The 72,089-nt window shown below is 46.2% G+C and overlaps 1 protein-coding gene across 2 annotated transcripts; it reads right to left on the reverse strand.

The window, feature by feature from the left end:
• Nucleotides 1-7,098: 7,098 nt before the first annotated feature.
• On the reverse strand, nt 7,099-51,810 carry LOC144151365 (erlin-2-B-like). 2 transcript variants are annotated; one of them, XM_077682398.1, is made up of 14 exons: nt 51,584-51,810; nt 51,400-51,491; nt 51,276-51,298; nt 51,105-51,185; nt 50,913-50,959; nt 45,237-45,298; nt 40,801-40,926; nt 38,502-38,634; nt 30,833-30,924; nt 26,989-27,078; nt 16,934-17,013; nt 14,937-15,110; nt 8,115-8,163; nt 7,099-7,275 (listed from the first exon to the last, which is right to left on the reverse strand). In XM_077682398.1, the coding sequence occupies exons 2-14, from the start codon at nt 51,482-51,484 to the stop codon at nt 7,229-7,231; spliced, it is 1,089 nt and encodes a 362-aa protein (XP_077538524.1). In that variant the 5' UTR covers nt 51,485-51,491; nt 51,584-51,810; the 3' UTR covers nt 7,099-7,228. The 2 variants fall into 2 exon arrangements, with proteins under 2 accessions (XP_077538524.1, XP_077538532.1); XM_077682406.1 differs by having other exon boundaries at nt 51,731-51,779.
• Between the last annotated feature and the right edge of the window lie 20,279 nt (nt 51,811-72,089).

Consider the following 72,089-nt stretch of genomic DNA (forward strand, 5'->3'; position numbering starts at 1 on the left):
TTAAGCGAGAAGTATTTGGTTAAGCAGCTGCTCCTGGAATATATTGTTGGCATTGTAACATTTATTAAATGTTTTGGTTTACTTGCGCGACAACTTGTGCTGCATCTTGGCATCCTTGGTCGGAAACGCTGAGCTGCGCTTTCACCGTATTTTTTAAGAAAGCCGGCGTCAAAATTTTGCGGCATCTTTTTTGCACTAACCCAGGAGGGCCGTAGGCGAACAAGTGGGTTTGTGTCACTCCTTATGAGAGAATTCTGTCGTCCCATGCCATGACGCAGTGCCTGCCTGACAGGGCGTCGTGGGTGAACGTTTAGCCAGCCGCAGCGCCTGAGATATCCGTGTTTTGATGCCGATAAAGCTCTGCAAACCGCCTCCAACACAGGTGCCTCTGCTCGAAGCGGCACTGCGATTTTACTGGCGCCTGTTTATTTTTTTTTCGCAGCAATTAATATCAACGTATTGCCGCAATTAAAATCTACGTAGGTTCAAATCGCGATCTGTTTCGGAACCGACCCGACTGTTGCCATCGCAACATGCCGCCCCAACCAGATGATAGACGTGGTAAGCGTCGCAAGATGTTAAATCCTGGTTAGATGATAAGGCTCTTTCGGCAATGTTAAATTAAAGTAGTGCAAAAATGTCGCGCGATGGTTAGTTTTGCATATTTTAAGCAAATTTTAAAATATATCAGCTTGAAACATCAATTCTTGGGAGTGGATATTCGGCCGGCAGCCGCCCTACCCGCGCGAGCGGAAGTTTGCCGGCAGTCTCCCCTTATTGGCTTGCTGCGGTCACATGATTAGTGCCGGCATGCTGTATGAGAACACGCTTTGCCGGCAGACAGCTGGAGAGTTTTCTTTCGCAAGCTGCCGTGAAGCGAAGTGTGCCGGTCTTCCGCGCTGTAAGCTGTTATTAGCCGGCAGCTTTCTTGGCAGTTTTCTGTCGGAGCTGCCTAATTATTTGCCGGCTCCTTGCCTTAGCCGCGACACATCGGTGTTCCGTTAGGTGAAGGGTGCATGCCTTTTGTGCTAGGATAATTATTTGCCGGCAGCTTGGTTTAACTAAAGGTCATATTCTAGGCCCGATTTTAACGCACTGTGGCGGCGCAAATAACCGAAATAAGCCACCCGGCCGTGCTCTCACGGCAAATAATTATTCTGACACGAAATGCCGGCACTCTTTGCTCGGAAAGGACAACTTCCGTGACAGTACGACCACGTGGGTTATTTCGGTCATTTGCGCCGTCACAGCGCTTTTAAAATGGACCTAGGATAGGACCTTTACTTAAACCAAGCTGCCGGCAAATAATTTCCTAGCCCAAAAGGCCTGCACCCTTCACCTGACGAAGATCGCTGTGCCGTGGCTCAGCGAAGCAGCTGGCAAATAATTAGGCAGCTCGCGACAGAAAACTCGGGCCAGAAAAACAAGCTTGTGCCACCTCGTCAGACGTTAGTCAATAGGTAGTCAACTCCTTTTTGGGCTGTGAAGCCTGCAGTGTTAAATGAAATAGCACGATGCTTGCTGCTTCAGCTTGCCCTGGTTCAACTTTTTATTATCAGTTTAGTTAAATTTATGTGGTATGTACAATAGGCCGTAAAAAAGGGATGTTCTCTGAAATATGCGTGCGTGTACAACTCTTTTTAAGAGGCTGTGAGAGCGAATATGCAAACACGAGGAGCCACGGACGCAGAAATGAAGACAGTCATCATGATCCAGCTCAAGAATGCAAAGGCGCGAACGTAAGACCCACATTGACTAACACATAACAGGGTATTTTAAACGGATTACACACCTAGGGTTCTTATTGGCTTTTTTTCTGCAGTTCATCCAGACAACCTGAACAGCTGGAGGTACGACCAGTACAGCACAGCTAATTAAGGAAAGTGCAAGAAATGGGAAAGGCGTCGTCGACAGAAAGGTCACAGAGGATTTGCCCCTCATCAGTGCAGACAAGAGGACTCCATTATCTGTTGTGGTTGCTGAGGGTATTTTTTTTTTTCAAGCATGTATGAACCATGACTATTGATGAAACGTTTTGGCATTTAGGATAGGTTTACTACTACTGGTGATATTTGCTAGTCGTGCCGCACATGGCTTTTTATTTGTTTAGAAAAATTGTGCATTGTTTTCTTTTTTTTTTTCAGCCATGTATGAACCATGTGTATTGAAGAAAAGCTTTTGCATTTAAGATATGTTCACTCCCGCTGGCGATGCTTTGTTAGTCATGCTGCACGTGGCTTTTTATTTGGAAATTTTGTGGTACATTTTTACAATGTGATCTTTCAGATAAACGCAGTTCAATTGTTTCACTTTCCTAAGTGACTATCATTTTTTGTAGAACAAGTTGTCCTTGCATCTTATTGTTTAAGTTTAAAAACAAATGTACAAAGTTGTGGACCTGATGGTACAATTTTCTTCTATTTATATTTTTTCGTGAAAGTTTTATTTGTGCTGCATACTTGCTTTCAAATAATCATACACAACTGTACAAGTTGTGGACGTGATGATGAGAGTTTCTTGCGTGTGCCTTTTTTGTAGTGTTTTATTTGTGCTGCATTTGTACCTTCCAATATCCATAAGCAAGTTCACAGAGTTATGGACCTGATTTTACAAGTTTCTTGCATTGATTTATTTTGTTTTTGTTTTCAGAGTTCTGTTTGCCCTCCATCCTTTGTTTAAAAATAAGAAAGTGTAGAGTTCTGGACTTGTTGATACAAGTTTGTTGCATTGCTCTTATCTTGTTAAGTGTTTTATTTGGACGTTTTTATATAAGATGCTTCTGGCAGGTGGAAAGGACGCTTTCACCGCAATGTTTTCTGAATTGTAACGGCATTTTTCTCCTCAGTACATTGCTTGGTCTCAATAAAATGTTTGCTCGAGCCAAATGGCTTTTAATTTCGAATGCGTGCAGCAAAGGCGCTGCATTCGGCCCCAGCATCACCTCCGGGGGAGGGGGGTATGGCAGGGGAGTTCATAAAGCCGTATTTCATACGTCTAAAAAGCGGCTCTAAATGTCCCAAGAAAGGGATTCTTAGCATCTTTCTAAAGCCCTTTGCTAGACCAGAATTATCAGAACGTCTTCTAACCATCTAAAATGCGGATTGAAAAGTCGCATTGACAGAATTATACAGCTCTTGTAAAATCCAACTTCTAAACCGATTTTTGAGGATGTTTTAAAGAGAGTAAATAAATCGTCTAGAAATAGTAATACCCGCTGGACATTAGACGTGATTTAAGACCTTTCGAAAACGTCGCGAATGCGTGATCGGATTGTCCGGGATGTTTGCAAGCCGTTTCTTTCGTCCTGAAAAATCGCGGTAGAAGAAGTATTTAAGCTCTTTTGTGCTACCTGGGTGAGGCGCGCCGTAGTGGAGGGCTCCGGGTTAATTTTGACCACCTGAGGATCTTTCACGAGCGCCGATACAATACAACATTACAATAACTTCTGGTTCCTTGTAGTCAATTTAAAATACCATATATTGTTTGGTCATTACAGCCGATTGGCATTAAACAATACCCTTTTCATTGAATCTAACCTTTAATATCACGGCGTTTTGTTTACTTTTTTTCAGGCCAACGCATTACACTGCCAAACGATATGAAAGGATAACTTTCTCCTTCGCACACTGCTGGTCGATAGCAGGATAAGCAGGCAGCCCAATGTGGAAACGAAGCTCGAGATACGCGTGAACGCTGCATTTGGAAAATAGCTCAACCTGTTCACAACGCGGTCAAAGTAAAAGCTTCTAATCCTTTTGCGTTGTCACGGAATCTAATTACAATTACAAAACAGTTACTGCTGGTCGCGTAAAGCATTTGTGGTGCAAGCAGCGGTTTCACAAAGGTGGGCTCCGAGCGACAGGCCACATGCGCTGCGCAGAGTTAGGTCAATCATAATCACGACCATGATCAACCAGAATTAACTCGCCCGAACGTCGACCCTTCTGCTCAACCTTCGAATAGTAATTTGTCTGGTTGTGCAGTCGCGTTATTTTTCCGCCCAGGTAATTTCGTTTCGTCAGTAACCGTCACAAGTCTAGTTAAGATTATATTACATTGTAATGTCAACAGCGTAGCAATCGCCTCGTCGAAAGTCCATCGCGAGCACGGATCACCGTGACCCACATATGCTGTGCGCGCTTCGCATTCGACGTCCGCGCTTCCGTAAACATGACTAATCGGTGAACATAACGAGCACGGTGGCATTGAAAACACGTATTTACTCCCCTATATCGATTTCTATGTCAGTCGGTGCCATACCGGTACGTTTGCATCACGGAACTGCGGAGCACCACCGGCACCACCACTACACTGCTACTGCTGCTCGCAACAGCCGGGAGCGGCATTTTCCGCTCTGGCAGCAAATGAAGACCTAAAATCCGTCCGCAGATGATGAAAACAAAACAGAACACACACACACAAGCACTGCAACCGCTAACTTAACGCCAAACCACTACGGTTCACTTGGTAATGCACGGGTACCGAGCAGACGCACGGAAAGAACGGAGCACTTAACAGCCCAGCGCGGAAGTTTCGGCGGTCGCTTCATAGACGGCGCTAGCGTCTGGTCAGAAAAAGCAAATGGCGGCGCCCATCTCTAGCAAGGAAAATGGTGTATAGCCAACCGCTTGACTAACTGTGCTTACGAGTAAAACGTGCGCTGCTAGAGCGAGTTTGTTTCGCTTTGCAGAGACGTGCAATAACCGGCTTGTTCTTTTTTTATAAACGCGGGAGCGTACATGAACCCGCGACATTTCATTTTCCACACAACCGGCACTTCCTGCAAGATGCACAGCATCAATTAAATACGGCGATAAACAGTACGTACACTGCCGTTTAAGCAACCTAAAGGTTCCGAATTACCCTCATTTACGAAAGAACTGCAACTATTCACCAGGAAAAAATCCCTAGACTTACAAGAAAGCATTTAAAAAAAGAAGGAAGCCCACACTAACGCGTAAGACTTGAAGGTAGCGGAGCTGTACGCAACCTTTACGACCATCACGACCATCACGCTGCCCACGACTGCAGCCTATTTGCTTCTACGCTGCCGCATCGACCTTTACTCCATCGTTGTTGGTATGAGTGTGAGCTTATTTCATTTTTTTGGAAGTGATAATCATCGGACATCACCTTGGAGGGGCTACGCTAGGGCGTATCTTGCTCGTTACGAGCAAGAGTTGCCATGATTACGGCGAAGTCTTTCTCGTTCCGAGCAAGTGTTGCCACGATTACGGCGAGCCCTGGAATTTTTTTTAAAATGCAGAGCATTTCTTTAACTCACGATGTCACCCGGCGTTGTCGGCGTGCCTCGGCGTCCGCAACAGCCGTTCCAGGTGCGCCCTCTCCCCCACTCCTCCTCTCCCGCATCACGCTACCCTCCTCACTCTCAACAACAGGTCCGCACCCCTCCCCCTACACTATATAAAAAAATACTACTTACTGGCGCCTGGTTTCGATCCCACCACCCTGCGGGCGGAACGCAAGGTACATGATGCTCTACCCACTGCGCCACAAAGCCGACACAGAATGGGAGGATACGAACGCGCCTTATATCCTTGACTCATTCAAACTACGTCAAGAAGCTGCTGATACAACGCATTCACTACCACCAACTCCCCAAACACTAAACGTTAACGCAATACACCCACCCCCTATGCGAAGCATTTACTCGAGTCCCCCTCGCGGGGAGATGGGCCCTTTTTTTTTGCTAATCTTGGCCAATCTCGCCAAGTGGGTATGCTTGGCTTGACAAACGTGCGCCCAAGGCGCTGGGCGGTCGTCGCGAGGCGCGCACACACGAGCTCTAGGCATTTTCTTGGTTTTGTTAACTGCGAGGCGATCGCCGAAAGGCCCGTGCTCACGTGCGCGCGCTCGGCAATTTCTTGGTATTTTTAACTGCGGACCCGAAAAATTACGATTTGCTAAAGAGCTTTGATCTTAAAATGGGCTAGAACCCAGATCATTGCAATCGCAACTAGCGACTGCACCGCAAAGCCACAGAGATCGCACAGAGCACCATTTTTAGCAGTTTGATTGATTGAGTGTAGGGTTTAACGCGCTGACGCAATGCTGGCAATGAGGCGGGCCGTAGTGGAGGGCTCGGGATTAATTTTGGCCACCTGGGGATCTTTAACGTGCGCCGAAATCTCATACACACGGGCATTTTTGCTTTTCGCCTCCATCAGAAAAGCGGCCGCCGCGGCCGGGAATCGAACCCGCGACCTCGTGCTCAGCAGTTAATATCAACACATGGAGGCTGCCTTGCCCAGCTTGTCACCTCAAGATCAACGTGAGCTAATTCTGGGGCCCTGGACTTTGGGTTCCAGCCTTCATGTCTCACCTCTTCCACCCATTTTTTCAAACTTACACTGAATGATACTCCACAAAGGTCTCTCCCCGTCTCCCTTCATGTATCTCTCTCTGTCTTATGGAAAAACTAAAACAATCAGTCGGGCCACGACGCTACAACAATCGACACTTTCTAGCACTGACAGTATCGCCTTCTCGCTCAAACTGACCAACACACCGCAGCCGCAACTTTTCCCGCAGTAATGTCAAGCCAAACAAGCGCAGGTGGTCTCTGTCTTTACTGTGATGAGTTCAATGATGTGTTTCCTGTGATGAATTCAGTGATGAGATCAGTGCTTGGAAAGCATAAACGGTAAATGCAGCAACTTCGTTCCGAAACGCCCTTTTGACGCCGAAGTAGCCCTATCGTGTCATACACCTTAAGAACTAAACGTAGATGTCATTTGCCACTTTTTGTTTTACTAATTTGTGCAGTCACTATGCCACACCTCTAAAGTAGCTTCCGACAAATCTCAAGGATCTAGTGTGCTTGCATGACACTCTACTGACCACCCGAAAGGCATCTTGCACACTGAATATTCGAGTCCAGGTTGGAGCCAACGCAGAACAACTTTCTGAAGAATGGTGCGTAAGATCTCCAGTGCATTCCGTGGCCCTTTAAAACGTCTTCCCTTCTTTTAGGGCCCCAATTATAGTACCGATGCCTTGCCCTGTGACAGCTCACTGAATGGCACCTCATGATAAGCGGCAGGTATAAAAGCAGTGATTGATAGCCACTTACCAAAATGCAAATATAGTAATGTTTTTATTAACATGATAGAAACAATGCATACACACACACGCACACACAGGTCCAGTGAAGATTCCAATGCAGTCATCATGGTCCATTTCTGACCACTAAGAGAACCAGTGGCCATTAGTAATTGGACGCTTCTTTCGCATATAAATTCGCAGCTGCGCTGTCTGCAAGCAAAAAGAATATGACACTTATTTCTTGCCAGAAAAATGTGCACACTTATATCCTAGTTCCCGACTCCTTACAAAACACCCATTACTTTGAGCAAGAAAGCCTCTTTTTTACACCATCTGATGTAAAATCCTGAGAGATGCTTTGTAACCAGGAACCAAGGCATTTGGTACGGTTCATTTTTTTGACAAGCATCTATCACAGCCCTAGTTACACACCAAAGTGTAGCCCCCTCATTTTCACGAAATATGCTTCTGCCATTTCGTGGTCCACCACTCCAGAGTTTGCGCTCTTGCAGAAAGTCCACCTCCTTCACAAAAACAAGCTATAATGTTAAGCAAAGTATAAAAACTACAAAATGCCACTGTACCTTGTCTGTCCATGTTAAAGGGAAACAAAAAAAAAATATTTACAGGAGATAAGGCTCCACAAAAATTTTAACTAGTAGATTAACTAGAAAATGGGACACGTGAGACAACTAGAAGGTGGCACGAGACACATTTGAGATAAGGGCTAACAATGCAGGGCTACTGCTCCCGACTGCAATGAATGCAGCACACATATCTTGGCCCAGTTTTTTAAGCACAAGCTGTGTGGACCCCCGTGCAGGCAAGCAAGCACCTACGCAAGCTATACTGATGCCTTAAAAGTAAGCCTACATAACCAAACTAAGCCGAGTCATGGGCAAGGGATAAAATTCCAGAAGTTACGCTTGGCTCTGCAGTTCTTCTTTTCCATCCTTTCTTTCACGCAACTGGTGTGCACATTTTGATACTATATCTACCTGTGCACAATAAAGAAATAAGAAAAACACAATGGAGAGCTTTCACAATACCTTGGTCAAAGGTTCCTTTCTTGGTGGATCTCGTACTGTGCTCAGCCACCTGCCACCACAGAAATAAAAGTACAACTCAGACAATAGCATGTAGCACACACAGCCCAATCAGACACTGACAAGTGCGTCTCAGCTATCAGCGCCATCACTGAGACCAGTATGCTGCGAACAATGCTCAAAGCCAGGTTAAGAGAAGCGGTTTGAGAGGTGTAAATGGGCTATCGCCGTCGGCAGGCGCGCATGCGTGTGCTCGTTTTTTCGTTTACTGCCGGTGCAGGTACACAGCGCCCCTACACAGTTCGGCCACAGCTCTCACGTTCCGATTCGGTACTTCTGACGGCACCTGTACATCCAGTCAGACACTTGGTGATACCAGCCACACAAAACAGAAATGAAAGGCTATTTCGAAGGGCAGGAGCCAATGAGCACTGCCGAAAAAACTTATCCTTGAGTGTACACAGCACTTTGTGATCCTTCGTAAGAATCCTTGACTTTGGGATGGGATAGGCGGAGACACATTTTTATAAGCCACCTCTTTTTTGTTATTTTGATTATTTGAATTTTAAACGAATATTCTACTACTCGGATTTGAATGGGTAGAAATTGAACTCAAATCTGAACTATTTGATTTGAGTCTGATTTTAGTCAAAATTTAACCAATATTTTCACACCTTTCACTTTGTTTAATAATGCAGTGGAAAAAAAAAAGAAAAAAAAAACGGAGACGGGAGGCATGCAACATGCGTCTAATCCATTGCCCCCAGGCACTTCTCTAGTGCTCCGAGGTGTTGCTTTCCTCTTTTTTTGTATTCGACACATGCAGCCTCATCAATTTTTCTAGGCTTGGGCAAATATTCGAGCACTTCGAAAATTCGAATGAATATTACAGTGCCCGAACTCGCTTAGACCCCAATTTAAAATTTTCGATATTTCGAAGTATTTGGGGCGAAGAAATATCAAAACTGCGTTCAAGTACTCTCAGGAGTTTCGGTTTCGTTCGGCGAGACACAGTGCCATTGACATCAGGCCTGCATCATACTACATGTGGAGCCAATACAAGCTAAGCCATATTCAGAGCGTTGTCGTAGCCATCTTACGCGCGCACGTTTGTCATGGTAGTCAAGGCTCCCGTATCATTGTTTCAAACAATGAAACGGTAACCAAACAGTTTGTTTGGTTACCGTGTTGCAAGCGTGCACCGAGCAGGTGCTGATCGCACTCCGTGCTTGAACTTCAGTGTGCATCAGTTGCTTCAATCAGCCAAGTGACGTGGCCAGTGCGTCCACGGGTGCCATCCCGATATGGAACTTTGTTGTGAAGGTCCCGCCAGGCCAGGAAGCTCAGTGTCCCAAATGCCACGCTATTCTGAAGACGCCAACTCGGACTACAACTCTGGCAATGCATCTGTTTGCCTTTGTATGTTGTAACCTCAGAAATACAGTATTTTTGCATAGAGCAACTTTAAACTGTTCAGTTTTGTTCTTCGGACACCTGACAACTATTGGAATTTGCTTCAAAAGTATTCGACCCCAAGCACTATTCGCTTCGACTTCGTTCCAAACTGAAATATTACTATTCGTACAAGCCTAATTTTTTCACTTCCCAACTTCAATTCTCATTATCCGATGAAACAAATGCTGGCTTTATGTCCAGAGTCATCCTCAGATAGTGCCCATTAATTTTACCTCGAGCTTAGGCAGAGAAACAAACACAGTCTCACTGCAACACTGGCTCAAAGCTTCTATCAGGGCTAGTTGGTATTGCCTTCCACACAAGCTTTGGAAAAAGTGCATTTATCACTAAAAACCAGAGTCTTTTAATGCTTTTCTAGTCATGAAACTCCTGCACAAGTTTCATTTGGGGACAAAGACTACCATGAGAGGCACCCCCACAGATTGGAGGGCATCGGCAGGCCACTGCTGCTCCACGCGTGCGGCGGCGCTTCACTGTAGACACGCGGTAGAACCTGCACCCGCCTTTGGCGGCACTTTCTCGATAGAAACGCATTGGTAACTATACCCTCAATTGTTGCTACAAAACGAAGCCAGCACGAAAGTCTTATAACTGCAGCCCTTACGGAGAATCCATATCAGGCAGAACGCATGCTCAAAACTGTCGAATGTCGGGGCTTGATTCTGAGAAATTTCCCAGAAGTCCCTACGCGTGGGAGACTTTAGCGGGAATAGGGTTCCGAGATGGTGTAAATTTTTTCCTTTCCTTTGACCGTGCTCCTCATAGGCTTGCCCAGCTGCAGCTCTCAACCTTGAAAATAGATTTCACAGCACGTCCATCAAAGCTCTGCAAACAACGCGGTTCGTTCTGGGGAAAATTTTCACGCGTCGAAAGGCTAACTAGCTTGGCCGTGGTGCCCCTTGCTTGCATGCCGTAGGCACCGAGGTTCGAGACGTTTTTTTAAAGTCGCAATGGGATGGATATAGTGAGTGACATGTGGAACTATATAATTTCCGACACCTGCTGGACTGAACCCCTTGCTAAAAGCAAGGGAGACATATCGATGCAGTGCGAAATGAAAAGTTTGCACGGGTGGACAATTATTTCTTTTTAGCTCCCTTCGGACTAAGCCTCTTCAATGCTTACCTTTTACGCATCATTGAAGTGCAGTGCAGTGTCATAGTGCGCTTTATCAACAAAACGCTGAATGCCATGGCATTATTGAACACTATAAAACAAAGATTACTCTCGCGAGTGCCTGTGGTTTTTGATGGAAACAAGTTGGTTGTAGAATTCAGGTTCAGAATAAGAATGGCAGGGGGAAAACTTTTTAGTAATTCTACGCTTTGTAGATTGCCCGCTACGTGTGCGCTCACTGAAACTCATTCACAGTGAACATTTATATACATTCACATTTTTACATACTTATTTTACATATGATATTAACATAGCTGACATAGTTACAGGCATATGGTGACGAGGCCTTTTATATAGCAAGCTTATTTCTGGCCTATGAACCCCCAGAAACAAAGGCCGTCTGCGTGAAAAAAAAAGAAGAATGTCCACAAAACAAAAAGGCGATGGTTTTAAAGGCCAACTGCACTCAAATTTTCGACAACGTAAAAATAATGTCACCTAATAGTACATATGAAAAGGGTGCGAAATGCAAAATACTGCACTTCAAACATCAATGCATGCGACACTACAACTCGCGACATTGGCGTTTTCGAAACCGAAACTGAATAGAAAAGGCGGCCATAGCGGCGGCCGGACATGACGTACATGATGGAATGGAAGCGGCCGTGACAGAGCGGCGGCCGCTCAGAGCCGCCTTGAAATGCGCGTGGTAGCGCCGCGTTTCGCTCTGTTATTCTCACAGAAGAACTTTCACTAACGTTTTCCCATGATAATGGAGTTAGGCGCAATTCCAGCATCCCGTTGCTATATCAGTTGAGATGAAGTAGACTGCCCGACAGTAATTTTTTTCCATCATAATAACTGCCAGAGTCGCAATTTTTGGCATTGCAAGTAAAAAAGCGGACCCTGATTTACAACGCTACTTGCCCGTACGATTTCGGAAAGGAGCTTTTGTTATAGCCGGCGCTTTGGCTATCACGTCACTCTCTTTGAAGGGAACAAACCGCATGCAGGCAGCGATCGATCACTATTTTTCCCATACATTATGTGCAAACAGCTTCGTGAATATCAACCCAGTATTTTTCACCTCGCTGCCGATCGGGAATCGAATTATAAAACGGATCTAATATGGATCTAAAACGATAAGCCAGCTTTTACAGCTAAATGATGCACTAAAGCACGAAAACATTTCCTATCTACCGCTGTTTTCTACTTTAAACAGAGACAGGTGCTGTTGAAAACATTTTACTTTCAAATAAACTAAATCTAACGCTCAAAGTAAATACTTCACTTGGGAATTGAACTTTTAAAAATCTAGTCTATTATTTAGGACAGGAGAAGTTTTGTTAGTTTTCGCACTTCGCGAAGACGACGACCGATATTTGTGCTGATGTATTTGTTACTTAGAGAAAGGCTGATTTTGGTTCACTTAGCGAGTGAGGCAAAAGTCACACAAGCGTTAATAGCCGCGTGTACAACAACTCTAGTTAGGTCGTCAAACTTTTGAAAAGGTCTGAAGGATGGAGGTGCCACGTTGGGCCAGCCCAAATATGGCCAATATTGGATGTGGGATGCAAGTGGCCAAGAATTTATAAAATATCTTTTTTTTTTCTGTGGTAAATGCAATAGAAATGACAAATATAAGGCAAGTGCTCGTTTCGCGCCATTTTTATCTTTGAGTAAAAATATTATTTTCAAGTAAAAAGAGTTTTGCTAACTCCAAGACGTTCGCAAGCGCGTGAACAGTTTGTACGCTTCTTTTTTTACATTGAAAAAAATGTCGGATATTACTGCCTATGCGGTTAGTTTAAACATGTGATGGCGACGGCGGTATAGCGTGCTGGTGTAGCAGAGAAACACCGGGCGCATCCCTGCGCCTGGCGAAGCGCCCTGCAAGTTGCCGGAGAAGCGCGAGCTTCACGGGACAGGTTCCCTAACCTCCGTCACAGGCCGCTCGGCACTTGTTTCGGTGACTCTCCGCCAGGTGCAAACGTTGTCTGCTCGGAGGTACTTTGAACGGCAGCACCTAGCGCTCTCTGTGATTACGAAGCTAAAGATTTCACCATGGTGATTTTGAGAGCATAGACTACTTATTTGGACAAAGAAAAATTTGAGCGCAGTTGGCCTTTAATGGCTCCTTTTACAGACCGACAATGTGCCTGACTACAAAGCAATCAACACCTCCCCCCCTCCCCCCACCGCTCAAGGAGAAGAAAACAAAAAGCAAAGACAATGCCAAAAAAAAAAAAAAAAAAAGAGAAAGAAATCACCACAGCAGCTCTCACTGGCTTGGCTTTACCTTCACTCGCTGGGCATTATGAGTGAACCGCTGTCCTCGAAGCATTGTTCTTTTTGTGGGTAAAAAAAAATGCAGGAAACACTTAATTTAAAAAAAAGTGGATCTTTTGTGCTGTTGTGCCCCTAAAATGCAACGTGCATCCGTCAATTGCAGCAGTAGTTCAGTTGCATGACTGTGCACACATTGACGTGCTAGTATTTATCTCCATTCAACACGCATTTGCCAAGCCAATTAATTTTTTTTTTTTTCATACGCGGACGTGCTGTAAATAAAAGTTCAATTCACTAACCTTTTTTGGGAATGGTGCGCCTAGTGTGTATCTCGTCGTCAGAAGGAGAGCGAAATAGCAAGGTTTTGTCGCCATTTACCCTGTAGCCAGGCCAGCTGGCTGGAACTTAGTAACAGGATGACCATTCACATGATATTTTTTGGCACTCACAAAACCTCGAGTCCATTTTAGTGGCACACAACAAGTAAGGTGAACATGCACTGTTAATACCGCGGCGCGTGTCCATTCCCTGCCATACGCCCTCTGACCGCTTTCCTGGCTGCCCTTCGATGAATGCCAGAGATGCAGCAGAGAGGCTTCCTTGGGCAGCACACGAAGCTCTCCCATAGCGTTACGGCGGAGTTTCATGACTAGAAAAACATTGGAGGACACTGCTAAAACCATCACCTTCATCAAACATGCTTTGCCATGTTTTGTGTTAACAAACAGTGATCTTAAGTAAGAACTGTAAACACAAACAAGACACTAGCTCTGTTTACATGAAAGTGATTTATTTATCTACGCTTCAGCATTATCCCCTACAAAAAAATCCACTTGCACAGGAATACAGCTCTCCCAGCATTCCTGCCACTGCTGCAATGTGTTCTCGAAGTTGTCTTTTTCTAGCGCATCAAACCCTTTCCGCAATTTGCACTGGATCTCCCTAGTGATGTCCAAACCGTAACTTTTGAGCTAGACCTTCATTTTCGTGAAAAGGGGTGAGTTCGCAGGGACTCAATCTGGTGAGTAGGGTGGGTGCAGAACTGAGATGATGTTATTTTGGGCCGTGAACTTTCTATAAAGGGGATAGCTCAGTGATAGAGTGCACAGTTGTCGTGGAGCGTCCGGTTTGTCGTGCATCCATGTTCTCAAGCCAACTTCCTGTCATGTTCAGCTATGTGCCCCATAAAACATTTTGCATGACTCATTGCAGCACCGCCCTAAACTTGCAGAATCATGCAAGCATCACTGTGGCAGATCTTCCCAGTTTCACGCGGAATTTCATCTTCACTCTGTTCTAACTTGCTCATTGTGATGAAATAGCAGACACGGTATTGCACATGGTCAGCTACACGGCTCCCGATGTACACGGGGCAATGTCTTTTGATACACTGACGTATATGAAGGTTGGTGCTTCCCGTGACAGTTTTGAAACCTTGCGCTGCCCTCTGAGGGAGCGTTAAAAAATTTGCTCAGCACTTTTTTGATACAACTTCGTATCTCAGAGTACAACTACAGATGGGTAAGGCACAATAAACCTGTGAATAGCTCTTCTAGCAAATGAAATCTGCAGCTCAGCAAGTCACCAGCTTTAGCTACTGCAAATTGTGCCTCCACCCCCCACCTGATTTGTCGGCTTTGGCAGTGAATAAATTGAAATATGCCCATGCAAACAGGTGCTGCTCAGATAACCACTCGAGGTAACACAGAATCAAACAATAATGTGAATGAAGGAGTTTAAAAAAGGGGAGGGGAGGGGGGGATTTTATAAATCTCCTCCTCCCCCAAGGCCTCTTTGCAAGCCCCCATTGGGAAAACACTGAACTTTCCAACAATAACGATGCTTTTTGGGATAAGCTGTTTTATCTCTCCCCTATGGCCTCATGAATGACGTGTCCCTGTGGAAAAAATGTACAAGAACCAAATTCTAACGCTGATGTCTTACCTTGACTCCCCTGCTTGCCAAAGAAGCAGTGGTCGTGTCCAGGCTGGCTGCATCTGACTGCCCAGAGCACTGGTTGATGAACATGCTCGGAATGTCCTTGCCAAAGTATATCTTGTTATTAGAAGCGATGGCCTCGTAACGCTTCAGTTCCAAGAATTCTGGACTGAGAAGCAGCTGCAATGGGAAGCAAAATGAGGCGGTAATGAATCCTGGGAGGTACCGTAGTGGCAAGACTAGCCCAGCAGAAATAGCTGCTTCGTGTAATGGGCACTTGAATGGAGCAGGTTTGCTAGGCTAGCGACTTTAAAAATGCTCCTCTTCAGGTAAACTCATTACAGCCCCTAATAATAAGCGGCCAAAGCTGTTTGCACATAGCTTAGTACATGCTCAACTAGCCCATCCGCTCTTTGTCCACTTACTCTGTGTCTCACAAAAAGTACAGGGCAGTCCCGCATCATTTTCCAGGGAAGGGTGCTGACCTCTACGATTAAAAACAGTGGGTGCAGTCTCATGTACAGACAGAAGTGCTTGAGTGGCAGTGTTACATGGACACAATTTGCCCTTGCTTTGAGTTCTCAGCATGATGACAAATGGGATGAAAATTAGGCTGACTACAATTTACAACCCAGACACGAGTTGCTAATCCAAGCTGACAATCATGGCTACAGGATTTCAAGCTAGCGGCAGCTTTGCGCTCAAAAAAAGCTTGGAGCAGCTTCCAAACAAAAAAAGAAGAGGAAAGAGAGGTGGCTATTTTTCCTACCAAAGATTCTTTGCCGAAGAAATTACAACGTTTAGAAAAGTTGAAGGTCTGCAAGATAGGGTTTTTTTTTTTTTTTTTCTCCCCCGGCGCTTGGGTCGGGTCGAATTTTAGTGTCTCACTCTTTGCCGTGTACTATGGCAGCAGAAATTTATGCACCGATCAGTGGGGCGAACGCTTCATGTTCCCGAAATGTGTTGGGGGCATGCAGAGAGAAAATGAAGGTGGCTCCCAGCAGCATTGTAAATCTGTTTGTACAATTTAGTCCTTCTGCCCTCATGAGAAAACACAATGACAAAGTGGCGGTGAAGTTATCGTCAAGCGCTGTTTGATGAGGTGTTTGAACATTCATAGCTGCAACAAAGAAAACAGTCATGTGCTAGAGCAGGCTGCACAATAACTCTCCACAAGGTGTCTGCATGTCTCCTGACAAAGCCTAAATGAACAAGACAGCTCACAAGCATGCTGCAGGCAATGCTAATTAACAGAAAGTGCGTCTGTACTGACAGAGAGCAGATGACGTAAGGTTGACACTAGCATGTTAGAGGAAGTGCCCAAAAAAAGATCGACCAATAGTAGGGATCTCTGCGACATGCAAATGCAGGCCAAAGGAAGGTGAGTTTCAAAAAAAGGCTCACTGCAGGGGTGGAAAATTCCACAATGTAACTGCGGACTGACCCCCATTCATGAAAAAGCAATATTTGGCCTAGATGTCCTCAAGCCCGCAACCTCCCAACTGCCTGAGAGAATACGTCGTCAGACCTCTTCAATCATGCTTAAAATACACGAGGTTCACAGCAATTTTGTAACAAAAATAAAAAAAAAATTAAGAATTTCGAATTTTCATCCTAAAAATTGAACAAATCTCCTCTAATACTGGGTACTGTAGTGCCACAGTGTGGTGAAAAGTGGAAGCCCTTAACCAAAAAAGAAGTGACAAGCACTAGCATTAACTCCAAGATTTGCTTGCATCTGGGAATCTGAGACTTCAAAGCCACTTGTTCAGACTGCTTTTCACGTAACCAGGTGGTGGGAGGGGCAGCCTGCTGCCGCTGACGTTGTCCCCTCTCTCACAGAGACCGATTTTAGTTTCTCGGGTGCACATTTCAAGCAGGTCAGCCGGAGCAGTGGGTGGGGCAGCAGAGCAGTGGGCGGCGTTTCCACCGCCACCCACCATGGGGAGAACCCTGCACTGCAGCAAGCAAGGCAGAAAACTAAAGAAAGAAAACACCGCTACCTTGTTTGCCTCAGCCAGTCTCTGCTTCGAATAATATTCTCCATCCGCCTTCATTTTTTCTCGGGAGAAATGCATTTCATCTGCAACACAACAGGAAAAGCAACTGAATGTTAAACAGTAGCTCCGGTAATGATACCAAAGCAATAACAGGCAGACATACATCAACTTTCGGAAAAGCCGAAGAGGATTGAAAATGTGTACTGGCTAACAAAATGTAGCTAAAAACAAAGCATTGAATTAAGACAACCCGCGTAGAATAGTACTTGTTGACACATTAGCAAAGGAATTAAAAAAAAAAAAGGCATGACCCACGAAAATTTAATATGCTGAGCTACAGAAATTCCAGCAGGTAAGAGGAGTGCGAAAAAACACAAGAAAAACAGTGACAAAACTTCTCAAGGTAGATGAAACAGGTAGCATGCTTCCTTTCTAAAAGCATGCTACTACTTTCCAGTTGCTTTCTAGAAACAGGTAGCATGCTTCCTCAAGAATGCTGTGCTTTTTTGGTATGGCAGAAATTTTAAATGCACCTCTGTGATTGTGAGCATGAAATAAATTAGGTATACACTGCTTAAAGTGCATGTGACTTCACTCCATCTCTCACTGCCAGCAAACTTCTTGGGCTTAAGTCTTAAAACCTGGCACAGTATTTCAGTGCGTGAGGACCTATGTGGCCCCCATGCCATTCGCAATTTTGATTGGGCCTGTCATAGCTGGTGGGGCTGCCTTTTGGCAAGGTGTGTAATAACTCCTTTTGTTCAAAGCGTGGCCTGGGAAAATAAACCTTGGAGTAAGTGCAGCAACAAGCAGCCAGGGGTCATGTGAAGAGCTCTAATAGGCCTCCTGCGCTGGAGTTTTGGCGACAGGCAGCGCCCCTAGCGGCCAACGCCTCTGGGTAGTACAAAAGCAGACGACCCTCGCCGCCCTCCATGTGTTTTCAATTACAAGCCAGAGTGAAAGTTGGTTGTGGTGCTTTGTGGCGAGTTTAAATGACTGCATATTGTATGAAATAGCCCTTAAAGTAGTTGCAGAGGCTAAACAAAATAATATCTGCTAAAAGAAGCCGCTTTGTCGGCTTTCTTTTAGCGAGCTTTCGCGATGGTCGCGGCGTGGGACAGTATCGCCAGGTCGGGTGGTTTAATTGTTTCATGACAGTTACAGTTTTTTCTTCTTGCGTGCGGTCGACAAGGAAAGTTCACAAATAGCATAAACATGGAACGCTGCTCATCCTATATCCTGAGGTAACTGCAAAAGGTTGCTTCAGCGGGAGCATGCAAGCGAACGCAAGAATTGCGCAGCCGACTCAGCTGACACTGCTGGCCTGGCACCGCCTTTGAAACGAGTGGAAATTTTGTTTCGTATTTTCGCAAACTAAATGATTCTTGCGTAACGTTTTACGCCGCACGATTTACGAACAGGAGGGTACATGTATACTAGCGAGTAGGTGGGGCAATAGCGCCAAATAAACAAATTAAGCGCTATTAAAAGACGCAAAACATGCACCAAATCACACGCCCGCTGCCTGCAGAGATGTGTACTTCTATAACACCACATAACACAGCATAACGTAACACAGCCGCATACACGGCGCGGGGCCCCGAATATTTACATACGATCGTTTGAAAACAGCGCGGAAGACGGGACGGAGCAAGTAATAGACGACACAAGCGCTGACGAACAACTGAGCGATTTAATTCGCAAGAAAATATATACATGAAAAACTAGTAGAAGAGAAGGAAAAATACGACATGAAATTTTGACAGAAAAAGGTGATAGCTACTGATTAGTAAGTATGACAACGACAATCTTTCGCCGCGTGACGATTTGAAGACAACTAGTCACGTAGGTACGCGATTTCCTTATCCAACAGTGCCACGGATGGTTCGCTGATACATTCGCTCCCTCTCCTCTTGATTTGGAAGGCCTCGAAAATCTCCCTCTCCCTCCGCCCGCGGTAAGAGGTGAGTGTGGCGCATTCAGTGAACCGAGGGGTGCAGCCGCACGAGGCGCAGTGTGCTGACAGCGTGCCACCTGTAGAAGACCTGACTTTGTTAGCATGCTCCCTCAAACGTTCATTCAGGCAGCGGCCTGTTTGTCCTATATAGGAGCGTTTGCACGACAGCGGAATCTCGTACACGACGTTACTCACACAATCAACGTAACGTGTCTCGTGTTTTTTGACGCACGCTAGTGATTTGCTGCTTTCTGCGTTAACGCGCTTACACAGGCGGCTCAGTTTCTTCGGAGCAGAAAACACAAGCCGTACGCCCGCCTTGCCAACAATCTTCTTGAGCGCATGGCTCACTCCATGGACGTACGGGATGACGGCTGTCTTGGGTCGTTCTGCTTGAGGGCACTTCTCCGGAGCCTTCGAAGTGAGTTCGCGTAGCAGCTTAGTTGCCAAGGCACTAGAAACGGGTCATCAATGGCCAAGACGGACAGTGACCGCTGCAGGTAACGACCTAGGGAGTGCTGCCAGGTCACTGCAGCGGTCACTGTCCGTCTTGGCCATTGATGACCCGTTTCTAGTACGAAACCCGAATGAAGTGAACACATTCCTGAACACTCTTGGCAAAAAAGAAGTAGGAGCGTTCTCGGCCGACGTAAAGGATTTGTACTATTCACTCCCTCAGGAACCCATACTTGAAGCGGTGAGCGACTGTGTAGATGAGTATGGAGCGGTTCGCTTCCAGAATGCATGCGGCACCAGCGTGTCTGCTTTTCTTGAGCTACTACGCTGTTATCTACGGTCGACTTTCATTGAACACGCAGGAGGCTTGTACATCCAAAAAGATGGAATCTGCATAGGATCGTGCCTGGCCCCCATTTTGAGCGACTTACTGCTTGCCCGCTTGGACAGACAGCTACAGGAGGCCCTTTCTGAGCACGGAGTCCTAAAGGTATTCAGGTTCGTGGACGATTTTCTGGTCATCTTTGAAACCAAGGAGCGGACAACCAGTCAAGGGGCGGAAGCGATTTTTGGCACGTTCCAATCGCTCCTCACGGCTTTCACCTTGACCATGGAACTGCCAACGGACGGCCAGATAAGATTTCTGGACCTCAGCCTGCATTTTGAGGAGGAGCACACCTGCTGGGAGTATGCTCCTAGGTCCCAAAAGGGCCTATTACCATACAGCTCAGCACACTCGAAGCTGGTCAAGAGGGGAGTTGCCACGAGTGTGCTAAGAAATGCCCTGAAGAGGTCCTGCCCACACCGTGCACAACAGAGTTTTGAGGCGCAAGCTAGCCGTTTGAGGTGTGCCGCGTATCCGACAGACCTCCTGCGTGCCTTGGCAACTAAGCTGCTACGCGAACTCACTTCGAAGGCTCCGGAGAAGTGCCCTCAAGCAGAACGACCCAAGACAGCCGTCATCCCGTACGTCCATGGAGTGAGCCATGCGCTCAAGAAGATTGTTGGCAAGGCGGGCGTACGGCTTGTGTTTTCTGCTCCGAAGAAACTGAGCCGCCTGTGTAAGCGCGTTAACGCAGAAAGCAGCAAATCACTAGCGTGCGTCAAAAAACACGAGACACGTTACGTTGATTGTGTGAGTAACGTCGTGTACGAGATTCCGCTGTCGTGCAAACGCTCCTATATAGGACAAACAGGCCGCTGCCTGAATGAACGTTTGAGGGAGCATGCTAACAAAGTCAGGTCTTCTACAGGTGGCACGCTGTCAGTACACTGCGCCTCGTGCGGCTGCACCCCTCGGTTCACTGAATGCGCCACACTCACCTCTTACCGCGGGCGGAGGGAGAGGGAGATTTTCGAGGCCTTCCAAATCAAGAGGAGAGGGAGCGAATGTATCAGCGAACCATCCGTGGCACTGTTGGATAAGGAAATCGCGTACCTACGTGACTAGTTGTCTTCAAATCGTCACGCGGCGAAAGATTGTCGTTGTCATACTTACTAATCAGTAGCTATCACCTTTTTCTGTCAAAATTTCATGTCGTATTTTTCCTTCTCTTCTACTAGTTTTTCATGTATATATTTTCTTGCGAATTAAATCGCTCAGTTGTTCGTCAGCGCTTGTGTCGTCTATTACTTGCTCCGTCCCGTCTTCCGCGCTGTTTTCAAACGATATGATGTACCAACAAGCCCTTCAGTTCACCCTTTTACATACGATCATCACTGACTGTGTTGGTTTTCTAGTGCAGGGGTCGTCGAATCTGAACGCCGACACGCCAGTTTTGATTCAAATGGAGTTAGACAGCGAGGCAAGAACAGAGAATTGGCGTCCTCCAGTTGAATTGCACCCCCATCTTCACACTTCGCCAGATTATTGTCAAATATTAGAAATTTGCTGATTTTTTTCTCTTTGCATTCAAAGCCCCCTTCCTCCCCCCCCTTCCGATTTGCCGTCCAGCCCTCCGCCGTGTCGGCTGCATGGAACTCGGCCGTTGCTGACCCTCATTCTAGGCTATTAAGTGCGAACTGGGAATGTATACTGCAAGAGCGTAATTAAGTAAAGCGAGAGCAAACAAGGAAAGCGAGCGGCCTCTTAGTTCGCCCGACCACTTTGTTTTACGGCCACTAATTTCGGAACCGCAAAACAGATTTCACGCTTCTGAGGGTCGCGGCAATTTGTCACTGAGGCACGCAACAAAACGGCAAGCTAACGCTGCACCGTGTATTCGTAACGGCGACGCAAACAAGCACTGTTTAATGAAAGTGCACGCATAGTGTGCAGGTACGCAAAAGAGCGGCGCACCACAGCAGGCGAGCCTGCGGTCCGCCGGACTCGCTGGCTTTTTAAAGCGCGATCATCACCGATTGCATCATTCTTCTTGGCCGTTTTTGAGAAGTCTCTGTCACCTAGAGTAGAAGTTTAAACTAGAAATTTCACTTAAAATTTCACTTCATACGACCATCGATCGGTGAACCTGCGAGTAGCAGACGCCGTCACGGTCCCGGCACTTTCGTCGGCGCTGTAAACGTGTTAAGCGCTGCAAAGCTTTTTCCCCTAATGCCAAGTTGATCGCTGAAATAGATCGGACGCGTCGGGGATGAACTGGTGACCACGTCGCAAAATAATCGGGAGCGTCGAGGTCATTTTGCTTCTGTCAACACGGGATCCTATGGGACCCGCGCAGCTTTGTACTACCCGGAAGTACTGCCCGGAAGCCGCTTGCGCAGCGCCCCCTGGGCAGCGCAGGAGGCCTATGTAACGAACAACGGCCAGTCCAAGACTTTGGAGTTTTGCATCCCCAAGAGCAATAGAGCTTTGTTTACCCCACCAAAAACCTTGGATGGATGCCAAGCATGGCTGCAGTACAGTGTCTCAATTCTAGCTACCTTGCAGTGGGAAATTCCGAGCTGAGCTTGCCATATAGCGCTGTCACAGGGACTAGAGGAACAGGTTCGGGGGACACACAAGGCAAGTTTAGGCACCGACCGTGCAAAAGAAGTGCTTCAACTCTTGGTCTTCGACAACAAATTTATTGTCCAAAGAGCACAAGCTTACCACTGTCACTTACGATGAAGACAAAACACTCTGCTGAATGGCTAAGCCACGCGTGGTTTCTGACTTGGTTATGTCGTTATCGTAAGCACTAAGAGATCCTGGTGTACCCTGTGACCAGTGGCGCGTTTCACTGGCAACAGACCCCATACAGAACATGTGCATGTCAAAGCTCAGCTCAAAGGAGAAGTTCTCGGTGAGAGGAGAACATTCGCAAGACATTAATGTGAGTCCACCCTTTATGCAGCAAGCAAGGAGTGGCAGTGGCACGCCACATGTAGGCCGCCAAAGAAGCCACCAAAGAAGCCACCAAAGAAGCCAGAGCGCCTGGAACCACGCCATGGCCAAAATGGCAGCCCACCCAAGCCATCCCAGGTCCGACCTTGTGCACAAGCGGCATAGTTCTTCAATACATATAAGTTGCAAAACACCGCCTGTCAATGCAACCTATGACTTCTCCAAAGCTGTACTCTATTAATTTATTGGCCTGATTTTTGGCCCATTCGCCATACCCAGGTGTGGTTTACGGGAAGATAAAAATTTTGCCATCACGTCTTTTATTTTAGCTCTGCCTTCAATTTTTTGCAAACAAGTCACAATTATAGCTTAAAACAAATAAAAACCTTTGTTTGCCTCCCCAGTAAAGCCTATGTATGCTATACTTATGTTAAACCTATAAACCTATTTTTCACTCACCTAACCCACACCAATAATTGAAAAATCCTTAATGAAGAGGTGCGGATAAATATGCACTGTGATGCCTGCATATAATCACAGCAATCATTTCATTACCTCTCCTACTCTTTTATGGCTGGCATATTGGCAAAAAAACAAAGTTTGGACATACTACCCCATCCTGTGGAAGACGTTAACCACATTCATCACAAGTGCACTTCTAAGCAACAGCGTTAAAGATGATCAGTTGAGAAACACTCAGCAGAAACGAGAGATTACAAAAGGATACCCAGCTCAGCAAAACCAAAAACGGAGCTTTTTTATAACCTCGCAGCTGTTTACAAGGTGTCAACCCCAAAAGGCATTTTACTGGAAAGCACTTTCATTTTTTTTAATCTAATTTAGAAAAAAAAAAAAGACGTCCATTGGTACGTTCATTACGCAAGTACACGCGAGGTAATTATGCTGGGAAGTTTTTATCAAGATATAAACACTGCTTCAGAGAAGTGGTCGATCAAACAGATAACGAGGCAGGTATATCTTGTTTTGTTTGTTTTAATGTCAGCAGTGCAGAAACTAGAGCACCTCAGCCCAGGACCAATGACCTTTAAAGTACTTCTTGGTCCATGGCCATCTCCTCCAGCTCAACGCAAAGTACTGGAGGCGTTATTCGACTATCTGGACGAGATTAACGTGATTGCAGTGATTTAGAGTAAAGAAGACAGACTTTTTAATCCCACTACTCACAAACTGAACGTCATTTTTTAATTTTTCTGTCTTCTTTTATTTCTTCTCTTTCTCCTGCCCAGTAATCTATGGGGCCTTTTCTTTCCCCCTCCCCCTTCCCCCGCCGAGTAGCATGTCGGTGTCGAAATTCCGGTAAACATCTCGGCTTTCTCTTCTAATAAAGAGCCTTCTCTCTCTTTCTCTATTGTCAGCATTTTATACAAGTGAAAATATGCATATTCTATGAGAAAAGTAAGGACTCTGGCAAGGATCATTTTGCAACCTTGTATCCCTCTTATAACACAAACAACTTCGCAACAAACCGTACAGCAACTGGGGCAACATTGGACATGCTGCAACTTCTGAAGCTTTTTAGGTACTAACAAATGGTATTAACATTATCGTGCCCATGCCTATTCAAATCGATAGTATACTATCGACGTTTTCAAGTTCAAATTTTGACGTTTTCCCTTAGAATTTGGCGCTTTCCAGGCGCGCTCTGAGAGCTAGCGCCATCTACTGAGTAGTAGAGCCACTTACATGCTCTTTGGTATGTTTTTCTGCATGCAGCGATTTTTTAAAGCACCGCTGGTGGCATGTGATGGGTACTTGGATGATACGGAGATGGCGTCAACATCGTGCACTATGGCACCATGAAAACACTGAATTTTTATTGATTTGGACAATTCAATGCGCAACTTTTTGGATGACATTAGCAGCACTGACTGTGAGGACAACTTTTCGTCATTGAATTTCAGCACCAAAAGCGACACTGCGCCAAATTAGCCCAGAACCTGATTCAGCACAAGCCTCAGAAAGTGCAAAAGCATCGAAACTATAAATGGTGTTACAAACAAAGAAGAGTAGAGCAGAAAACCAATGTTTTCTGCGATGCATGTTGGCCAACCTATGTTTTGATCGATTGATTGATTGTAGGGTTTAACGCGCCGACGCAATGCAGGCGATGAGGCGTGCCGTAGTGGAGGGCTCCGGATTAATTTTGACCACCTGGGGATCTTTAACATGCGCCGAAATCTCGCAACCTATGTTTTGAGGAACTCCTTTGCACAGTGGCCCAAAACCCACAAGTGCTAACATTTTTTTTTTTTTTTTTGCAAGTAAGAAATTTAACAGTTCGGTCTTTGATATTTGCTGGAGTTTTGCACTGGTATATATGTACAAAATGTATATCTTAAATTTTTTGTGTGTTTTTTTCAGTGTGGAGCAACACTGACATTCTTGCTTATTTTTTTGTTTGTTCTAAAACTTCTGCACAGCTTTTTTTTCTTTTTTTAAAATAAAAATTCCTCGTTGAAACAATTGCCACTGCAAAGGAAACTTACACTTCTACAATTCGATACCATACACATATATGTTGCATAATACTGGCGACACGGGAAAAAATTGTTCGCTAGACCACCCAAAATCACTGCTTTTCCCGTGGGCAGGAAAGTGTTAAAGGGACACTAAAGGCTGAATGAAATTTTTTTTTTAACTGAGAAATCATAGATTTCGTAGCTCTCTCGGCTTTTGTTCGATGAGAAACAATGCGTTATTTGCTGAGAAATAAGTAAATAAAGCTGGCATTTCTCTCTCCTGTTTCCCTTTCATTTTTTTGTGACGTAGCCAATGCATCATAAAGTAGGAGCGAGGCACCACTTCTGTCTAAGCGCTCTCATGGTGGGTACGGTAGCTTTTATGTCTCCAAGCCATGGCCGACCCCGACAGCATTAATCGGGCCATGGAGGCTGGCTAGGACTTTTATGATTTTTCACCAACAGAATGAGAAAAACTCTTGAATGCTCAAGCGGCCGGCGTGGGCGCCTATAGCGGCTTCATAGGTCCCATCGCGCAGGCTGAGAGAGATGCGACAAGCGCCATTTCAAATATCAAGCACAGCGTCCCGGCCAGCGCGGTTCAGGCTGGCGCCTTCACCTCACCTCGTCCTGGCAATCGCAGCCATCTCATATTACCTTCTCTTGCGCAATCCTAGCGTGAAATAAACTCTCATCACGGCAGCCGTGTCGAGCAGTCGCCGTTGCCCACACTCCCCCTGGCCCAAACATAACGAGGGCAGAGCGACGCACGCTTTATGGATTATTAACACCTGCTCGTGGCAAAGAGCACAAGGTCAGATCGGTCAGCTGAATACCCACGGAAGGTACTGCACCTTTCACGGGCGAGAAGGCTCGAACGGGGTGCAAGCACGCTTTTCTGATAGCAACATTTCAAATAAAGTGTTACTTCTCTTCCTCCTCCCCCTCCTCCCCCTCCACGTGCGGAGAACGGGAGAATGGAAGCTCGGGCGGGTCGCCTAACCACCTGCAGTGCGCATCTTGTGCCCTTCGCCGATTCTAATGAAGGGACTTCTGTCGCTTCCTCCCCGAGATAGTGCTTGCAGAATCGCAGGCGTCCACCGTTGTAGGCTTTGCTAATTGCACACCCATGCCTTCCCAAAACGAAACTGAAAACATGATGGCTGACTGAATAGTGAGGAAAGCAGCCTGCCTCGCAATGTATAAAAGCTCTAGTCTGTGCTTTTTAAGTAAGATGAGCTCACGGAAAGCTTTAATGTAAATTTATTTCATGTGCTCAACCACTTCGGAAATGTTTATTTAAGGAAAACATCTACAGATGCTTCTCCGATAAGCTTTCTTTCACTGTTCAACTTTTGTGACGTCACAAACTATAATGCCCAAAAGCGCACGGGGCGTTGTCGCCTGTTTTCACGTTTCTGGCATTTTCTGCCTTGATAAACCACTGCTGGTTCCGAGAATGGTGCATTTAGATTCTCAGCACCATAATCTACCAATACAGGCCAACTTGTTTCCACCCTTCCGTGTTCCTTTAATTGTGCCAAAGGAACACCTGGGTCCTGATAGAGAGTACAGAAAAAAATGAAGACAAGCTGAGGTATGAGGAACAAAATCAGCCACCTGTTTAGCTACCAGCACCTATGTACACCGGTGTTAATGTGTTTCGCCCCTTCCAGGTACACACACACTGTGGTCTGGCGTTGGAACTCTGCCTTTGTGCATAGCAGCGAAACGCTTCAGGCACCATGCCAGCCTGGGGAGCACTGACCTTGAGAACTTGATCACTTAGCAGGCACTCTAGCGAACTAATGAAAAATGAAACTGAGGCTGATTCCTTTGAAAAAATTGTGATGCCGTTTCAAGGTTCACCACAACTTACCTTCGATATGAGACATCTTCTTGAGTGACTCTTGTTCGGCAATTTTTTGTGCGTATTGGATCTTGGCCACCTGGGCGACCTTCTCAGCATCTGCAACAAGGACAGTGAATGAGCCCTCCACAGCCTAGGACAACACGATCCTGCACTTGTGACCACAAATATCGCAACCACCATGATCATCAGTACCAGCTCTATCCTACATTAGCTGTGCCCACCTCTGTGCCTGAATTTTATCATTTTTTCATTAAATCTAGCACATTGCCTTCCACCCCTTCTTCTTGCATCTCTCAGTGCCACACTGTTACATCGTCCGTCTGCTTGCACTACATGCCTTACATCCCTTTCCTCCTCTTCTACTTAATTTGAACCAGCATGCCACCACTTTAGTACCCTCTATACGCAATATAATGTACACGTTTTCAGTGATGTGATTGGGTCGAGTCATTTTGGAGCAGCTTTTGGAGCAGCGAAAAGTAAGTTTTGGAGCAGCAAAATCGGCTTTTGGAGCAGCCAGTACGAGCATTAGGATTTGAGAAATATTGCTAGAAGGGGAGCAAAACAACCGAGAGGAGCCCCAAAAGCAGCATCCTGGACACAGAGAAATGTTTAAACAAGTAAAATGCCTTTGGTGCAGACGAGTTTCTGCCGCAGACGAGTTTTGGTGCAGACGAGTCTTTTAGCAGTGACAAGCACTGAAAGAGTTTGTGCAAGTGTGTACATGCATTCACTGCATGAGCAAACAGATCATGAAAGAACTGGAAGTTTTATTTAAAAATGACTATCGGGGTAGCATTCCAATCAGTACGCTACAGAATGTTTCGTAAAACCATAATGAATGAAACACAGTTACACGCGACAGAATGTGCTGAGTGCATTTTATGTAAAGCTTCCAGTGCCCAGCCTACGTCTATTTCTCTCCGGGTTCCCAAGACGAAATCGCATGCTACATGTTCTCTCTGACTTCTACACTCACTTTCCAATTTGCAGGGAACTAAGTTTGCAACAATGGCAACTCTCTCCTTTTTTGAGCGATAAGACTGTCTTCATGAAGTGCCCACCCAGCTTGTGAAAGAGGGTCACCTATGATGATCACTGAGCAGGTGGACCAACGGCTAACTTATTTGAAACAAAGACAAAAAAATCAGTGAAAGTGTCGACCACATTCTTCACGAAGAGTCGCTTTGAAAGGAAGTTTTATCATAAAATGCTTTCCTGAAGCGCTCCTGTAGCGTTCCTCCTAAACGACATGTTGATTCAGGCAAGATCACTTTCTTCGAAGCTCAAAACTGTTCAATGAACCGGCTTACAGACAGTCCCGAATTGAGCCATCTTGAACTTTCGTCCCTTTCCCCTTTCCCCTTTCCCGCTACCTACCCTTGCAATGCCCTCTCCATCTCGACCACTCGGAGTTAGTCACGTGAGCTCCTGCCAAGGTTTCTTCATCATCATCATCATCATCACCACCAGCCTATCTACGCCCACTGCAGAGCAAAGGCCTCTCCCATTAATCTCCAATTATCTCGGTCCTGTGCTAACTCGCCAAGCTTTATTGCAAAGCAGATAATAAGACGTGAACCGCATGGCGCGTTTTTACACGCGATTCGAGCGCGTCAGCGTTGCGAGCGCGATTTTTCACGCCCGCATCGACGATATCGCGCCCGCGGCACCTTCTACCTCAGTCAGAAACTAACGCGCGACGCAACGCGCGACGCGCGCGACAGTGGGGGGAGCTTGCCGACTTTCCCCAGTAAGGAGGCACGCACCTCATGGCATAAGTTTCGAAGCGCTCGCGACAGCCAGCTGGCTCAGACAGAGATGTTTAGGCTTACTACCCCGGCAGATATTGCATGGGCGCTTTCACTAGCGGCGCGGATGATGGTATATAGTACCGTTTTCGCCCCCATTATAAGCTCCTTTACCGCACAAGCAACTTCGTGTGTGCCTTGAGCAGCATTGCGCCTTGAGAGCTGTTAGACGCAGTCGCTCGAGATCCCCACACCACTTTGCGGCCGAAGCCGCCGCCATGTTGCCGCCGTCGGCCGTGCCGCGCGCAGCGTACGTACGGGTGTTTCGCGGCAGCGTCAGCGTGCCTGTGGCGTGCACGGCGCGTTTTCGCGAGCAGAAAACACTCCAAGATTCACTCCTCTTCAACGCTTGTGGCGTAAAGAGGACGCCACATCGAGGAAGCCCGGCGAAACGAAGCTTCGGCGCAAGATTGGCGCAGATTGCTTGAAATCAGAGCCCTTGTAGCAGGATGTAGCAGGATTTACCTCTCGGCGCAGTTAGGCGCAATTGGCGCAGCTATCACATCACTGCGTTTTATATTTAGTATGCAACACGTAACAGCTTTCTTTCCTGGTGCTTTCGACTGATGGAAGCTCCCCACCCTGAAGTCCTCTGTATGATGCGATGTTTCTGTTCCAAAGTAAGCACTCGAACAATGCGCTGACTGTAGACTCTTTTCAGTGACATAAACAAAATAATTGTTAGGTATTTACGAGTGCTTCCCCAATGAATTCCAGCCCCTGCCAAATTTTTGCATGAGTAAACTCTTTCATAACCTGGCTCTTTACTCAGTAACTGTCCAAAATGATCTGGCCCATCTACTACTACTTGGGCTAAAGGGCTACTTACCAAAGCCTTTCCTACGTGGGACATAAGCTGTGTTTACACAAATGCTACAGGAGCCCATTGCATTAGTTTTCTAACATATTACTCTCATGTAAACAGGTCTAATGCACCAGAAAGGCCCAGTCCAGATGGCTTGCACACTGCGAGAACAATTTGTCGAGGTTGACGTGCTCACTGAGAGGCACATAAAGATCAAAGGCATTGCCACACATTCCAGGTATGCGATATGCTGCTCTTGCAGTTGAGCAAACACGGACATAGATAATGTAACCAACACAAAAAGCATCATGTAGTATCTTCTAAACTTAAGAGATTAATCAGTTGCCTGAGGATTGATATGAAGCTTTTATCAGGGGAAAAAATGATACAGGGCACAGAGCATCTTGCCCATGATAAAATATGATATCTGTGCTACGTATGGCTCGCACTGATTCAGCCCTAGCAGGGCTGCTGAAACTTGGGTGTATTAAATGCAAAAAGTAAATAAAAGCCAAAATACACAGCTCACATGGGACTTCTCCAAAAACAAGTCAAAATACAACTTTAAACAAAACTTTAGAGGTCCCTTTAGGGTTACCTCAATTTGGCCGAATTCAGTGATCAAATTGAATTAACCAAGGCAAAATTGTTTGAATTTAAAATACCCAACTTTTCTAGCACCTATGAGTTCTTACTACAGTTGAACCTCTATTGTTATGCAACCCAATTTTATAAATTTCCCGAATTAACAGACAAATTCAGATTATCCCCGCTGTTGCGCACAGGCATAATGCTTTCACGAGAGAGAAGTTCCCACAGTACAAAAAAATTTGCGGGTCCCAGTGACTTCATTAAATCGAGGTTGAACCGTATTTCCAGATTTCCAGACATAAAAAGTGTTCAGGTAAAGCTTTTGCGAGAACCTTTGAACAAACAAAATCACTCATGGCAAATACTCTTTATACAATTGTGCCATACCTGCTTGGCATTCTTTCAGCAACCCTTGGTCGCTGGAGTAGACTCTTCAGATCTTTTTTTTTCTACTTTGGCTTCATCATAAGCACAGTTGCTGCCATGTGGGACCGAACTAGCCCCTCTTGCACAGAATGAGAATACCCCTCAATGCAACCTTTTCCTCGCCACCCTTCACCCAGTAAATGGACCTTATTAGAACTATTCCTGACGCACCCTCACCAATGTATAGTAGAATCACGCTCCAGCATGATCAACTTACCAATGATTGCTTTTTTCCTTTCGGTTTCCGCGTCTTTTTCAACCACCTTTTGCTTCTGCTCGGCAATGAGCAACTTGGTTTTTTCTGCCTCCCTGCAAAAGAAGAAAGCATTAAAATTAAGTTTTGCCCTTTGCCCAATCTGTCCGCTTATCAAATGTCACTGCCACAATGTGTGAAGAACTAATGAACAAAAGTTACCCCCTTCCAATCACATCATAGTAGTCATGTGCAACGGCCTCCCGGGAACCCCACACCCGCCAACCCTTGTTTGCCAATCGGTGCTGGTGCATCCACTGAAATTCCTTGGCATTATTAGTATATTATAAATCCTCACCATGTTTACTCAGCAATCAAGACTACTTTCTTTGGTTAGAAATTAACGAATAAAGCAGGGGCATCTCCCTCTCTCTCTGCATGCGTGACAGAGCAATAAGCCCCCCCCCGTTGAGGCTAGTTTCCCTTCTAAGACTAGTGACGGGTAAATGAATGTGTGTTCAGTTTAGGAATGTGTTACATTATTCTGAATCCCTGTCATTTTTTGCATATGTTCAATTTCAAGGACAATCATTCCCTCTATAGTATCGCTTTTTGGATCTCCAGATGGGGTCTGTCGCTGCTTAATAAGAACGTTTCTACTTATGCCCATGACTATAAAGGCTGCCTATTAAACATTGTTGGACGCATTATTTATGGTCTTACAAGCGCATGCCTCACTGATGTGCCTCCCACGCATTTCAAGAAGCTCCATCAAGCCCCTTCACCTTTTGCCCGGTCCCAAACTAATGGTAAGAAATGGAAGTGATCTGGAGAAGCAATGCCCGGCTACCCACTTTGGTGATTTTATGCTTTATCAGAGAGGTGTTGCTTGCACAATGTGTTATAGTACCTATAATCTAGATGCGTTGATTGACAAATACAGATGAATTTGTCTCTTGCTTTTAGTGTCTGCATGCTGAATTCCTTTCTCAGGTAATTGTAGTAGACAGCACAAGCTAAGGTGGTAACTTATAACATGGCTACCTATATCACGAACAAATGTGCTTTTATCACCTGCCACTTTACAGCACTGAGTGAACAGTTACTCTAGCGGCCTTGTTTAGAAAGCCCTCACTTCACATTGTGCAAACCACCTTAACCATGTACCCTATTCTTCATTGCTATAACTACTGACAGCACAAATAGCAAAACTCGCTCAACACTGAACGACACTTTTAAGGGTCACACGGTCCCTATAGTGCACTCTAATATGAACAGTTTTGGGTGCATGTACTTTGAACTTAATGATGCTAAGTGTGACATCCTAACAAAGAGTACAACGAAAGTTATACCTGAAGCAAGACAACCCTTCCAAGCAACATATTCCATAAACCGGAAAATAGGTTGTTTTTTTCCTCAGCACAGGCATACAAAAGTTCTCTCTCATCATGGATGGTGGGCATTGGCAGAGTGCAAATTCTAGTGTGGTAATCCTTAGAGTGTTCTGCAACTGCTATCCCCATCACCTGCACAAATGGTAGCTTGAACGGAGTGCATATGAGTGCATCTTTGATAATGAGCGAGTGAGTGGGGCTATACCGTGTCTGGGCAGAAGCAAGCCGCGGTGGGATGAGAAAATCCCAGCACTATCAACGGGAAGTTCTTGGAGCCATGCGGGGGTTTGGTGTCTCAGCATTTTCACCTCTTTTTGGTGGGCTAGGCCTAGTAGCTAGTCTGCAGAGGTCTTCACAAGATTCGCCGTTTTCCATTTTTCGCCCACAGATGCCACATCAGTCGTTTGAGATGCAACACTCCATCCCCCATGAGAGGGCTTCAGCAGTTTCATGGCTACAGCAATCTTGAAGCGACCTTTTTGGAGTCAAGGCTGTCTAGCAGCACAGACTACCCCTCAACTTCCATTGATACCATTCTATTCAAACCAATCCATGGGTGCCGTGGAACATGGAGACGGGATGACGATAGAGATGTGGCTGGGTCGCTATCCACAAAAGTTGGAAGCTTTTATGTGTGGAGTATGTTGAATGCTGAAGCAGTTCAGGAAAGCATTCCAGGAGAAGCTGGATCAGCTGCAGGCAAGGGTGTCTGAATTGGAGGAGCAGGTGAGGTGGACCTAGTCTGTTAGCGAGGTAAAGTTTTCTGAGAACGGGAAGATAAGACAGAGAACAAAGAGGAGAAGCGGGAGAGTGAATCTGGCATAGGGAACCCGGGGGAAAAAGACAGTTGCTAAATAAGACCTGGGCTGAGCCAGGCAAGAGTACGGGCCTATGCAGGAGCCGAGTGAATGGGAATATAGATACCAGAAACCCTCATGGCATGAAGATGGAGAGGGCGGAACAAGGGACCTAGGACACAGGCAGCAAAAAGAAAAAGATCTCTCTCAGGCACAGGATGCTAGAGACGAGCGGACGAAAGACAAGATTTAAACCTTGAACCAGGAGAAAGCCCAAGACACGGGAAGACAGCCAGGGACAGGACTTCGGAAACAGGCTGTTCCTTGGCCACAAGGCAGCCGAGTGTGGCGAATGAGGCTTCTGGAAAACATTTCTATAGAAATCACAATGGAAGGTGATGGCAATGTGGGCCCTTTTGCAAAGGCGCCCGCACAAAGGCTTGGTAGCAAAGGCAGTGTGGAGTTTCCGTACTGGAGGAGCGTGATGACGGGGCACAAAGAGCAGTCATGATGGTCTATGTGTGGACAGGGAGAGTGCCACAGGGGAAAAATGACGGGCAGTGGAGGCGCCTGCGGGAGTCTTCAAAGGGGCCACCAAACACGTTTGACAGGAGGCTTTAATGCCCATGTGGAGGGCTTGGAAGAGAGCACAGATGTACACACGGATGCAAATGACCACGAGTTGCTCACGGTAGTTGAGAAGTGTGTCAGAATGTGCGAATAGCGATTTTTGCTCTAGAAGCGAATACAAAGCGAATAACGATTTTGTTCGAATTATTGCGAATCGAAGCAAATATTTACGACTTCTAATAGGAAAACTGGTATTTATGGTATTTACACTTTATCAAGCATGCTTCAGTAATTAGCCTGAAGAAATAAATGGCTAGTTTAAAAGCATGTGAAATTTTCCTGTGGCATTATTCAAGCCCAAAGAAGATATCTTAATGGTTTCCGCTTTATTAATGATAGAATTATAATTTACACAAGGGCAACTGTCACTTCGTAAGATGACCTCCACTGCAAAAACTTCGGTAAATTAGGGTAAAAGTAACCTAATGTTCTAGCAAGCTCTATGATTAACACAATTACCCCAAGAACAAGATGTGTAAATGGCAGTGTCATAAATTTAAATCAGCTCTAAAATTTAAAAAGAAAAAAAAAAACATGGCTTATGGGAAAACGCAAGCCATAAAAAATTAGCCTTGTTTATAAACCCTCTTAAGCATACCCTCATGATGTGCATGTTCCTGCTTTCTAACGCTTTGCTGGCAGGTCCTTCTCTTTCTACAGTAGAACCTCATTACAAGAGACACTGTTACAAGAGACATTTGAATGAAAGCGGTTTGGTTGGGTTTCCTATGTTTGACATGTTAGCAACATTGCGTAGAAGAGACCTTGGTTACAAGAGACACGTTTCTTGGGCCCCTTGAGTGACTCTTGTAACAAGGTGTTACTGTACTAACAACGCACAAATTTTACTTTCAAAGCACACTAGCACTCCATGCCCACAAATTTTATAGGGGTGCTGTGGGGAGATTTGGAAAAAAATCGTGTTGTGTGGGTATTTAAAACTGTGGAACCTTGATAAACAAACTGTAGCCTTTTCCCTGGACAATACCCGCAAATAGGTAGAAAAGTGCAGTGACAGTTTCACCGAGGCTTTCCTCCTCAAGCCGTGAGGCGACGTCATGTTAAGAAGTTAAGCAGCCAATGACAGCTCCCCCTCGTCTGCACAATGTGTCGGCACAGAGCAGGCTCACAAAGGGTAAGATACAGCTACAGCATTGGCACCATGATGAAATTTGCCAGCAACTGAGCAAGCAATGTCTGATCTCTGATACGATTGATCACAATGGCCGACCTCCCAGTTAACAATGCGAGCGAATGGCGCAGGCAGAAGTAACCAGTAAACTGGGTATTTGTAAACTGTTTATGCTGTTTCACCCTAGTCTAACCTGTCATTCTGTATGCCGGTATTCTTGCTAAAGCTTGCCAATGTCGGTCTCACATATCTTCTAATGTGAGTTACGCAAACGTGAACTTCATGACCTGACGAGCTAAGTGACGGAAAGCTTAAAATGGGAATTTACTACATGAACATGTCTATCTAAGGAACTTCGAGTAGTAGGAAATTAACCGGAACCCATCTTCAAGCATAAAAGTGACGAGTGAAAAGCAGTGATGCAGCGCGTGGCCACGCCCCACCATCACGCAGTTCGATTCCTTTCCTTGTTTGCGGTGAACGTTGTTAATGTTGGTTAGTGTTGTATCCTCCCCTATGTCTTACTGTAGAAGCATTTAACAGTAAGTTGGCAGTTAAAGGTATGGGTAGATGAGAATTTATGAAAACAAACCGGAAGGCTGAGAGACCAATATTAAATGGCTTTTATGGCGCCGTTTTCAGCTGTGTGCGCTCCTTGCGCCCGTAGCTGTAGTCTAGTGGGTAAAGCGCTCGACTTCAATGCAGGCTGGCCCGGCAGCCACACGTTCGAATCACATGCGGGGCAACATTTTTTTTCTTTTTCTTGAGTGGCTTTGTGCCATTTGATACGAAAAAGGTAAGATTCTGAACGGAATTCCCCAAAATAATGTGAACTTCAGGATGGGAACTGAGTACAAACGGCCAGAACGTCCAAGCTCTCCTACAATGGTTGCCAGACATTTGATGCGAAAAAGGTAAGATTCTGAACGGAATTCCCCAAAATAATGTGAACTTCAGGACGGGAACTGAGTACAAACAGCCAGAATGTCCAAGTTCCCCTACAATGGTTGCCAGACAACTGAACCGGTCGCGCCGGCGGTCACGTGGATGGAAAAGTATTTATGGCAACCAATAAAAGGATGCAGCATTTTTAAAATATCCGGTTTACAGCTTTACAAAATAACATACACAAAGAGCGTGTAACTCTCGAATGTTCTTAACAAGACGTCACTGCTAGTTGCGTTGCCGACCAACATCGCATGGTCGCTTGTGATGCGCCTGAAAATGAGCATTTTAAAGGTGTCTCCTAAATTCTACAAGCAATGATTTTGTAAAAATATTTCAGATTTATGCTCTTAAAAGGTTGTTCAGGCAGCTAAAGTTAAACAAAGGCATATGAATTGTCTCTTCATGACCCCTTTGAATATCGGTTTAGAGAAGGGCAGGCCTCTTATGCTAAATAAAAACATTTGTGAGAAAGGAGTTGAGACCAAAATGACCCAAATGTGTGAAAACTAGCTTTGCCAGTGCACAGTGTCAATGCCTTTTTTTTTAAAGAAAGCTTTATCGTGGTTCTAACAGCACAAAGCTAGACAAGATAATAATATTTCTAATGGCCTATGTAGAAAAAAAATGAAACATCACAGATTTAAAAAAAAGGCAATTTTGCTCATCATGTCATCAGAAAAACAGGAAATATGTCAGTATGCAACTAAGCTAGCTCATCTAGAGAGTGTTGACTGGGCTGCATGAGCCCAACAGCATTATAAGGATGTAAAAAATGGAGTTGCCTGATGCCAAAGAGTTAGGAGGCGCTTCCCAAAGGCATCCCCAAAAGCACCTTCCTCCTGCTGTTTAGCTGCATGTCACCGGTGCATTGCAGGAAAGCCCGTTGCTGTAGCTGTGTTTTCGTTTGGAACTTCGAGATACTATTTCAAAAAGGGCCCATCTCCCCGCGAGGGGGACTCGAGTAAATGCGTCGCATAGGGGGTGGGTGTATTGCGTTAACGTTTAGTGTTTGGGGAGTTGGTGGTAGTGAATGCGTTGTATCAGCAGCTTCTTGACGTAGTTTGAATGAGTCAAGGATATAAGGCGCGTTCGTATCCTCCCATTCTGTGTCGGCTTTGTGGCGCAGTGGGTAGAGCACCCTGTACCTTGCGTTCCGCCCACAGGTAGTGAATGCGTTGTATCAGCAGCTTCTTGACGTAGTTTGAATGAGTCAAGGATATAAGGCGCGTTCGTAGCCTTCCATTCTGTGTCGGCTTTGTGGCGTGGTGGTTAGAGCACCATGTACCTTGCGTTCCGCCCGCAGGGTGGTGGGATCGAAAGCAGGCGCCGGTAAGTATTATTTTTTTATATAGTGTAGGGGGAGGGGTGCGGACCTGTTGTTGAGAGCGAGAAGGGTAGCGTGATGCGGGAGAGGGGGAGTGGGGGAGAGGCGCACCTGGAACGGCTGTTGCGGACGCCGAGGCACGCCAACGCCGACAACGCCGGGTGACATCGTGAGTTAAAGAAATGCTCTGCATTTAAAAATTTTTTAATAGTGCTATTCGACCTGATTCTGAATAAAATTAGTGTTATTCGCTTTGATATTTGGAAGTTTTTAGTATTCGCACACCCCAAGAAGTTTGGTCTCATGGTGGATAAAGGGCAAAGCAAGTGTGATGGGTGGATCACATGGTCTTCAGATGATCGGGACTCCTGTATCGAATATGCAGCTATGTCTCTGGCATTATATTAGCACCTCACACGAACTCGTACTGATGATGAAGGAACAAAGTGTGACCAGAGACCACAATAGAATGGTGCTTGACTCTGGTGGGTGTTCTTCACACTGGTCAGATGGTGGCAGGGAAGAATTTCTTGATACAGCTGGAAACTGACTTGACTGGATTAAGGAGCAGCCGGAAGCAGGGCTGGCAACAGAGAATGAATAACTGGTAAAACGGGTGTGGAACGAGGTGGAGAAGGAAAGGATGAATGTAAGCGTGGAGTGTGGAGGCAGCTCCGGACGACACGCCGGGACAAGCGTACAGTCCGAGCGGATGTGATGCAGATGAAGATTCGGGAGGTGCACAGGCATTTCCCAGCCGATATGAAGCAAAGTGGTAGCGACGCTGAAGGGGTTCTGGCATGGCATTACGTGTGCAATAGCCACGCGTGTGCCTTGCCTCGGCAACCACTTTCCCGACAGCCACTGCCTGGAGGAGAAAGCAGTAAACGCTGTGGTGGAATGGGTCACAGAGGCATTCCAGCAGGATGTGGCTGGCCAGGTCGCACTGTTGACGCTGCCAGGTCAGGAATAGGAGCACGAAACGGAGAAGTGGCTACGTTCGATAGGGAACATGGTGTTGGATAACATCATTGACAGAATTGAGGCTGGCACAGCATGTGGATCGGATGGTTTTCGGCATCAGTTGCAAAGAATTTGGACCTGAACCAATGTAGAAAGCCGTGGGAAATTCTCAGTAGACCACTGGAGGTGGGAAGAAGGCCCAAGGACTGGTGTTGGGGTGGATGTTGTGCATCTACAGAATGTTTTTTGTAAGCTTTCTTTTCAGCTGAAGATAAAGAATTCACCTATAATCCAGTTTATACGGTAGGTGTTTTTCCCCCCTAAGCTCTAGTTGGCTGAAGTACAAGGGTTGTTTATTAGCCCTGTAACCTAATGCAACAAGTCCCTTCTTCATTCTATTGGATTCCCCTGCCCCTTGCATCTGCCTCAGATGAAGCTGCCATCCGTGGAACTCACAACACATGCACCGTATTTTTTCCCAGCAAGCAGAAAGCAGAAAACGCACATCATTTCGTAGTTGCGCCGAATCGTTTCCGGGATTTTCGGCTTGGTGACCCGCACCGCTTGGACGAACAGGCCTGGCGCCATCATGTTCAGGTCCCGCTGGAGAGCAGTCTTAAGGTTCTCGTCAATCTGGTCTGCAAGCAAGGAGAAAAAAAAGATGTAAGCACGATGATCCCCACACTGGGCATAGTGTGCCGGAGGGGCGGCTAAACCTCTCAGTAGTCGTTGCCTAAAACTCAAGTGCAAAAAGGCAACGCATAGAGGCTGTGCAGCGACTTTGTATTTTTAAACTTCTTGTCCCAGTCACCTTCTAAGCACAAAATGTTTTCCAGCAGAGCTCATCTTCCCAATACGGCGTGAGCACAGATCCCAAATTAGCCTATATACTAGAGCAAAAAGCAGGCAGAGTTCAGAGTGCCATGCGATAGCAGAGCACTCTGAAAAAGCAGAGCCATGCCACACAAAAAGCAGAGCTGGCCACGCCTCTCCCTTCGTCCGAGACTGCTGTTGCACCTCGCATGGATTTCCAAACTTGCCGCTGAAATTTCTCCATGACTGGCAGGCCCGGATCGTTTCGTCTGCAGGCTATCATATCTATCCCAAAGTGAACCACATTAGCATGCACTAGAACCCGTGGTAACAGGCTTCATGAACTCGGTGTCTGTAGCGCAAACTCAGCGTCTGTGCGCCCTCCCCACGTCAGGCGTAAACGCACATGAACTGGTGAGGAGAACAGCACGCGAGCGATCACACCACGAAGGCAATCGCATAGAAGCCGGCTTCGTAACACGAGGGACCCAGGTTAGATTCCAACCACGGGAAGCGTTTTTCCCCCTGATTCGTCTCTTTTCGTTTCACGCGGGAGCAGTCTTTTAATTGTATTCTGTTGTGCTTAATTTGGGAGGTTAGGTTATCGGGGTTTTTTTGTTGTTGTTCCTTTTTTATTTATTTCCAACCTCCCAAACAAATGTGCGCACTTTTCTTCACGTCTCGTAATGAGGCAGCCTGGGAAGGCAAGATGGAATGGTTTTTGCACACAATGTTCTTTTTTTTTCCCCGCTTCAAATTAACCCATTTGGCTCTAATACTTGTGTAAATTCCTATCTGACCTTGTTTCCTAGTAGGCGTTGTGCACTGCATGCCAACACAACCTTCTTTTTTTTTTCCACTGGCTGCACGTTATTGCTCCCCGCCGCTGCTAACCCCACACCCCTCAGGCTTTTGGAGTGACCCAATGGTTAGGTTGCCGGTTTCGCGGCGTAAAGGTCCCGTATTCGATTCCCGAGACCTTCCTAACCACATTTTTTTCATGAGGCGCACATTCCAAACACCTGCTTATGGGCTCCTTGCCTCCTCGCAACCTCCTCTCACACTTCGAGGTTTTTTGGTGCGATGGATGGATAACGATCGAAGTAAACAGCTGCACTGTTAAAATACTACCATATATATAAGAATAAAGGTATAAGCCTCCTGATATCTCTATAAAAATACTCTCAAAAATTATCGATCTCATGATATTTATTCATTACAAATTGAAAAAAGTAATTGAAATTAGAACAAAGGTATTCTATTACTTTTGGCATTACATTTGATGCAACACTTTACTACAATAGCACTACATGTAAGGAGTAAAATAAACTGTCCGAGCTTATTTTTGTCATGTCCTTGCTGTTGTTGCTACAGAGGGGGTCATTTATTTATTTATTTATTTATTTATTGATACTGTAACCCTCAATTGAGGGTCATTACAGGGAGGAGTACAAACAAGAAAACAATACACAATGAAAAAACATACATTAGGTTTCATGTTGCTGGTAAAACAATTCTAGCGAACACTCAAACGCTTTGACATTGGAACTAGCAACAGCATACTCTGGAAGTCTATTCCACACTTCTATGGTATAACGAAAAAAAGAATTTTTAAACCCGTCTAGACGAGCCCAAAAAGGCCTTATTGGGTTACTATGGTTCAACCGAGCTCCCCGTTTGGGTGCGGGTTGTATGTATGCGTCTTTATTTATTTTCACTTCGCCTTTTATAATTTGAAACAGGAGTTTCAACCTTTGCTTTTCGCGGCGCACTTGCAGGAGTTCTAGTTTACATGATGTTAACAAATTTGTGATGGATTCTGTCCTGCGGTACCGTGAACAAATGAAGCGCACTGCTAGTCTTTGAATTTTTTCTAGTTTATCACTCAGTGACTGCTGAGGAGGGCTCCATACGGCGGACGCATATTCCAAAATAGGGCGAATAAATGTCTTATATGAACGCGAGAGTACAGACAGTGCACGCACACTCACCGAAAAGGTTGATGTACACCTCCTGGAGGTTATGAACACTGCAGAACTGGTTCAGCTCATGGTGCACCTTGTTGAAGATGAGGGTCTTGTCATAGTCAGCTGTGTAGTTCTTCACCATGTCATACACTGGCAGGAAATGAGAGACACTTCTCAGCAGGGACGCAGCAACCAACAGTAAGGTTCACTTCCCAGTTTCCCCCAAGCCTGCTTTTCCAGGCGATTTCATTTAATGATCAGATGATAAACAGCAGTCATTTGCATCTGAATTCACTATATCCTTGTGCAGGAAAAAAACATCCTAATCATAATTACCGCAATAAACGTCCTTCATGCCCTTTTAAAGGCCAACTGCACTCAAATTTTTCTTCATCCAAATAAGTAGTCTATGCTCTTAAAATCACCATGGCGAAATCCTTAGCTTCGTAACCACAGAGAGCGCTAGGTACCGCCGTTCAAAATACCTCCGAGCAGACGACGTTTGCACCTGGCGGAGAGTCGCCAAAGCAAGTTCCACACGGCCTGTGACAGAGGTTGGGGAAATTGTCCCGTGAAGCTCACGCTTCTCCGGCAACTGGCAGGGCGCTCCGCCGGGCGCAGGGATGCGTTCACCCGGGGTTTCTCTGCTACACCAGTGCGATGTGCCGCGGTCAGCATCACGTGTTTAAACTTAATGCATAGGCAGTAATATCCGCCATTTTTTTCAATGCAAAAAAAAAAAAAAGATTAGAAGCCTCCAAACTATTCACGCGCTTGCGAACATCTTGGAGTTAGCAGAACTCTTTTTACTTGAAAATAATATTTTTACTCAAAAAAAAAAATTGTGCGAAAAGAGCACTTGCCTTACATTTGTCATTCCTATTGCATTTACCACAGAAAAAAAAGGTATTTTATAAATTCTTGACCACTTGCACTTCCGCGTCCAATATTGGCCATATTTGGGCTGGTCCAACGCCACCTCCATCCTTTAGACCTTTCCAAAAGTTTGACGACCTAAATAGAGTTGTTGTACACGCGGCTATAAACAATTGTGCGACTTTTGCTTTACTCGCTAAGTGAATCAAAATCAGCCTTTCTCGTAGTAACAAATACATCCGCACAAATATAGGCCGCCATCTTCGCGAAGTGCGAAAACTAACGAAACTGCTCCTCTCCTAAATAGTAGACTAGATTTTTGTTAAATTCCAAAGTGAAATATTTACTTTGAGCGTTAGATTTAATTTATTTGAAAGCAAAATGTTTTGAACAGCACCTGTCTCTGACGGACAAAACGCTTTTTTACTTGCAATGGCAAAAATTGCTACTCCGGCAGTTATTATGATGGAAAAAAATTACTGTCGGGTGGTCTACTTCATCTCGACTGATACCAACAGGATGCCGGAATTGCGCCTAACTCCGTTATCATGGGCAAACGCTAGTGGAAGTTCTTTTGTGGAAATAACAGAGCGAAACGCGGCGCTACCACACGCATTTCAAGGCGGCTCTGAGCGGCCGCTGGTCCTGGCGTGGCCGCTTCCGTTCTGTCACATACGTCACATCCGCCCGCCGCTATGGCCGCCTTTTCTATTCAGTTTTGGTTCCGAAAACGCCAATATCGTGAGCCGTTAGTGTCACACGCGTTGATGTTTGACGCACAGTATTTTGCATTTCGCGCCCTTTTTATATGTACTATTAGGTGACATTATTTTTACGTTGTCGAAAATTTGAGTGCAGTTGGCCTTTAAGGAGACACTAAAGGCTGAATAACTTATTGTTTTAACCAAAAGATCACACATTTTGTAGCTCTCTCAGCTTCTGTTTGACAGTAAACGATGCCATCCTTGCTGAGAAACAAATAATGAAAGCCGGCATTTCGTTCTCCTGTTTCACTTCCCTTTTTTGTGTGTGTGTGACGTTAAAGAGCACGTCAAAAGGTGCCCAGGGCTAGCTGGGGCCCTATTCTCAACTTTATTCTATCACCACCATCTTCCTGAAAGCCTGTTCTCAGTGACTTTCGTTTAGTTGCACAGATTGGAAGCCATTCACAGAGGGACTTTTTGACGCCAACTTGGTATGGAGGCATTCAGGCAAGGTTGGCTATCAAGCCCCGCCCCTCTATGCTGCCTCTAGGGAAACTGAACAGTGAAGTGCAGCCACCTGGGGGACGGTGCCAAAATACACGCGCAATGGGCTAGCAAAGAAGTTTACTGCTGCAGCGTCCCAGTAGCGTAGCTCAGGGGTTCTCAAGCATGTTGGTCCCAGGGAACCCTGCTAAGTTCCGTTAAGTGCCAAGGAACCCCCCCCCCCCCCCTCCCCCCCCTCCCCCCCCCCCTCCTGCCATTTTTCATTCCGCTCATGCTACATTAACGTGCAATAAATTCAAAAGCAAGCAAGGGTATCGTTTTTTTCCCCTGTCGACTTTACGCGAATGCGTACGCTAGCGGCACCTATCTCCAAACAGGAGAAATGCGCATGGGGGTAATATAAGGCTGAGATTCAAGTGCAATAGTTTAACCACGTGGCCCGTTTTCGGAGTCTGGCTGGCTACAAGCTGCTGGCGAGATTTATTGCGCAGCTCGCGCGTTTCTGTTATGCGCCGAGATGTGCTTACTGACACTCGGGCGTGAGTAATGGAGGTTCCTTACATCGATCGCACCTCAAGTTCACCATATAAGACTTTGCGAGTGCGGAACCAGGGAAAATTTATCAGCGGCTCGCGGAACCCACTTTGAGAAACCATGGCGTAGCTCTTTGCACTTAGTATCTCCGACTTCTGCCACGGGCTGCTATATACATATATATATACGCATTAGTAGTAAGTAGGCAGGACAGGCTCTCACGTCCATGCACATGCCCCTTCTGACTGCACTTGTAAGAAGGCGACACATTTAAACAAAACTGAAACTGAAACAAAGCCTGCCACGTATTCTAGGGCATGCTAGTTTATAACGTTTGCTAGCGGAGGTTTGGGTATTTTAAAAAGCACATGCTCAGAGAAGTTGTCACATACATTTATTTTGCATTTACATGTCCCCTGCTTCAGTGTTTGCTTCAGAAAAATGCTTAGACAAGTTCTAACAATCCCTTTTCACCATTCCCGTTTCGTGATGTCAAAAATTATCATGCAGGAAAGTATGAAAGTACTAGTATGGGACGACGATACCCGTTTTCACGCTTTCTGCATTAATAAGCAACTGCTGTTGCTGCAAGTGGTATATTTGCATCCATGGGCCTGTAATCTACCAATGGAGGCTAACTTGTTTCTACACTCTGTATTGACTTTTTATAAGGACACAAAAGCAATAATGAAAAAGGGCACTGCCATTCTTAAGTTTCTTCCTTTGGTTTACACCTTGAAATATTGGACAAAGTTGAAACGCCGACTGTTTTGTGAAAACAGTGGTTATGGAGCCCGTGACCTGATATCCACAGAGTTTCAACTGACTGAGTTATTGGTATCATGCTCGAGCGGTAATGTTGGCTTCAATGAACCTCCATATTGGTTAGAAGCCTGGTGCAAAACCTGCACACGCTTATACAAACCGAAGGGTTCACTGAACTCAACCTACATTTATTGTGACCCTCGCTAGCGCATGCCGGTATACTGGCATGCCATGACAACGTAAAGTGATGTGATACAATACCTTTAGAGCATGCCACAAGGTTACAAAAAACTTTTTTACACTTCTGCTTGAGCAAACGGTGGCCGGGAATAGTAATGCTTTCTGGCAAAGACGACAACCCTCCACAAAAAAAAAAGGCCTGGAATTTGTTCTGGTCTCGCACTTTCTAAGTTGTCAGGTATTAGCAGCTGGCTTGTTCTCTGTTTTAAAGATGGCTGGATATAGAAGCTGATGCCCTGAATGGTCATAGCAATAGGAAGCTGTGACTCTTCTCACTTCCCATAGGATTGTGCGAGATTGGCTTCGTAAGGGATGGTGCAAAGCCGGCAATGTTCGCCCCAAGTGGTAACAAATAACCACACTTTAAATCACACCTTGAGCGTGTTTATTTGATTTGATGTCCCTGATTATGCACAAGCGAAATCTGGTGAGGGCACGCACCAAACGTGAACTGAGCACAAAGGAACAGCACAGGCAGCTAGCCCGAGTGAAGCAGACAAATGCTAAAATCCTGGCGACACCACACCAATGTGTTCCGCAGTGCCGCCCATGGTCAAGCTCACCTCCAATAAACGAGCGCTCTACTGAGGCATGCATATATGGGACAGCTCATATAAATAACCCTATCTAGGGTGTCCTGCTAGAGCAGCATCACAGCCTTGACTTGCTCTGTAACATTCCAATACTTCGCGTTACAGTACAACAGTAAATGTCCAGTAGCTCAAGTCAATGTGCACAATGACAAATGACGCACACTTTTTCCACATTAAAGTGAACATCACAAAATCACTCCTTTCAAGCAATGTCTGAAATGACAAAAGCCAATATACAACTTACCACTGTCAGGGCTCAAGATGTTTACAACTTCTATTCTGTCGAAGTAGATCATGACACCGCCACTGCAATTGAACATCACACTGGTCAAGCAGCCAAAATAATCTCCCAAAGTAAAAGAATGTTCAGCAGGGAAGAAATCAGCAACCCTTATTGTCCTGGTCAAAAAGGTGCCTTAGTTTCTTTACCCACATAAATGCTACTGTAAGCGATGCTAACCGATTTAGAATAACAATGGTAGTGCACAGGCTGCCTCCAGCTTGTCCTCACTGAGATAAGGCCACAGCCTTATGCAGTTAACATTCTATCAATGTCAGCCATTAGCTGCCTTCACTAATTTCTTCCTACGTCAATGAGGCAAAGGACATTCCCTTCATAATAAGCAATTACAAACAATGCAGTACATGACAGCATGAAGATAAACACAATGCAAAGCAAAAACAAAGAATTCAAAATATGCCAACACTAGAATTTACACCACTTTGTGGGCACTGAAATATCAACACACAGGCATTTTCACAGTCCATCTTCATCAGGAAAGTGGCTGCCGTGGCCAAGAATTGATCCCTCTTGCTTAGGTGGCGTGAAGCACAGAAGAATATGAAGTTTTGAACACCAGCACTATAGCTGAACTTCTACCAGGAACATAGCTGCTGAGTCAGGTTCAAGTGGAATCTAGAGTGTTGAGTTTTGTGTCCTAATGCAATGAAGAAGCTATGCTAGCCCAACAGTGAACGCAATCCCAAATGACGTTGAACTTTATGATGTACTTCAATGTCATTCCCGACCAGACAGGCATCCGTCGAAGCCTCGATTTCCCCAAATTACATCTTCGCCACAATTGCCATTTTATGTTCCTACAGCCATTAAAGTCACAGTGCATACACAGATTTACGTTTTGCACTTCTCAAAACATTGCAGGCATTGTTTGGTGTCCAAACCTACAGCCTCACACTGTGCCTCTGCCTTTTCAGCAGGCAGCATCACACGCTAATCTTTGGAGACCTACACACGTACTACGGAAAGAACTTTTGTTGTGCCGAAAATAAACACTGCACGTCAAGCAAAAGGAAACTTCCCTGTTGGCAGCTCCCTTATGTTTTCTTTTTACTCATTAATGTGGGAAAGATTACCTTCCATCTTGCGACAGTTGCAAACTTTATTCAATAAGTGCACTTCACCCCAGCAGATTCTATTTACTCTTTATGGAATTTTATATGCATTTCACTGCATAGACCCTACTGTTTGCTTATGCATACATGCATGTGAATTTCTTCAGCACGGTTAGTAAATTTTTTCTGGACTCCGTACAAGATGACTTATTATGAAAAAAAAAAAAAAAAGCCCACCCAGCCTCTTATTGAATATTTTTTCATGTCGTGTGCACCATTTATTTTGCAGACTATATGAAGAACTACTTGGACAAAGTCACCCTGCCACTCGTTTCAACAGTTAGATGTGCTTCTCAAGTTCATTTTGAATGCATCCAAAGTGAAACATACACAAAAAGAAACTTGAAAAATTCAAGCTCTTTTAACCTGAATGGCTTGCTTATTTGGGCTTTGCAAAGGTTCTGTGCATTTAAAATAACTCCACACAATTCCAACTTCCCTTAATTCAAACTAATTTTCCATGCCCTTCAAGCTGAAATTAACAAGGTGCAGTGCTTCTGCTGATTTACTATCTTGTAACAGCTCACAAGACAAACTTGAGCTGGCAGAATAAATGCATTCACAGCATGAAAAGTCTGCCTCACAGAGGTGCTTTTTGCCCTGTGCCCATTGCAAGAAACCAAGTTGCTTGCTTGGTACATGCACGAATTCCTTCTAGCCTACAGCTTGTGTGTGCAAGGGGGAAGGGGGAAAAGGGGGAGGACATGGGCCAAATTAAATTTAACTGGTTTATCTTCAACTTTGTAAGTTAAAACGTACTGATGGGAGGGGAGGGTGCACATAACGTTGAACTTGTGTACTTCGTGGGTCTACAGCCTCTGTTGACCCCCAACTCGCAGCAGTGCAAAATGTGTTCATATTACACAAACACATACAAAGTGACAAAGTACGCAGCAAGAAATGTAGGGGCAGTTCCTCTTGCAAGGAAATGGTAAGGCCACCAATGGAAGGTGGTAGCTGCCCATCCGCAATTCCACATACATACAAACATACACCTTCTTGTACAGTACCGGAGAAAAACGCTCCCGATTCCGAATCCTCAGAGTACTAGATGAAAAAACTGCGTCCCCTCCGAGAGTGAGGAGCAATGATTTTTTTTTTAGGGGTACGCATAATACACAGTTGGCAGTACATGAAGTGAAGCAAAAATAAAAGAATTCTTAATGTGACAGTTGCTTAGGGGACTGCCATAATTATCACTGTACTACAAGTTGCTTTTTTCTATATATTTTAGTTGGAGCATTTCATACAACAATGTGCATTATTTTTTTGTTGTTTTTGTTGCTGGTGTTTCATGTACAGATAAACATTGGTGCAAGATGAAAACCACTGCCACATTTATGGTGACTGAAGGGGTTATGGAGGCTGTTAAAGGCCAACTGCACTCAAATTTCACCCTGGCTAAATGCCTTCGAAATGTGTAGTAGGTACCATAAGAACTACTGCAACGCGACCGGTAGCTCTGTGCAATGCGTGGTTATTCAGTTTCAGACACTCAAAATAGCGCCCTTGCAGACGACAAAGCACCTGCCGGCGTGTCGCGCAAACAGCCATTTAGCGGAAGTGACATGCCAGCCGTCGAGGCCGATCGGCATGCCTCGCAGCGGGAGAATCCAGGAAACTCGTATTTCGCGCCTGTACGCCTGGCTTTCATGACTCCGAAGAGGCTTCGTTAACCGTACGGTTCTCTCCTTTTCGAGTGTTGTCGCGACATCATGCCTACACGGTGTGCTGCTGCCAGAGCGCACGTGCTTGCGGAACAAGCGCTCGCTTGTCCGCGCGCCTCCCACACCCCCTCACGCGCGCGCTCACACTCTCCTCCTGGCTGACCGAGCCGGCCGCGCCGACCAGTCCGCACAGCTCGCGCCGTCAGGCCAGGCCGTCTGGCCGCTCGCGCCGACTGCTGATACGTCACTTCCGCCTGCCTGTAATGGCCGCGTTTTGCCCAGTTTCGTTTTCAAAATCGTCGATTTTTGCTGGTCGCTGGCGGCGTAATTACGCACATTTTAGGCGTCACACTTCGTACATCGCGGTCTTTTCAGTCATACTATGCAGGAACAGTGATTTCGCGCGGTCGAAATTTTGAGTGCAGTTGGCCTTTAAGGCAACCACCTTTATGGGGGGCAAACTTCACGGTACTACATTGATGGCTATTTCTCTGTTCAGGCAAAGCAGTGTCACTAAATATTGGCTTGGGCATTGCAGAGAAAGACCTCGATAGGCATCACAGAGAACCTGCAACCCGGCCACAGCCTTCGACGTATATCATTATGTTGTTTATTTATTTGAGTACTATATGCGTTGGCATCACTGCAGTGTAGAATACTGTGTAATCAGTGCCTTTCTTCTGTGGAAAATGATAGTTTAGTGGCAATTTTTTATTTTGGTGTGGTGTGACTGCAGCTGTGGGCCACACCCCGTTTCATGTTTCGCTCATGCAATAAGGAATCCCTAGCCAAGGGTTTTGGCCACTACTTGATTCTAGCGCATGGTTTTTGGAAAAATTTTGAAGACAAAAAGTGTGCATTAGAACAGAGTAATTCCAGTAGGAGCTTCTTATACAAACACTTTTTCATTGGGAGAACCGATATATGGGTGCAACTTATACACTGCAAAATGTGGTACTTAAGCTTCCCCAGGTCCTCTTGGGTAGCAAAATTTTGCTTCCTTTTCAACAAGGATAAATGGCACAAACATGGAAAGGATGAGGGGAGGCCGTGTCAGCAAAGAAAAGGCATGAGTTTTGAACCAAGCTGTTGTTTCAAACTCTGCTAAACTAGATGTTATGATTATCACATACATAGAATACTCTGCAGTCAGTGCCTATCTTCATGATTATGTGATTACCCCTGAATTAAAAAAAAAAAACACCATTGCTTTGCTAACACAGATGCTTTTTTTATTTTTTAAGATGAACAAAAGATAAACTATACTCGGGTATAACTTAAGAATGACAACTGAAGTTCCTCCGCGCGACACAAAGACTGTGTTACTGGGAGCATTTGGAACCAGACACAAGTCATTTCCATCAGTTTCCCGACTAAGTATGGTTGTAAACTACTGCAGCGATGACCAACAAATTAGGTGAGAAAAAGCACACGTCGCGCATTCGGTGCAATTTCTTTTCAAAACACACGTGCTCATTGATGTCACGAGCCCGTCACTTCCACAGAATGATACACCACATGTGCAGTTTTTCTTATTAACTTGTGCCCGAGTATAGGTTGAATTCGTACATTAATAGAGTTTTTGGAAACAGGCGAAAGTTTGCAAATTTGCTATGTTATCATGCTGAAAATTTGACCTTTGCACTTGAACACTACCACTCTAATTATGTACATTATTAGAATCTTCCCAAAAAGATGCATACTTCATGACTAACACGCAACAATGAAACATGTGCAGCACTGTTTTACTTTTTTTAATTAAACAAATGCACTGCAGTTTAGAATACATCACTGCTGGTCCTACAAGCTGCCCACATATTTCAGATAAATATCTTTAAATAGAAATTGTAGATAAGGAATCACCTGAGAAATTTTTGTTAAGAGGCAAACTGTAAAGAAGCAATCTAATTCTGGTCAGTTAGCACCTAATGTAGCCTAGTATACTTGTAATTATAGCTTGCTGAGTAACAAAGCACTTTGTATAACTTCAGCAAAGCATTTAAACAAAAGTATGCCACTGCTACACATAAGTCAATAACGTCTAGCTTAGCAGAGTTCAGAACAATAGCATGGTGCAAGAAGTACCTAATTTTTCTGGCTGAGTTTGACCGTTTTAGCTTTGGTTTTGTTAGGTTACATGCGCATTGATGTAAATAAACTCACTTCAGTGACTGCATTGTATTACGGCATATTGATACCACTTCGCTGATATCTTGTCTACAAAATTATACTGGACAAACTTATCACACACAAAAATTATACCACACTGGCGTCCAACATTGGACCAGTGGCACAGCTAAAATGAGCATTTTTCCATCACTTTAGCTCCCTGTAGAACAGGACAGACATCTCAGAGGCTCCCCACACACAAGCACCGTGCAGTAATCTACGACTATTGGCAAAGCCTTGCGACACCTTCCTAAAGCAGTTATTTTGTTCTTTAGTCCCGAGATTTTTCATTATCGTGTACTCAAAAAGTGCAGAAGACAAGCTGGAATGCAAACTATGTGCACGAAATGGCAGCAAGAAAAACAACCACCGTCAACAGCTTGCAGACTCAAATGATTACAAGCCCCCCGGAAAAACGTCCCTTCTCAATCTTGTTGCACAGATTGAGAAGGTCGTGATAACCTGCAATTGTTTTGTGCTATGCTTTCCCCAGTACACACTCCAATATGCAGCAATGAAACACAGGCAGTGACAATAACAGCACTTATATTACTATAAGTACTGTTATTGGTCTGTTGTCCTTAGCAAGACTAAATCAAGGTTCACAGCAAGCTCAAGGAGAACTGTTAAACAAATAAGACAAGCTTGGCGGCTTCAAAACCGCGTTATACCTCGTCCCACAGGGCACATTTTTCACTTCATCCGTTTGCAGGGTTACCTGAAACGAAAAAAGTTAATCAGCAACTGGCTTACGTTATTATGTTTTTAAATCAACCAGTCAAGTAATTCGAGTACGATTATCCCGGCTAATTTACGGGTCCTATCTGTCTTGCTGATAAGAGTAAACTCAACTATAAACCTACCTGAATCGTTCTGAAAGTTGTGATAAATGGTATCATCATATGAAAACCTGGATTGCTAGTTTGTTTAAGCAGTGCGCCTCCCTTGAACGAGAGAGAGAGAGAGAAAACAAACATTATTTACAGAATGCAGCATCACTACCCTCCTTGACAATGCATTCTACTACAGCTCACCCGGTAATACACGCCAACATGGCCTGAAAAACAAGAAAAAGCGTTAGAGATTATTACTACTACTAAATATGCGAAAGCACAAAGCTACAACAATCGAAGGGCGCATTGGCACCCGCCGGCTCACCTTCGTCGATTTTGTGCAGAGAAAAATTGATTACAACTAAGATTGCAAACGCACATGTCAAAGCTGCAACTCCTGAGTTCGTCATTTTACACCTGAAAAGAAATTTCAGGACCAGTTCAATTTTTCACTCATTAATTTCTTTGCATGTGCCAAGCAAAAACGCGAGACGCAGTCGTGTTCTCACCAGTTGATCACTCTTGCAGTCCAGCAAAGATACAATAACTAAATACACATTACACTAGTAAAATACAAGACTAGGTTATCAAAGTAACCACAGGGTGAAGAGAATCTACGCAAGAGAAAACATAACGAATACAACTTTGTAACATACACACAAACTTCCTAGTGGAATAAACACCCATGAACATCAAGGAACGATGAATCCACTTATGCCGAACTGGCTTAACTTGGCTTGACCGAGAAACGAGTTGAAGGCGGCCCATTGTTACCAACGGGATTCGGAATACGACAGCTCCATATGTAGAAATACACACATTGGAGCTTTGACGGTAGACCGTGTAAACAATGAACAGATGTCTTTCTGACTGGGGGAGAGAGAGAGAGAATAAACTTTAATTAATCCAGAAACTGCTTGAGAGAGGCGTCCTCATTCCAGGATGCCTTGAGCTCGGGCCGCGTCGACAGCCCTTTCGATCAGGCGCAGCTGATCTTCGAGGCCGGAGCTGGCCAAGGCTCTCTCCCAAAGCTCTGTGGAAAGGTGGATGTTAGGGTGGTTACGGGGGTCTAGGGTGGACTTGTCGCAGCCGCCCACTATGTGTCTGAGAGTACCGGGCTCTCCACAGAAGCGGCAAAGGGGAGAAACGTGTGTTCGGTCAAAGAGGTGTAGTCTGGTGGGATGAGGGAAGGTGTTGACCTGCAGGGCACGCAATAATCTTTCCTGATCTCTCGGTAGCGATTTGTGTGGCGAATAGTAGGTTTTACGGGACAGCCTATAGTGTTGCGTGATTTCCTGGTAGGAAAGTACGATTGAAAAATCAAAAAGCAAATTCTGTAAGGTTGCAAAAGGCCACCGTTTACAAATGGCCAGCGTTGCCTCCTACTCACATCTTCTGTAAATACAGGACACATTTATCCGTTTCGTTGAAGAATAGGGTCGGCAGGGTTTCAAACCGTTCAAACTTTGCCCGTTCCGAGAAGTTCCCGCGCGGACTTTCTGCCAAGTAGCGACAAGCTTCCCCTCTCTACTTCCCTTGCTCCCCTCGGCCCTCTTCATGTAAAAATGCACTTTACCACAGTTCCTCACTGCGATTCATTCGGTACAGTACGTAGCGTTGCATTTTCCCCAACTGCTCAACTCCTGTATTCGGAAGGGCTGAGCATCAATCTTTTGACACCATGGTCGCCCGGCCGTGCGTGCGTGCGTGCGTGTGTGTGTGTGTGTGTGTGTGTGTGTGAGTGTGTGTGATTGATTTGATTGATTGTAGGCTTTAACGCGCCGATGCAACGCAGGCGATGAGGCGCGCCGTAGTGGAGGGAACCGGTTAATTTTGACTACCTGGGGATCTTTAACGTGCGCCGAAATCTCGCACACACGGGCGTTTTAAATGCGGAGCATTTCTTAGGCTCGCCTGGTCCTGCGTCGTTGATGGCGGCGCCGTCCACACGCTCACTGCGCATGCGCAATTCTCCTCCTTACACCCACAGCTCCGTGATACTACACTGTAAAAAAAAAGAAATAGTTAGCGCCGCCCGGTTTCGATCCCACGACTCTCTGGCCGCAACGAGAGGTACGCGGTGCTCTTCCCACTACGCTACAAATCCGGGACAGGAGCAAGTGCTACGAACGCGCCTTATGTCCTTGACTCATTCAAACTACGTCAATATGATACAACGAAGGCACGCGAAGCTGAACGTCAACGGAAGCGACGAACTGAAAACTTTAGAGGGGGATGCTGAATTTCCCGTGGGAAAGCTGTGGCGGGAAGCGCCACGCGCCTTGCAGCTCAACCAGCCCCGTCCGCAGCGCCTCTGATGCTGATTGCGGCAGGATGCCCCTAGGGATTGGCCAACCAAAGAATCCATCACGAGATAGGTTCGCGTTCAACCACCGTCGTCATCTTCCCGTAGGGGAACCGCCGAAGAAGAAGAAGAACGAGAAGACAAAGCTTTCTATCAATTTCCAGAACATTTTCCCCAAAAATGCTAAACTTTTACCAGCCCGACTGCTCAATCGTCTTCTCGAAGGTTATTTGACCTCCATGCAGCCAGGTGCTATAATATATACAGATGCCTCTCAACGAGAAGAAAAATCCGGTATAGGAATATTTTCCCTTTCCCTTAACTGGTCCTTTTCGGTTCGTCTGGTTGATTTTATCCCGATATTCTTCGCGGAATTCCTGGCAATTGTCCTGGCGCTACGAAAGCTGGATGTATCAATTACATCTCCAATCATAATTTCTGATTCTTTTTCTGTATGCTTAGCCCTTTCTTCCCCTAAAGACACTCCTCTTCTGCGGACGTTTCGGTCACTCCTGCCACCTCACTTCACTGAAATTAACCTTCTTTGGGTTCCTGGTCATGCGGGGATCACATTCAACGAGACAGCCGACTCTCTAGCAAGGATGGCACTTTCAGGTCCTGTAGTAGACGTCGTAGAGCCGACACCATTAATAACAGCAGCTAGGTACCGTAGGATGCTGAAACTCCGAGAACAGCAAGAATCGGTTTTACTGTCATTAAGTGAATTTAATCATCTTAAATTCTCATGGAAACCTGAATGGTGCCCTTCACGCAACTTAGAGGTGGTTATCACAGCCTTACGTTGTCGAGTACCCCAGTTAAATAGGTACTTGCACAGGTCTCGTCTGGCGCCAACAGCTCTGTGCAGCTATTGCAACGAAGACGAGTCTGTCGAACACTACCTGTTGACATGCCGACGTTTTTCCCGACTGAGACGTCAGTCCCTGGAGGTGCCGCTTTGCAGTTTGGGGATATCACTAACAGGGCCGGCTATACTATCGTTCGGGGCATCCGAAACGGGGTTTTGCCGCCGGGATGTATGCTCTGCTCTCCTGCGCTACATTGAAAATTCTAAACGATTCTTTTTATGATTGAGATTGGTCATCCTCGCTTTAATTTTCCAGTTTTTTTTTTTCTTCTTCTCAAAACCAACTGATCTAAATTATCCTTCCTAGGCGTGTCGTGAATTGATGAGAGTACTATTCATTTTTACAATCCTCTGTTGTTTGGCCGATCCCCTGATTGGGTATGCGCCATTAATTATCAGGAACAACAACAACAACAACAACAACAACAAAGCTGCGAAGAGGAGGGCGTGTACATTGCTCTCAGCCGGTGCACCAATGTCAACAACCTTTACGTCACCAAAGCTGACGGAGACTACCGATTCTACCACATGTAGAGACAACATCGACAAGAACATGATGGACGAGTTTCGGCGCCTCGAGAACCACCGCCTACTCACCGTAACACAACAGCACTTGCGTGCCTTGCCACCGGTGTGGAGCGGAATTCCCTCTGGCGCTAGTAAAAACCAGATCACTCAACATAACGGCAACACAATGGAACCACACGGAACCGCCACGATGCTTCGCATCCTCATCAGGGTTCCCCACGGGAAGATGTAATTTTTTGCTTGTCGCCTCCATCAGAAAAGCGACCGCCGCGGCCGGGAATCGAACCCGCGACCTCGTGCTCAGCAGTGTGTGTGTGTGTGTTAATGCTAGGCAAAATTTTATGCTTATATGCTTCACATTTCCGGCTCCGGTCTTTTCGCGATCGTTTCGGTACAGGGCGTTTCGGTGCAGTCTTTTCGGAGCACGGTTATTTCGATCGGGACACGGCGCGTTTCGGGACACGCGTGTTTCGGGACACGGTCCTTTCGCGACACGGGCGGTTCGGTACAAAGACGAATTCAGGCGAGCGCTTTAGGCTGCGCGCGTTGTTTGTGTGGAGGTGCCCAGACAACACACGACTTCCCAGGGATGTCCCAAAAACGTGCTCACATTCCACCTCCTAAGCGTACCTCCAGGGGTCATCCTACAGACTTCCACATTGGGATCATCCCTAATACCTCCAACATAGGTTATAGTCAGGACATCCACCTCCCTGGGACATCCTTCAAACTTCCACGTTGGGATTATCCCTAAAACCCCCAACAATCCCATTCAGAACTTCTGTCTTCTTTCGTTTCGTGAGGCGACCGCAAATCATCGCCGATTACCAAATGACTTGCACTGACTATAGCTACCATGTCGGTGCGCTGTGTATAATGCGGATATCTGCCGAATTATCTTCAGCAGCGCTAGCGCTAGCCACCCTAGCAATCAGTTATTCTCTCTCTCACAAACCTGTAATAGTGACGTCCATCTGTGTTTTCCTTGATGAATGCTGCAAGGAATTCTTTAAGAATATTGAAAGCGTCTGATAAAATGTATTTTGACATAATACAACTACGTTTTCTCAAAGAAGTATTTTTCGACAACCAAGGTTTTGAGTTTTCTTGTAAGCGATCACCGTCATTTCTTTCCCTGCCTCCTTCGGCATCGCGCGGGCGTAGAGGTGAGCTGTGTACTGGTCAGCAATCGACAGCGGCGTTGTGCCGGTGTTTCCGTGCACCTCGGGCGGCGGCTTGGCATGGCATGCGAATGGTGCGGCAGCGGTCACCGACCGGATCGGCGGCGTAGCGCAGAAGAGGATTCGGCGCTTAAAGGTTAACGAGACGAAAGATCCAATGTGATCAACAGTGGATCTTTCGTCTCAGTGGATCTTTCGTCTCGTTGGACATTCAGGCTCGATTGGACCTTCTGTCTCGGTGGATATTAAGGCTCGAGTGGATCTCCCGTCTCGGTGGACCGTTCATCTCAGTGAATATTGAGGCTCTTCCGTATTATATGAATGTCCGAAGCACTCTACAATCACCTTCACTACCTCATTCAGCAAAATAATAGCGAGAGCGTCTGCGTTTCAGGTGCGAGTATATAACTTCGCCTAAATACACGATAGTTTAAATTGAAATGTCCTCCCGGCATTAGCCTTTCCACGCGTTCAGGAACGCTATTTCCGAACAGCTTCACGAAGATGAAATGACTATAGATTACGAGATATGTGCGATCACTGTCGTATCGACTGAAGAACGCCCGCAAAATTTTTTTTTGTGAATGCGCTGAGTTCTTCTTTGTGCCTGTGTGTGCATGTGTGTGGGTTTACGAGATTTCTTAAATTCTAGCTCTAAGCAAGAATGCGCTAACCGCCTATCTAAAAATAATACCTTCCTCCGAAAGAACTGAAGTTCCGTCCCGCCGCATGGCAACTGAAATCTGTGAACATTCACTTGCTCAATTGTGCACTTCGCTATTTTCATTTATAATTTTTGGTGGGTTTGTGGGAGTGCACAAGTCCCATTTTTACCATTCAGATAATTTCACACTTTCTACCTGGGAGCTTATAACTGTTTATATATGCCAGAAATTGCCCCATTTTGCTGTGCTGCCTTTCGAGACTGTGCGCTATACCGGTCTCACGAGAGTGAATGGATAAAACCTAGCTGGAAGTCTGAGTTTGGTTCTTCGGTGATTGTTCAAGTGTTTTAGGGAACTAAGTTAAATAATGGCTGGATATCGACCCAAATGGCGACAGTGCAGTGGAATTATGCCACCCTATAACGAAAGTGTATCTCTCAGACTCCGACCTCAATTTCCGCGCTACTGGCCATTACAGTGTGGGGACGGATCGGTGAAAGCCTGTAGAGTTCTTTATCGAGCTCCATCTTCGCGATTCATTTCTGTCTACTTCTTGTAAAAGCCGAAGGCGCATATTTGTGGTAGGAGTGCTGCGGTATGTTTTAAGCGGTCTGTGGCCCGTCTTAACACGTATTCGATGGTTTAGCGGGCGGCAATACTTGCGTGTTTTGTATTGGCCATAGTGTTGGCTGAAGGTTGCGAATACCCGCCAAATTCTCCAAGCATTCGAATGTGACAGAGAACGGATTTTTTTTTTTTTTAGAGTAGGAATGACCAACGTAGCCAACGCGCTGGCTGCAGTTAGGGCGAGCTGTATCACGTCATGGTTTTGGGACTGACATCATGCTGCCCGGGCGCGTGGGGATGGTGAATACCTCCGCCGGTCTGGGCGGAGGTCTTTGCGACACTGCGCGTGACGGCGCGACCAGATCTTGTTCGCCGCTCCATGCGCGGCGTTATTACAGCTGGTTAGGGCTCCTGGAGCGACAGTGCCGGTGTCTTCCTGAGCCGGCACGAGACGAGCCGAGCGGCGAGGAGGAGAGCGGCGTTATCACAGCTGGCGTGAAGAGGGGGACATGGAGGAGTGGTGCGGACGCCGACGGACGACGGAGGGCCGACTAAGAGATGCTTTGCATCTAAAATGTCGCTTTTTAAGCTGGGGAGCGGTCCGCTTCGTGCGTGGGTTTGCGCATGGCCGTCGAACTTTCAGCGGCGATGAACTCCTGTTGCGCAGCTGTTACACATTAACGAATCCCCTTTGGGTTGGAGAGCGACAGGTGAGCACGAGAGATGGCATCAGACAACAGTTTAATAAGGATAGAATGTCTCTGCTCACCCCCGCGCTGCTGCTCCCGTCGGTGCCGCGCAACAGTTCCAGCAGTCAGTAGTTCGTTGTCGATCGGTCGGGTCGTTGTTCGGTCGTAACTGGCAGTGGAAACACGCTGAAGCTTCTCGTCTAGATTCGGGGTCTACGACGGAGGCGAGTATGGGTGGACCTCTCGTTTTCGAGTCCTCAACACATCTGCCGCGTCCACTGCTTTCCCGCGCTCCTTCGGGGGTTCCTCTCCTCCTGCCGCCGTGCCTATAGCGGGACCAGATCTTCCGCGCCGTCCGCCGGCTCATCCCAAAGCGCAAAGCGCCCACGGAGATAAACAGCTTACCGTCCCCGAATCGCGGCGGAGATCCGTTCCAAGACGGCATCGAAGGGGCCGCACGCAGGATGCGTTTTTAAGTGGACACAGCTTTCGTCATGCCGAAAGGAAACAGATGTCGTTGTTACATTGTTTGGCGTCCACGTCTGAGCTCTTCCCACCGCCTAGGCCTGCTGATTACCCAGCTCGAAGGGAGCTGCTAGGGTCGGGCTGGCCCCGTGGCCTCTGCGTCCACACGGAGTGGCGCCTAGAGAATTATGCTACGAATGGAGTCGTGTGGACATGTAGCTTCCGCAACGCTTGTTGCTCAGACAGCCTGCAGTGGCAACAGCACAGAGGCGCGGGCTGAAGCCGAACGACCATTCAGCGAAAATATCGAGTCGATATCAATCACGCTTATGCGATTCAACGAATTCAGTAGCTTTATTGAACGGGTTGTCATCGCAATGAACTTCCTTGTCAAACTCTATAGATTAAAATTTCTGGCAGAAACAGGGTATCAGCCCGTAGGGCAGTGCTTAAGTTGTCGATAATCACATATAACGTCCCCCAGGCTTAAACAATTCACAATGTTCTTCAGACATTATTTCATTATTACCCGCCTCGGTGGGTCATGCAGTGGATAAGGCTTTGCGCTGCTGAGCACGAGGTCGCGGGTTCGATTCCCGGCCGCGACGGCCGCTTTTCTGATGGAGGTGAAAGGCAAAAACGCCCGTGTGTACGAGATTTCGGCGCACGTTAAAGATCCCCAGGTGGTCAAAATTAATCCGGAGCCCTCCACTACGGCGCGCCTCATCGCCTGCGTTGCGTCGGCGCGTTAAACTGTTGGTTAAACCCTACTATCAATCAATTATTTCATTATTCGCATGCCTGACCCTTTCTTATACCGAAACGTGCGCGCGCCGAAACGTCCACATACTTAGATGTCCGTGTACCGAAAAGACTACCGAAACTACCTGTGCCGAAATAGACCGGAGCCGTGCTCGGGACCTTTTTTATGTGGCTTCTTAGTCCCCGTCAAGCTGTGTACCCACGACTTTTGGTTCAAGACGTCTTCTCATAAACCTCGGGAAAACAAGGAAGAGGAGTAGGAATAACCAAATTAAATTGAAATGGACTCGAAGGTTGTCAACCATAACGTGAGGGACCCCTACTCCTCCCCACCTGTCACGTGTTAGTCAGATTCGGTGTGAAGGTGAGGTTGAAGCTCCTACCTTCAACTTTCAATGCGGGCATCGAGCACACTCCAGATATATATATATTTTCATATGATCGAGCGGGGCCCCTACAGCTGGGGGCCCGGGGCTGCAGCCCCCGTAGCCCCCCCCCCCCTTTCCCCCCCTTTAATCCGGCCCTGCGCCTACGTTTGTCCCTTCGACCTAGATTAATGCGTTCTGCCCTTCGATCTAAAAATACGTGTTACAGCGTACTGAAGCCTACATGAGCAATTCGAGCACGCCGATTGCAAATTAGCAGTAAGAGAGCATCAAAAACGTTCCCGTTAAATATCTTTACTTGACGGTGCCAGCCTGACATGCCGGTATATGCCGGCATTGAAACATCACTGTACGGCTCTGGCGCAAAAGGTTGCTCGCGAGCATGCATACGCGAGTATGTGCCGGCTTGGCGTTAGGCCTTACGTCCCGGTTTGTGTTCTAACGTCGCCAACCGGTACCCGCACCTTGACGTACAACGAGTGCGAAGTTTTGGCACGCCGGAAGGCTCATCGTCACTACGGCTACGTAACGGTACGCTTAGACTGGGGAGCGTGACTCTTGCGAACCCTTTTCCGCTAGCTTTCCCTCACGACCACTGATATGAACCGCTGCTCGCGCATGCGCTACGGAAAAGCGTCGGCACCCAGCGAGTTCGCTTTGGCGAGGGTGGTGCCTTCGCCCCCTAAGATGGGACGGGACTTTGCACATAGGTGCTTGCCCCAGAGCAACAAAACTCATCCACCCCATCATCCATTGCCTTGCACGGCCGGTAACCGGTTACGACAAGGGGAGAGTTCTCTTGCCTTCGGGAACGCGTAGTGCGTGGACCTCTACGGGAGCTGGGCTCTTGGCTTCGGGAAATCTTCCTGCGCGCACCTTTTCGTCAACGCGCGGGATTTCGGCGTGCGTGAACCTTTACGCGAGGTGCTTCCTGGACTTTGGGAACTCGGCGTGCGCGCACCCTTCCGCGATGTGTGCTCGTGACGTCTGGGTGCGGGACCATGTGGGCTGTGGCGTTGCTGGCTAAACTTTCACACGGGACCCAGAAAATTTGACACCCTTCCCTCTACCCCTCCGCCCCCCCCCCCCCCCAGACACCACACGATTATTTATAATAGTAATATTACTGCTAGCTATGTTCTTATTGTTGTTAACACTACCCTTACAAACAGTAATGTATTTTATTGTTACTACATTGCAGCTATTATATCAGAGAATACAGGGTTAGGATTAAAAATGCGTATCTTGCTTCTAGATACAGATGTGCAAAATACAGTTCACAGGTACTGAAAGCGTACGTGGGTTTGGGAATGTTTATACAAGCGTACATAATATACAACATGCGACGCGAACTCACGTTAAAGATAACAAATGGGTGTGTGGCTTATCAATAAACAACGGACAATATATAAGAAAATGAAACAGCTATACGAGAAGCCATGTATGTTTGTGCAAACGAAACTGTAATCGCTACATGGGCTGGGTTTAGAGAATTTCTTAAGCCGACTGCGTTGCTAATCATGAATACGCTAATACCGACTTTTTCAGTGAATAATATCCCTTGCGATTCGTTTCTTTATCAATATGAGCTTCTTTAGACAATAACTTATAATGTGGTACATAGCACAAGGCAGACTCTCTGCGCAAGAGGTTTTAAACTACGTATCACTGTATCTTTCTGTATTTGTCTTCGCGTCATGTTTCACTTATAGAAAATAAAAAAAAAATTGCCCACGCCCATCAAAACAACACGGTTATGAAAAAAAATATTAGTTTGGCCTGTATCAGTAGATTACTGCCCCAAATGAAAACATTTACAGGCGTACGTTGGCCATGGCGGTTGTTGGATATTCGTTTGGTCGTTGAGTAAAGTCGTAGAGAGGCAGTATGCCGGGATCGCATGATTATGGCCGCTAACTGTTTCACAGCAATTAAAATTGGCCTGTTCTGAGTTATAATGTTGGGCGTGCGAACGCGCAATGGAGATTTAAAAAACAGGTATAAACTTGCCCTGACCACTAAAATAAAAAAATAAAAGGGTAACGGGAGAGCTAAAGGCCACAATGGTTTCAACAGAAACAAAAAAAAGCATAACAAGTCGTTGAACAAAAGCCTAAATTGACCTGTTTGTTCTTTGCCCGTCTTTGTTTCTGCAAGCTTTTTTGTAATAAGGTCAGAATTGACGTTCCCGTAATCTGTTTCTAGTGACAATATTGCCAGGAATTATCATCGTCACTCATCTTTGATGGCGGGGAAGTTTTCCTAACTTTAAATTAAAGAAGCTCCTTTCGCGCCATGCCACTGACGCAAATACGGGAAAACGATTTTGAGCGATAACGCTTAGGTTTGGCAGATTATCCAAACATTTAATTTAGCAACATACTATGGGAAGTTAAGTTTCGAACAATAAAGTTTCAATCTTCCCCAGATTTTGTTTCAAGTCATTTTCATTTTGGTTCTATATATGAAGAAAACCTTGCGAGCGGACAGGAGTACAGCTGCGGTCTCGCTACAGTCTTCCATTTTAAACAGAGAGTGAGGGGCTGGTACCCAAGCACGAGCCCACCCCCCCTGCCCCCCTTAGCGACGCCACTGCATGTGCGGGCCTTTCCGCCAGCTGCTTTCGGGAAATGTGGAACGAGAGAGAGAGAGAGAGAGAGAGAGAGAGAGAGAGAGAGAGAGAGAGAGAGAGAGAGAGAGAGAGAGAGAGAGATAACACTTTATTTAACCAAGGGTTAGCGCAGCTTGGTGGCCGAAGACCGTAGAGCTTCGGCGACTGTGGCTGCCCGACCCGTGAGCGACTTGTGGAGATCCAGGTTTGAGCATGAGGTACGCACGTTCCCGCGAGCTCGGAGACGGCAATCGCACCCGCACGTGGCGGCGACTCGCTGCTCCGATATTCCATCCGAGAGTCGAACCGTATCGATCTCTAGAGTGTTGGTTAATGCCTCGCTCCCAATGTTGTTGCTATGGCCTACAATTTAGTCTGCATGCAGTATGTTTGATTGCACGCTGCCATAAATGCTGCCCGTGGTGTTTTACCCTGTCGCCTTCTGCCTTTGTCCGACTCTGCAAACACCGAGCCCGCCGCCAGCCGACGCTCGCACTGCATGTTAGATGAGCGCGGATGGCTGCGGGGTGGGGAAGAAGTAGTGTGTGGACAACTTTACCCCACAATACTTAGGCCTAACAAGGGCGATTGGCCAAGAAGCCCTCCAAACTGCCATGTAAGTAGATCTCAAACGAACACCTAAACATCCGGAGCTCAGCATTAATAGACAATCCGTTGCTAACGTACCCCATTTCCGAATTCTGGGTATCTCCATACGCAAAAACGGATCGGTTGTCCAAACAATCCTTCTCTTGCAACGAACTCCATCACAACTACTGCACCTCATCCATCGAGACTCTCATCGAAGATTTGGCCTCGAGGGATCAGGTACTCTTCGCATAATTCACGCCATCCTCATCTGCTTGATATGTGTACTCCGTACGAAGACCTAACACCCTCCGAACAAGCCAAGCTGAACACCGCAATGAGGCAAGCGTATACAAAACCCCATGCACTATTGGATTAACCACCTAATCGGCAACAAAGAAATTGCTAGGCGTCCATGCGGGAATAAATCCAAGGAGCGCATCGAATTTCACAACTTACATTCCTCCGGTTCACCTCCAAGGGAAGAGCCACCCTCCGCAGGGCAAGCAAATTCGTTATAACTTCGTTAAGCGCAGTAAAGAAAACACAGGATGAGGGAGACAAGGAATAGCGCTACTTACAACTGAATTTTAATAACCACGGTACATACAAATAGAAAAGAAGTCAAATGACTACGAAGTTTATTACGTCACTGCCCAGCCTTCCACGTACCCGTCAAGCACGCACGTGTGGTAAAGTCTCTATATGCATCGTATTGACACATTCACATATCTGCTGCATTTCCGCGGCCTCAACAATCTCTCGCGTCCTGGCGCGGGGCGGTCCGTTTTTCTCGGTGTTCTGTTCTCCCACTGAATTATGTTTGCTACGTCACTTGAGGCTAGACCCAGTGCAGGTCTGTGCAAGCACAAACCAAGTAAGCAAAGGACTTCACTGTAGCGAACGGAACACGCCCTGCTCCCGACCATCAAATATATATTTGGCTTTTTGTTTACGGCTTGGTTGAGTGGGCACGGCATGTAACGATCGCATGTGAATATTTGGGCCGTGCACCTATATTTACATAACATAATACAGCCCCATGGGGCTGTATTATGTTATGTAAATATAGAATTACAGATCTCTGAAATTGCGGACATGCGATTTGCGTCTTTTAATTGCGCTTAATTTGTTTATATGACGATATGCCTCACCTGCTCGCTAGTATACATGTACCCTGCCGTTCGTAAATCGTATGGCGTAAAATGCTAGGCAAGAATCATTTAGTTTGCGAAAATACAAGCTAAAATTTCCACTCGTTTTCAAGGTGGTGCCAGGCCAGCAGTGTCAGCTGAGTCGGCTGCGCTGCTCGCGTCGTTTTGCATATGCTCCCACTGAAGCAACCATTTACAGTTACCTCAGGCTTATAGGATGAGCAGCATTCTGTGTTTATGGTATTCTTGAGAACTGTTCCTTTGTCAACGGTACGCAAGAAAAAAGAACGATAAGGATCGTCAGGAAGTTAGACCACCCGACTTGGGGATACCCTCCCACGTCGCTAAGATCGCGACAGCTCGCTCAAAAGAAAGCCGATAAATGGGCTTTTTGTAGCGTATATTATTTTGTTTAGCCCCTGAAACTACTTTAAGGGTATTTTATACAGTAATTCAGTCACTTAAAGGCACCACAATGTGATTAAATTAAGTACAACCAACTTTCGCTCTGGCTTGTAATTGAAAACACACGGAGGGCGGTGAGGGTCGTCTGCTTTTGTACTACCCAGAGGCATCGGCCACTAGGGGCGCAGCATGTCGCCAAAACTTCTTCTATATAGCTAAATGCTTTTTCCGTTAGCAATTACTGAATGGAATCAACTAGATCCGAATATCTCGAGCAGTACCCAAGTAGATAAATTTTTAACACTGGTTGAAAACGAACTTAACAAAATGCAAGGGGAAACAGTTAGGTGATATTCGTTTGTGTATTTATGTGTATATTTTACCCCACTGATTATGTACTCTTAAGTTACGCTTAAGATGAAATACCCTTCAGTATTGTACGTTGCACTTAAAAAAATTATTCCTGAGCTCGAATACTCTGTTTTCAGATCATGTTCTTTGTACTTATATTACACTTCAAGTATCTTACTAAATTCTTTATCCATGCTGTACTTTTGCTTATCATTGTTTGCGTTACATTTATCAATAGTTCATACAATTGTCCAGTATGTGAATTTGCTTTGTACTTGCACGTTATTAGTAACCCACATGTTTGAATCCTATTCTGATTTTGTTCTGTTAATCCGATTCTGTTACTAGATTTCAATTGTTAATGTGTGTGTCCTATTGTATACCTACTCTGTAACTTTATGTCTCAAGCCCTTCCTGCGAAAATCCCTGATGGGATTGGCAGTATGTTTAAATAAATAAATATATAGCTCCCTGCGGGAGCTATATAGAGGAACTCTACCAAAACTTTAGCGCAGGAGCCCTATCGGCTCGGACGAGAGTGAACCCCAGTTGGGACCGAGCACCCCCGCGACTGGCTGACGGTGGCCTGGGGGCTTCATTTTTGTTTGGTGCTAAGTTCTTGTCGCTGCTAGCTGGCATCAAATGACGACTTGGGGGTACGACGCAACGCCATGATGTGGCTTCGGTCGCTACGCCGCGCCCACGAATGGGCGGGGTGTGTTTGATTGACGCTAGAACTCGGAGGAAACTCGGGAGTGGTTTCGCACGGCCGAGTTGAACTATTCGTGGCGGCCACTGCTTCCGCGTGGTTCATAGTGTATATTCCTAGCCCGACAGATATCTTAAACGGAGGAGGAATTTCGGCTCGTTTTTATCTCTCTAAAAGTACTGTGCATGCTGTTGTGCAGTCACCTCGACCGACCCCCGTTTGCGATGAGTTCGAGGCGGCTTTCGCTTGATGACCTTCGAGGAGCAAGTGTTGTGTGAGCTGCGGTTTTACGCAACGGGCAGCTTCCACAAAGAACGGCAACGGAAGTTTCCGCTGTGCCTCATCACCGTAGCCGTATGTTACTCCGCGCGGCGCAAGTTGTGCATTACTGGGAATATTTTGAACATGGCACGATCCATTTCAGTGATTTTTTATTGGACTTAATATGCTTACAAACAACTGCAGCGACGACAATTCTACGTGAAAAAAGGCAGACGATATCACGCATCCATAGCAATATTCTTTCAAAACGCGCGTTGATATCTAGGTCCGTCACTTCGGCGGAGCGATACCATACATGAGCTATTGCCGTTCTTAAAGGAGTACTGACACGAAATTTCTCGCTTTCAGTTTTTATGCTGTAAAGAATACCTATGGTCCCAGTAATTACGAAAATCGAACCGAAAGGCGTCAGCCACCAACATATAATTAATTATAGCACGTTTATTGCAACCACTTTCAAATTCGGTCGCCGCGCGGGAAAATGGCCGTTCGAAGGAGAGCCTGCAAGCGGACTGCCTGACGTCACGGTCTCCGTGACGTCGGACCGTGACGTCATGGTCTCCGTGACGTCAGGGACGTTCGCTGCATCGTCTGCTACGGATTGCACGCGGTTCACACTAAAGCGCTGGACACATGTACGATTTGTACACTCGATTCGCATGCGACTGATCGTTACGACTGTCACCACGACTAGTCGTACGCGTGAATTTGAGACACATGACCCGATGCGTGCATGCGATGCGTCGTCGGCGTCGCTCCGCCCACCGTTTTTGCTCCATGGTCAACTACGACTATCGCTGAGCTGAATTTGTAGATCCCGCGCGTTTAATCGCAAAAAATGGATAAAGCAGGCAATCGTGAAGCGTTTCCTGCCTTCGGAAACAGTTCGCGCACACGCCGGCCGCGCCTGCCAGCTCGGACACTCAGCGGCTCGATCCGGCGCAGACCACGGTAGCAAGACGGTAGCAACCGCTTGTCGCTGCTCTTCTGAATCAATCTGATCGTTAAAATGAAGTTCCACATGCGAGAAAGTAGGTGTTAGTGTGGTGAAAAATTGTGCTTGGGATTGTTATCAGGGCTTATTTTAAAAGCGGCGATCAGATATCTGCCGCGATGCAAGCGTATACGCTGACCGGCCCCCCGCGGCGCGCGGCGGGCGGTGCGCCGACCGGTCGAGAGATGGCAATACCTGCGCGGAAACGTGAAGTGCGCACTTCGCAAGCCTTGCTCACAGCGGTACCGCAGCCAAGCCAAACCTCCTATCGAAGCGAGACCGCCCACAACAACAGCGCAGGCTATCGCTTCCGGTTCCGGAAACAACTGTATGACGTCATGCTGAATCGGCCGCAAAATCGCGGATAGCCTGACGTCACACCCTAAGCGATTTCGCTAGTGCTGCCGATTTGTAATAGTTCGCGGCCAGGGCAACTAAAATCGATTTTTGATGCGTTTCCAGCCTCGGATCGCTCCAAAAATTTCTGTGGGTAATCTGTACAAACTACTGAAGCCAATTATATCGTTATTTAGGCCTCTAAATTTGGTGTCAGTACTCCTTTAATTAACTTGTTACCGAGTTATGCGACCGCACCGTCCACCGCCACCAGTCGACAGTCAGCCGGTGTATGCGCAATATGATTACTGGCGACGTGTTTCCCACACCTGCACTCTTAACAAAATTGCTAGTAAAAAGGTAGTAATGGGATGCATTTACCAACTCCTTAAGGACCTTACTACTCCCAGGACGGTACGTAGGTCCTGCTGCTAAGTATGGAAGCAAAATGCTATCGTTAGTAGTCTAGACCGTACCCTTAGTAACTGCGGCTTGTTTGATACGAACATTCACTGATAGTAACAAAATTCTATGAAATATTGGACATAATAACTACAGCAATTTTCCCGCTCCAGGTCACGATTTAAAAGTTTTTGCAAATCCACGTGCTGCCTTGTATAAGCTCGCATTAAAATGCATAGTTCTAAAATCGCGAAATTTTTAATTTTTACGGCAAGCCCACTGACTCTATCAGAGGACTTTCCACTGTTCGTTATAAAAGCCAGAAGCAAAAAAGTAACAAAAGCAAGTCACGACCATACAAGCCCCATAGAAACAACCGAAGAAGTTTCTATCGCCACAGCCACTTGCCACTCGCCACTAGCGAAGAATACACAACTACCTATATACAGGGTGTTACAGGGAGGACGAAGTAATCTTAACAAATAGGCTTTCGGAGGCAAAATTGTTGTTCTTGCGCGAGGTGGTCAGAGCAGAGGCCGTGGCGGACGCAATAAAACGGGTTACAAGTGCTATTTACCGACATAATTAACTGTAATTTGTTACCTTTTTAATTATTCTAGTTAGGTGTTTGATTTTAATGAGGAAATTGTAAAGGATCATCAAACAAACCGATAACCATGATTAGATTTGCGAAATCGTATTTGCGTGCAGAGCTACAGCGCTCAGAAACTATGCTCTCCGGTGAGCGCAACGTGCGGCAGCGGAGCGTCGCAAAGCCACGCCCACGCGCTCATGTCTCTCGGAGCTGTTCAGAGGTCAAAACTGTTAAAGGGACAGACAACCGATTTTTGTCGAGTATATATTCTCTATCCCAAATGAAAGGGCATCACTTAAAGCACCTTGACGAGAAACGGTTTTGCTGATAACGCCCTAGAACTTTTTAAATCGAATTTTTTGATCTACGAGCCGTATGTGTCCCTCACAAAACTAATGCTGGCAACCATGACATAGAGTAGCTCGGCAACATACTTTTATTTGTATACGAAATAAAAAACGATATTTAAAAACTTGTTCCCAGCTAAAAAAGTTTGAATGGCAGGCTTTCCTGCTCCTTTATGTGTTTTTTTATGCAACGGTCTATTTTGCACGAATGCGCCATCTGTTGGGATAGACGATATGTAGAATCTGGCTTCACGTTGTGGAGGCGGGAAGTTAGATTCTCCCCGGGTGCGACGTTTCTTTTTTTTTTTTTTTTTTTAAGCTGCCGTTGGCGTGTTTGGAAACTGAAATCAAATATTTTGGCAGAACAAACGCCCCTGACTCAGGCAGAATCGTCAAAGCTCCTTCGCTGGGTCTGTTTACTGAACGCTGCCGTTAATTCTGGGCATGGAGGCTCAGTTAGCCACACTGAGAGGCATGCTGAGAGGCACCCAGCGATGGCTTGCGGCGTGTCTTTAAAAATTTCAGAATAATGTTTAGAAATACATATGCAATTTAACCTTGTACAAATACTTGTTTTAAAAGGTTTTCAATACGCAAATAAACGTTTCAGCAGTTACAGTAGCTGCTAGGTTTGCAGGTCACGTGACCGGGACACATATTGTAGTGTCAAGTTTCGACACTACGAACCGCCACCCTTCCGATTTCAGGAAGTTTGCTGCCAAATTAAAATTATTTCCGCCAGTTTGTTTAGAAATTGCTTGTTGTTATCGGGCTATATAAAACGCTGGCTTTCATATGAGCTAGAGAACATATACGCGACAAAAATCAGTTGTCTGTCCCTTTAACGTGGCCTTCGATACGTGCAGCGCAGCCGGCTGATAGCCACCGGCGTGACCAGCGAGGTTAGGTGACGGCGCTGCGGCGGCAAGCTTCGACGCCGGAAGTCCCGCACCACGACCGCCGCCAAATCATATATATTAAACGTTATCTCACGCTGATAACCACTGCAGTCTTGTTATCGCCTTTGGTATGGTTCCGATATAAAAAAAGGGGGAATGTGGGAACCATACCAAACGCGCAAACGAGACTGCGCTGGTTATCAGCGTCAGATAATGTTTAAAGGAGCCATGAAGACAAAATACAAGTTGGGTTTATTAGAAAGACTGCTTAGTCCCGATAACAATGATACCAATATCATCGCAATATTCGAACAAATAACGAAGATATTAAAGAAAACGTGTGAAGCAGTCGCGACTCCCTAGCCAATTTCCCGCAACTTTTCTATGACGTCACGGAAGAATCTTGTTTGTGCGACTGGCGGCCGCCTAAGTGACCTGTCGCGACGACACATGACTGGACGTCTGCAATGGGGCCTCTAGTTCCATTTGACCGCATCACTTGAATCAGGCCCGTAGCCAGAGGGGGGGCCCTAGGGGCCCGGGCCCCCCCCAAAATTTTTATGAGGGGAGGGGGGGAGGGTGTTTTTCAGCAGCAGGGATTTCCGCACCCCGCTGCATCAAGAAATTTGTCTACAGCAGATGACCATGTGCAAAACTGAGCATATCTTTCCGTGCCCGTGTCCTACGCCGCGTAAGCAACACGGAGCATCAGAAAAGAGTACAGGAAGCCGCATGCGACAGTCGGCGCCTGATAAACAGAGTAGGGCGGCTGCGATACCGACTTTGCTGCCACTGCGGCTGTCCCGCTCGGACCACCTCCATGACCCACACCATTAATTTCACCCCCAAACATGCCCAGCCTGTGGCGCCCTCGACGAGCACTTCACTCTGTGCGAGGGCGCAGGAGACTCCTTGCCTCCCAATACATCTGGCAGCAGGCGCTGCGCGACCCGGAGGCATCAAGCCAGGTCTACGTGATGTCGCGAAAGCCGTCTTCGCCGTCCTGGGGTCGACCACCCAAGTCTGCTGTCGACCGAGTGCCCCTCCCCTCACCCCACTCATCGGCGAGGAACATCCCGTCGTCGACAAAATGACGCGTCTTCGACCCGTGCCGCGGCTGCTGGACATAATCCGCTTTCGGCGGCCGTCTCGGCCACCCAACCGCCCCCGAATGCCCCCTTAATACAGGAAACGTTCCGAAGAGGTGGCGACAAAGGCTTCATGCGGCGCCTCACTTTTGGCGGCAGGCTTGACGTTCCTGTCTGCTTCTTTGGGGACGTGCCGCGCATCGTTCTCCAGCACTTTGCGGTGTGGCTGATGACTCTGTAAAGGCCGTTGTTCAATGAGCCGCCAATGCCAGTATACCAGAAGGGGTCCCAGATGTCCTCCCGACGCTTCAACATCGGTGGTCCGAAGGGCTTCGACCTTAGGCAGATTGCCTCACCGGAGTCAACCAGACCTTCACATGTGCGAGAGGGAAACGTGCCCCCTCTGTGTGAGAGTGTGGGCGAGAATATGAGCGCCATGGATTTTTGTGATTGGTGCGTTCCTAACAACAGCGGGAGAAAGTGGACGGAACTACGGCACTGCCTGTTCACGCTGGTCAAGACTGTAAATACTTCTACATAAAGTTTTCTTTCTCCCTCAACTTGGTCCTCATGAGTGCTCCGGCACGACATCAACGGCGGTCAACTTCGACCATGCTACCCCGGTTCACAACAGTGACCACCCCGGCCCTGGCAATCGCGGCGGCCTTCTGGCCCGCCCCTCCCCATTCCCTTGATCCCCGAGTTTAAGCAATGTTGTTCTCTCTCTCTCTCTCTCCGCCCCCACCAAGCAAAATCTGCTACACGGAGCGACACAGGGCGCCCCCGGCTCAAATTCAGTGGCGAGGTCCTTTGCAATGGAGGCCAAGACGCACTGCAGTTCAGCCCGTGTTTGGGACGGAATATATCGCGTGTTTTCCCTCCTTTGTGTGGTGTTCTCTGCGTTCCTCATTATGAGCACAAAAAACCAGCGGCAAGGTTCAACACTCATGAACCACTTCAACAAGCTTCCGAAGGTAAGATTTCTAGATTTGTGCAATTTTACATAAGTCCAATGCATCAGAATTTCTTATGCCGAGTTTGCTCCGCGATCGCACATCGATCCGCGATCGCACATTGGCCCATGCATCGTACGCACTTCGGCTCTGGCAGGCCTTTCTTCAGTGCTTTAAGGAAGAAGGACCTGGCCGCTTCTTCGCAGAGCCGCCTCAATACCGCCCCACCTCAAAGGAGTGGACACGGTCCCCGTCTTCCACCACGTCAACCCACTTTATTTCTGCCGCAGTAGTTTTAACCTGTTATATGCAGAAATAAAAACGTACAAAAAATATTTCGGCTATTCGTAGTTTTATTTTTGGCCCAGAGTAACGTAGTTTTATTTTTATTAGCGGTATTTGTTGAGACATATTGTCCGTATGAAAATATTGTACTATTTGGTAGATTACTTTCCAAACTAAAGATATAAAAAAGTAGAATAATACTTAAAAACTCAAATAATTTATATACTGCTATTTTACGGAAAATAATTACTGAAAATGGGTACTTTCTTGAAATAGTCAAGGCCTACAGCGAGTGGGCCCCCCCCCCGAAAGAAATTCCTGGCTACGGGCCTGACTTGAATGCTAATGTGCAGTGAACGCACTGAAAATTACGTTTTATTGTTGGCCCGTATGACGTCATTCTTGCTCATAACACGTCACTGTGGCGCAAAATTTGAAAGCTTTTAAACACTTGCTTTTTTTTCGTAAAAAAAAACATTTTTTGAGGCTGTAATGGAGCTGAGTGAGATACTGAATCCTAGTTCTTTCAAATTACACGAAGTTGTATTTTCTCTTCATGGCTCCTTTAGCGGCGGTCGTGGTGAGGGCCTTTTGGTGTCG

The sequence above is a fragment of the Haemaphysalis longicornis genome, unplaced genomic scaffold (assembly GCF_048455015.1).
Source record: "Haemaphysalis longicornis isolate Haplotype H1 unplaced genomic scaffold, Haemaphysalis longicornis Haplotype H1 scaffold_1, whole genome shotgun sequence".
In the NCBI taxonomy this organism is placed as follows: Eukaryota; Metazoa; Arthropoda; class Arachnida; order Ixodida; family Ixodidae; genus Haemaphysalis; species Haemaphysalis longicornis.

Excerpts from the sequence above, each read along its gene's own strand:
- LOC144151365 (XM_077682398.1), bottom strand. The coding sequence starts at position 51,484 with ATGACGAACTCAGGAGTTGCAGCTTTGACATGTGCGTTTGCAATCTTA. Across the intron at positions 51,299-51,399 it reads TCTGCACAAAATCGACGAAG|GCCATGTTGGCGTGTATTAC; the intron begins GTGAGCCGGCGG and ends CTTGTTTTTCAG. Across the intron at positions 50,960-51,104 it reads CAACTTTCAGAACGATTCAG|GTAACCCTGCAAACGGATGA; the intron begins GTAGGTTTATAG and ends TTTTCGTTTCAG.